Below are 72,089 nucleotides of genomic sequence, written 5' to 3'. Positions count from 1 at the left end.
AACTTGATGGCACTACTGACCATAAATCATTGTCCCACTCATGCTGGGCAGGCCACAGGCTGGGGCAGGCCGGGTCATCCTCTTATATACCTGCTGGGATTGACAAGGCATCTGACCCTCACCTGAATCTCACAGCTCTACTGACGAGTGCTTTGGTCTGCAGCCACAGTGTGGAAATAAAGGATGAGATTGCCCACCAGATACCAGGCGCTCTACTGTTCAAATTACGCCCCAGTGTTATTGTTACAATCCCCTTCTCAATTAAGTAATCAATTTTAATCTAGAATTTAAATTCTCAAAACTTTCTTATTTGTTAATTCAAGCAAGTAAACTACTGCTCTCACTTCATTACAAATAGTATTCCTAACTGCAACACACTTGAGCAAACCTGCTCCTCTTCCTTTTGCATGTATTTTGTTGCCAATTGCAACTGTAGCTGCCTCTGAATAGTTATCATTGGGGAAATAATTAGCATCAAACGTCATGTGCACACGGAAACGCCGTTTACCTTCCCGCTATAAAACGATACCTATTTATCTACTTGCACTTAGGGGTGCTTTTGAACTGCTAGGTGGGCAGGAGCTGGGACCGAAAGACTGGAGCTCACCCCGCCGCGGGGATTCGAACCGCCAACCATGTAATTGGCAAGCCCTAGGCACTGAAGTTTTACCCACAGCGCCACCCGCGTCCCTTTTCTTTATTAGTAATAATAATAATAATAATAATTTATTATTTATACCCCGCCCATCTGGCTGGGCTTCCCCAGCCACTCTGGGCGGCTTCCAAAAGAATATTAAAATACTATAATACATCAAACATTAAAAGCTTCCCGAAACAGTGCCACTTTATTTTGTACAATTCCTTGCAAATGAAGCAAAAGAACTTTTCTGCTTGTATATGTTGATAATATAATTTTGGTTACTGAGGACAAACAAGATTGTACAAAAACAAGATTGGGTGTCAGCCTGGCCAGGACATACGTGTCCTCACTGTGACAAAGTGACCTGTGTGCTTGCTTACTTGTTTGCTTAACAGCTGTTGGGAACTTCAAGGTCCCTGCTCTCCCTTCTTATGGTCTTTGTACTGGACCTGGAGACTCCAATAGAGAGCATTCCATGTCAAGAAGGAGGGCAAGTGGGCACCCTATCAAATGACAGGGCAGGTGCTACATGGAGCAGGGCCTTTTCACTGGTGGTGACCATTATGTGCCTCGCTCTTCCCAGACCTGCTCTCTTTGGCCTGTATTTTGGAGCTTTATAATTTAGGAAGACTTTGGAAAAACTGGTTGACAAGTCTTATCAGTCGCTGACGTATGAGTGGATTTTATTTGCTGCTATGCTGGGCTTCTGGTGCACCAGGGTTTGCACCAGCATAATAGAGTTGGCCAGGATGCCAGAAGGGATACAATTTATGAGCTTTCTCCATTATCTGCACAGAAGGGAGTGTTCAGTCAACAGTGCAAAGGCTGAGCTGAAGCATTCCCTGCTGGTTACCTGCTTACAGCAATAGGGGTTGCTGTTTGGTAGTACCCAATTGGTTAGCTGTCAGATTCTAGAGCTCCCTATTGGTGGCTCTTAGGTAATTCACAAAATACAGAGTCCATCCATAAAGCAGTAACATAAATCTCCATTGCTACATATTGGGTGTATATTTCAGTAGTTGAACATACAGGTTTATGGCTGTAGTGTAGTGCTTATGCGACTGTGAATAAAAGGTGGCTGGGCTCATTGTCTCAGGGTTGTTGTTGGTTTTTTTTTTGGGGGGGGAGGTGACAAATCTGATTTCCAAAAGTGACCCTCCCTTCTTTCCATAGCAAGTCCTTGAATCTGTTGTCCTGCCCTCACATGAAGTCTTGGGATTTAAAGGCCCTAGGTTTCAGCCTGCTTATCCTTTACATAAATCCAGCACTGGGTGGCGCTTTCTGTCATTGGCATTGGCATTCACCTCCTGTTAGTCTCCTTACCTTCTGCCCCACCAGCCATCACTGCATGCATCTTCACTTAATCTCTGGAAAGTGAAAGAAAGTCTACTTCATTCGAACTCCCAGGCCATTGGTGGTCTCAGGAAATAACGACAATGTCCATATTTTACATCTTGTTAACTGAATTTGAAAAGTTGTGTTTACATTGGGTCATCTAGAAGGCCAGATCCTCCAAACAGGCCTGACCCCATACTTGTGGCTTATATGTGTTCAGCATCAGTGAAATCCCTGTGGGATTTAAATAAGTCAACAGTTTCCTCACAACCTTTTAGGCATAATTCAGAGAAACAAGTCAATTTTAAATGGGACAAAAGGCAATTTGGATATCTGAGTAAAGTACTTTTTTAAAGAAATGGAAATGGCTCTCCAGTCATGAATATTTTTTCAAATATTATTGGAAGAGGCTTTTATAGGAGAAAATGTAGTGTTATTAAATATTATTGAATTGCATGGATGCCTGGAAGAAGAAAGAAATCCATTTCCTTCTAAGCAAAAAGACAAAACCTGGATTTAGCTGAATAGATTTGAAAAAGCTGTGCAGGTAAGGATACATATTTTTCAAATGCAAAGAAAATACCATTAAAGCAATATGAATGTTATTATATCCTAATTTCTTTCAATTCCCAAAGCACTTTATCTTACTGAAATAAAGAGCATGTAATTTGCATATTTATTTTTTAAATGCCCTGGAGCTGCTGTTCTCCATTGAAAGGTTGCCAGTTTTACTTCTGTGTAAGCAGAGATGGAGCCATTTAATGTGGATAGTCTTTGTCCTCTTGTATATGGAAGTGAAATGATGCTTCAGGGAACCAAGAGAAATACGTTTGTGTTGGGGACTGTTAGAAAGAGGTCAATATCAATAAATGCATAACTCTTAAAGTTTTACTAACTGAGGCCTTTGAAATTAAGAAACAGCTGAATATCTGTAGCAAGTAGTTTTTGCATATTTCTTTTTAGCAGATGAAATTCTTTTCACTGTATTATTTGCATGCTATTTGTAAAAATGTACATGGGGGTGGAATAAGTTATTGCAAAGGCATTGCATTTGTCTTCTTTCGGGGATTGTAGGTATAAAGCTATTAAAAGTCCCTATCCTAGCACTTCTACTAGTTTCGCCTTCTGTTCACTTTGGTGTCACTTTTACCTGGTGGCAACTCTCTGTTTCAGGCACCTACCTACAGTATCTGAGAGATAAAAGTACAGAAATTAGTCTGGAGACAGACCAATCAAAATTAGTGGTGCAACATTAACAGGTAAAGGTAAAGGACCCCTGACAGTTAAGTCCAGTCACAGACGACTCTGGGGTTGCAGCGCTCATCACGCTTTACAGGCCGAGGGAGCCGGTGTTTGTCCGCAGACAGTTTTTCCAGGTTACGTGGCCAGCATGACTAAGCCGCTTCTGGTGAACCAGAGCAGCGCACGGAAACGCCATTTACCTTCCCGCCGGAGTGGTACCTATTTATCTACTTGCACTTTTTGGCGTACTTTCGAACTGCTAGGTTGGCAGGAGCAGGGACCGAGCAACGGGAGCTCACCCCATCGCGGGGATTCAAACCGCTGACCTTCTGACTGGCAAGCCCAAGAGGCTCAATAGTTTAGACCACAGCGCCACCCAGTGCAACATTGGTGTGAGCTTTCTCCTCCAGCATTTTCCAGTGCATCCCACTGATTTACCAGTAACCAACTTGCATGCACACAAATTTCATTTCCGCAGTGTTCTCAAAAGGGCTACAGCCAAGCTTTCAAATGAATCCTGCAGAAATTGGGAATGTTTCTTTTTTATAACATGGCAAAAGGTATTGGAAATGCAACAGCAGAGATCATCTGGTGTGCAGCTCACGGGTTAATTCTGTTAGTATTAAAATCAACTAGCCAAGAGGGTGATGTTGCTGCTTTGCAATTTGGTAGAGTGACATGATCCCTACTGAGGTCGGTGTGTTCTGATTGGCTGCGTAGTTCTGAGGGAGTTGTTTTTCTGTGATTGAATTTCTCTCTGGCATGAACAAGGCTAGAACTGAGAAAGGCAAAACCTGTCTGTTCATTTCTCCTCATAATATACACTCATTTTGTTCAGTTTTCCTCACTAAAGTGGTATCAGGATCTCTCTGGATTCCGTGTTATTTAAGTGACTTTTGTTAGCAAAAGGGCCATACAATGACCACTATATTTCCTCCATTTTCCTTCATTTAAAGCGACTTATACTAATTATTTTTTGTTTTGTTTTGGTAAGCTTTTGATACAAAAACCGTTTCAAATTAAAATGGTAAGTGGCTGAAAAAAATTGTGCCCAGTGTATACAAATTCATTTAATTGTCTTGTCTCCTCGTGGTAACCTGTTTGTGCTTCTATTGACTTCTGAAATAATATAATACATTATTTTACAAACTCCAAAAGCCTTCAAGACACAATAATGAATGGATCATTGACTACACCACAAGTCAATAGGCTATTACAATTTCCCTTAATACAGCACTTTTGAGGAATTTTAGTTTGAAAGATTGCACTTATAAAACAAACATCATAAGTCTTCTAAAGTATAATCAACTGAATTTGCTTTCCTCCATGAGATCTTTCCTTGGACCACTGACCTTCCTGGTCCTTCCATCTCTCTCAATGCATTTGGGTGATCAGGATGGCTTTAAAGGGGGGCTTAGACAGATTCATGGAGGACAAGGAGATCAATGGCTATTAGCCACAATGAATATGAACCACCAGTTGCTGAGGAACATGAGTGGGAGAATGCTATTGCGTCCATGTCCTGCTTGGAGGCTTCCCATAGGTATCTGACTGATAACTGTGGGAACAGGATGCTGGCGTAGGTGGGCCTTTATCCTGATCCAGCAGGGACCTTAAATTCTTTTGATTCTGATGTCACAGGCAACCTAAAAAACTAGGGTCATCACAGCCAATCCAGTGCTCAGTGACCAGGCCGCTGAGTTCCTCCCCCCCCCATTTTTTAATTGATTTTCCAAAAATTTAAACAGACAAGCAAACATAAATCATAACTGAACTTAATCCAGTCTTAGTTACATTGTTAGGTGACTTCCTCGAATCCTCCTAGCTGAATTTCAGTGTATATCATTGTAACAGTTTTCCAAAACCAATTTTCCTCGTAATATTAACTTATTCATTTAGCATCTTTCTTTCTTTCCATTTTAACTTTAAACATATTATTCTCTAAACATCACCTATTTAAATCCTAGGCCTATCTGATATTTGCAAGTTTTTCCAATTAAGTTATCTTAACATATTTAACTAGATAGTCTTTGAATTTCATTCATTCCTCCTGGTACTCCTCCTCCTTCGGGTTGCGGACTCTTCCAGTCATGTCGGCTAGCTCCGAAAAGTCCATCATCTTCATCTGCCATTTTTCCACTGTTGGAACTTCTTGTGATTTCCAATTCTTAGTTAACAAAATTCTAGCTGCTGTTGTGGCATACAAAAACAATCTAACATCTTTCTTAGGCAATTCCAGACAAGAGATGGGACCAGAGAGGGGAAAGTTTACTGAACTGCATAAAGGATTGGAGCCCATTACTCGTTTGCAATGCCTTACTTTGTTATTTTGCAACATTTATCTTATTGTAACTAGTATTTAAGGCTGTTCTGTAGTAAAGCTTTGAAACTCATTCTTGTGGTAGAGAGCATAGGAGCCAACTTCCTTCAGAACCAGTGACCCAAATCCAAATTAGGACTGCAGCCCTGGAAGAAAGGCCCAGTTACTTCAATAATACTTCTGAGTAGACACGCTTAGGATCGAGCTGTTAGACCCTTGCAGTTGCCTTTAACCAATGAAAAAGACACCGGGAGATTTGATCACAGATTTTTCATGGCATGCCTAGTTTGACCCAGAAAACGGGAGCGATGAACAGCTACTTTCCCCCTAGCCCTTATGCCTCTAACTGCATTTGCACATTATGAAGGATTCCCACCCCCCCATGCCATCAAAACACATATGGGTTTGAGATAAGGGGAGGTTCAGATAGGTAATGAGGCAAGTAATGAACAGGGCTACACAAAAGGCCTGACCTCCAATGGCTGCCAAAGGACATCAATCACGAGACCCAAGCAGGATAGTTGCAATATGGGATGAGGGAACTAGGGAGAAAAAGAAGAGCACATTGTGCACAGCGAGTAGAAGAATGACCTTGCACAGCAGACAGAGATGGATCACAGTCTAAACTGCACAAGTAGTGCAGAGGGAAGATACACCTAGAGAGAAACTGCATGGAAAAAGCCAAGGAAGGAAGGATGGATGCAGCCAGCGCAAGACACAAGTCCTAGAAGATGGACGATATGCAGGGAGACGGCTTGTGCAGCTGGTCCTCCCATGGTGTAAAATGCGACCTGCTGATGGATGATGCTAAGATGAATCAGGTGCCTTGAAAATGGACACTTACACCACAGCATTGCAAGAACTGGAAATGGCGGTGTAATGCATTAAGCCCCTCATGGTTGAGAGCTTGAACAGACTAGGAATTAGGAAACAGCCAGAATTTTGAGAGAAACGAATAGCGGTTGCCAAAGCAGGGGATTAGTTAGATTCCAAGGAACTCAAGGTGGCATTCTTGGCCCCCCCCCCCATTTAATCCCCATATCAAATCTGCAAGGTAGGTTAGGCTGAGAGGCAGTGACTTGCCCACGGTCACTTAGTGGATGTCATGGCTTAGAGGGGATTTGAACCCTGGTCTCCCAGGTCATAGACCAACACTCTAACTAATACTCCATGATGGCTATAGTTGAATTTGCTGTGAATTTGCTTTCCCTTCTGTAGAAGTCGAACATTCGTTGTTTTTTTAATGAAAAAATATATTGTAAAAACAGATTGAAGGTGACTGGGGCCCGCTAACCTAACTATTGATTCTCATTATATTCTTAAGGAAATAATTATTTGGGTAAATTATAGTTGTTCCTCTGAGCCAGAGTCAATTTAGGCTGGAATTCTACAGCCACATACCTAGGAGCAGGGATATCAGAGAATTCTCAGAAAATGGGAGCAGAAATAGGCGATATTCACTTATTCAGCTTCATGCCTGGAACAGAAATCAATTCAGTTTCAGTCTACAAACAATATGTAATCGTCCCCCCCCCTTTCTGTTTGCTTTGTGTTTCCTTTGCACTGAAATGAATGAGATGGAATAACTTAATGACAACATAATTTATGTAGTTTTTAGAGGTATACGAACTGCAGCAGAATAGAAACAGTTCTGCATGTGATGAATAAATGGTGGAATAGAAAAGAAAGCCTTCTTACATCTCTCCTTGGGATTAAGTCCCATTAATTCACTGAGACTTACTTGTCTAGGATTGGACTGTGGCTTAGGTAATTCCAGTGTTCACGAGTCTTGTGCAAATATAGGTTTGTGTGTGTGTGTTTAAAATGGACTAGAGGACTTGAATTGCAGCAAAAATATTTCATGTTGGTTAATGGATCATAGGTATCACATAGCTGCTGTTACCAAAGGATCATACATAACAAAAAAACAACCCAAAACCTGTAGTAAAACAGTATTAACAATGCCAAGGCATATGTCCAAAAGCAAGACAGTGCTTGTAATAAATAGACTTTGAAGCCTTAACCTGATCCCTTTTGATCTAGGTCTTATGATAGTCTTTAGATACATGATTGCAACTATTTCCTCCCACAAAATCTCAGCCCTTTTTATAAGAGCAAAGGCAAACAGTCACCAGCTGTGCTGCCAATATTTTATTTTTAGCCATTTTGAAAATCACTTCAAAGCCTCATTTACGCTACTGTGTTCAAATCAAATTAATCTCTGCACAGCGTATTTCAGCTGGGAGTTTTGGATTTTGTTTTATGAATGAATTTACTCTCTGAAGAACACACACACAAAGTGGACTTTACGTTTACCATGTATGTAGGCCTACAATACCATTTATAAAGCTGCTTCCAGAAAGACAAGCTTTGCAGAGAAAGTGAGAAATAGCCGTCCATTCTCTATGTCGCACAACAGGTGCCTGATTCTCCTTGTTACAAGAAATGGTTCCTGGAATTTTGGTCCAGCTTCAAAAACACATCACCATCAATTTATTTTGGTCCATTAGGGTGAATGAGCAATCTCAGCCTGCCCTCTGGCAGCCCCCAGCTCCCCACCTTCTTTCTTACAAGCAGTCAGGGTACATTTCTGCCCCCTTAAGAGTTGAGTAAAAATATAATCTCATCAGGTGTAGCTTGAGAAGAGACCCCTTTTACGCAACCATTAATGTACAGGAGCCCTGCCTCTTTTTTCGTACCTGACCACCCTAATATCAAAGGCCACTGGCTCCCAGTACGTTTCTGAGTACAAATCAAAGTGTTGGTGCTGACCTTTAAAGCCCTAAAACATCTCCAACTCCATCATTCAGCCCAGACACTGAGGTCCAGCTCCAAGGGCCTTCTGGCGGTTTCCTCACTACGAGAAGTAAAGCTACAAGGAACCAGGCAGAGGGTCTTCTCAGTAGTGGCACCCACCCTGTGGAACGCCCTCCCATAATATGTCAAAGAGATGAGTAACTATATAACCTTTAGAAGACATCTGAAGTCAGCCCTGTATAGGGAAGTTTTTTAATGTGTAATGTTTTATTACGTTTTTATATACGTTGGAAGCCGCCCAGAGTGGCTGGGGCAACCCAGTCAGATGGGCGGGGTACAAATATAACAATGACAATAATTGCTAACGCTTGCTAGGAGTGGATGGGTGCATTTCCATTGGGACAGAAATGCAGGCTGGGGAAAAGTTTAGCTCTTTCCCTCCCAGCAGTGATCCTGATAATTAGTTATAGAGACCTCCCCGCCCCCTGCATATTTCACCAACTGCGGCATAGGTGCAATGGTGTCAATTGGATTATACCATGGGTAGGCAAACTAAGGCCTGGGGGCCGGATCTGGCCCAATCGCCTTCTCAGTCCAGCCCACGGACGGTCCAGGAATCAGCGTGTTTTTACATGAGTAGAATGTGTGCTTTTATTTAAAATGCATCTTTGGGTTATTTGTGGGGCCTGCCTGGTGTTTTTACATGAGTAGAATGTGTGCTTTTATTTCAAATGCATCTCTGGGTTATTTGTAGGGCATAGGAATTTGTTCATTCCTGTCAGGGAACTGCCATCAGAGCATCAGGTGGTGGAGGGACTCAGGCAGGATGAAAGAGACTCAACTGCTGAAGCAGGGACCAGCAGGGGGAGGAGTGGGTCTCTGAGGGAATGCGAGCAGGAGGGAGGGCTCAGGGAGGCTTCCAGCGAGAACAGTGGGGAGGTATCGGAGTCTCCCATAGGGAGACCCATACCTCGCAGGAAACTGTCACGCCGTGAGTCCAGGAGACGCGTTTCCGTTAAGGAACTTCTTTGCTGGAAACGCTTCCGCAGACAGCCACTGTCGGACTCTACTAGTGACTAGAGCAGACATGTCTGAGGAGCTCCGTCACACACGGAGGTTTGTGGGGGCGCACAAACTCTGAGGGAGCACGTTTTCACGCACAAGCAGCTAATCAAACCCTCACAGCAGTCCGACAGTCTTTGTACGCTGCCTGTGCAAGAGAAGGCATCATGAGCGAACCAACCGGAACCGGAGGAGCAGGGGCTGGAGCTGGTCCAAGCTTGGAAGATAGATACCGAGCGTTGGAGGTTCAACTGGCCCTGCAGACGGCGAGGCTGGAGGAGAGAAGGGCTCAGGATGCAGACAAGAAGGGGAGAGCCACTCAATTCCCCAGAAAGGTACCAGGATTGGTGCAGAAATTTGGGGGGGACCCCAAGGACTACCATGCTTTTAGGACAGAGATGCAATATGCCCTTAATGTGCAGTTCGATGAGTTCCCTGATGAGGAATCGCGAGTTGCTTTTGTAATTGGGCATCTTGAGAAAGGGGCTAGAGACTGGGTTCGACCCCTAATGGCAACGCACAATGACATACTAAAGGACACAATGAAGTTCTTTCGTGCAATGGATATCATGTTTTCCAGCGATATTGAGGAAGGGGTGGTGCGCAGACAGCTAATGGCTTGTAAGCAGGGGAGTCGATCTGTCCGTGAATATTGGACTGAGTTTACCATGCTGATTCACAGACTGAGTTGGGATTTATCGGCGGCACCCGTTCAAATGCTATTTGAAGAAGGTCTTTCTTCGGGGGTGAAAGACGAGCTGGCACGGAGCCCCAGGGAGGAGTCTATGGATCAGCTGACCAAATCTGCGCTGACCATAGGAGCGCGGCAGGAGGCAAGAGCCTTGGAGAGGCGGGAAGGGAGAGGGGAACGTTGGAAGGAGTTCCGCATTCCAGACATTCCTGAGCCAGCTTTCCCGCCGGCAGAGCCGATGGAAATCGGAACAGCGCGCGCGCGCGCATTTTCAAAAACCAGCGAGGGAGCTAAGAAGGAGGGAAAGGGCCCCCGGAAATGCTATCTCTGCCAACAGCCAGGCCACTTTGCCAGAGTCTGCCCCCAGAGGAAGGAATGGCAAGGGATGGTGGGAGCTGTTGAGGGGGGAGAAGAAGGGGGAGCGGAGCAGGTAAAAGCCAACGCCTGGTTGCCACAATTGGGGCACTGCAGCCAGGCCAAAGAGCAGTGAAAGTGCCCGTGCCAGAAGCTCCTCGACCTGCTCTAGTGATTGAAGTGTCGCTAGAGCTGCAGAATGGGCACCCCCTAAAAATAAAGGCGCTATTGGACTCAGGCAGCTCCTGCAATTTTATGAGCAAGGAGTTTGCTGCTGAACACCAGATACAGACCATCCCTTTAAGCAACCCCCTGCAGGTGACCACGATTGATGGCAGGGAGTTGTTGGGAGGAGGAGTCCGCTTGCAGACTGTCCCAATGATAATGAGGGTGGCAAGGCACACAGAACTGATAGCGTTTAATGTGGCCACCCTGGGAGGCGCTCCCATTATTTTGGGAATGAGCTGGCTAGCTCTACATGATCCGCTGGTTGGCTGGCATCAAAGAGTGGTGTCCTTTGGTTCAGCACATTGCCTAGAACACTGCAAAGGGGAGAAGGGTTCAGTAGGGGCCCAAGCCACCCTAGCAGGGACTGAAGTAATGGGGAAGGTGAAGGTACCACCACAGTATGCAGATCTCAGCGACGTGTTCAGCGAGAAGGAAGCTGACCAACTACCACCTCATAGACCCTTTGATTGTCAGATCAATTTACTCCCTGGAGCACAGCTTCCCGTGGGCAAGTTGTATGCCATGTCAGACAGGGAAATGCAGGAGTTGCGAGGGTTCATTGACAAGAACCTGAAGAGAGGCTTCATCAGAGAGTCCAAAGCAGCAGGGGGGAGCCCAGTGTTCTTTGTGGACAAAAAAAATGCGGACAAGCCGAGACTTGTATGTGATTTTAGGCGGCTGAATGCAGTGACTGAACCGGTGGCGTTCCCTATGCCCAGAATTGATGATATTTTGACCATGGTGAGGAAGGGAAAGATTTTCACAAAGCTGGATCTAAGGGGGGCGTACAACCTGATACGCATAAGGAAAGGGGATGAATGGAAAACCACCATGTTTACCCCTTTGGGGGGCGTTTGAATACCTCGTTATGCCATTTGGATTACAAGCAGGCTCCGCGTGTTTTCAATCTTTTATGAACCACGTGCTGGGCCCTTTGCTCTACAAGAATTGCGTTGCCTTTCTAGATGATGTGTTGGTGTATTCTGAGAATGAGGAGCAACATGTGAGAGACGTCAGAGAAGTGTTGAGCAGACTGCAAGCCAACAGGCTGTGGGTCAAACTGGAGAAGTGTCGGTTCCATACCAAGGAGGTGGAATTCCTGGGGTACCGCCTGTCAGACAAGGGATTGGCCATGGATCCCGGCAAGGTACAGGCAGTGCTGGAATGGAAAACACCCAAAACCAAGAAGGATGTGCAGAGGTTCCTAGGGTTTGGAAACTTTTATCGTAAGTTCATCCGCAACTTCGCCCATCTGACGGCGCCCATCACTGACTGTCTCAGCAGTAAGAAGAAGTTTGTATGGACGGCGGAGGCGGAGCGAGCGTTTGAGGAACTGAAAAGGGCCTTCGCCTCTGAAGAACAACTTCTGCATGTGGATTTACGAAAGAAGCTAAGGGTTGAAACAGACGCATCTGACAGAGCCATAGGGGCGGTGCTTCTTCTGCAGCCGGGGAAGGAGGAGTCGGAGTGGCGTCCGTGTGCCTTCTTCTCGCGGAAGCTGAACAAATCCGAGAGGAACTACACGGTGTACGACCGAGAACTGCTTGCTATTCATGAGGCGTTCCGGAGATGGAGGCATCTGCTAGTTGGTGCACAACATAAAGTGCAAGTGTGCACGGACCATAAAAATCTAGAGTACTGGAGAACGGCGCGAGTGCTCAACCAAAGGCAGTTGAGATGGGCCCAAGAGTTCTCCAAATTTAACTTTGAGATTTGTTATGTGCCAGGCCCAGAGAATGTTAGGGCGGACGCTCTCTCACGCAAACCTGAATATTTGGAGGGGGAGGGAGCACCCGAAGAAACCCATATCATTTCAGAGGACCGCTGGGTGTGTGGGGCGACTTTGGTGGGGCAAAGGGAATTGGTAGAGGGTACGGTGCAGGATGCATACGCCCAGGGGAAACTCAGGGATCTCAGAGGGGAGGAAGACAAACCCGGTGGTTTTGAGGAGAGAAATGGGGCATTGTATTATAAGGGAGCGTTATATATACCTGAAGGGGAATTGAGGGAGAAAGTACTCAAGCAGCTGCACGATAGCCCCACAGCAGGGCACTTTGGGCAACACAAAACCATGTGGCTGGTTACCAGGGAATTTTGGTGGCCCAAGGTCAGGGAAGATGTGCGGGAGTATGTGAGAGGGTGTGAACAATGCCAAAGAGCCAAGGGGGAGAGGCAGGCGCCGGCTGGTTTATTAGAACCACTGCCCACACCTGAGAGACCGTGGGAAGCAGTGGCAATAGATTTCATGACTGATCTGCCAAGGTCTAGAGGGAAAACCGCCATCATGGTTGTAGTAGACCTGTTAACTAAAATGGCCCACTTCATAGCCTGCTCACATGCGGTTACAGCAGAAGAAACCGCCAAATTGTTTGTAGAGAATGTGTTTAGGTTGCATGGCGCCCCCTTGAGGGTGGTTTCAGACCGAGGGAAACAATTTACTTCCAGGTTCTGGAGGAAGCTCATGAGCTTACTGCATGTAGAGGTTAATTTCTCGACGGCCCGTCATCCTGAAACCAACGGGCAGGCGGAAAGAGCAAATGGGGTTCTCCAACAATATTTGAGGTGTTATGTTAATGACAGAGAGAATGATTGGGTGGAGAAGCTGGCGTTGGCAGAATTTGCCTACAACAATGCAGAGAACGTGTCCACGGGGATGAGCCCCTTTTTGGCTAATCACGGGTGCCATCCCAGAGCCTTCCCAGGGGGGGAGGGGGAGAACTGGAGCGTTCCAGCTGCAGAACAGTTCGTGGAAGAAATGGAAGCGATCCATCGCCAGCTCCAACTCAATTTAAACAGGGCTAAGGAGGAATATAAGAGGCAAGCAGACAAAAACAGAAGGGAAGGTGAAAGCATCAGGGTGGGGGACCAGGTGTGGCTGTCAACCCAAGGGTTGCCATTCAAAGGAGGTTGTAAGAAATTAAGACCCAAAAGGCTGGGTCCGTTTGAAGTCATACAGCAGGTCAATCCAGTGGCTTTCAGGCTCCGGTTACCGAACCACATGAAGCTGCACCCAGTTTTTCACAGGTCGTTGCTGTCACCGTATAGAGGAGACAGTGAGGGGAGGGTCACTAGGGGACCAGCAATGGAGGAGAAGGAACACAGCTACCATGTAGCGGAGATCCTCGATTCCAGGTGGAAGGGAGATCAAGTAGAGTATTTGGTAATGTGGGAAGGGGAACCGGAGTCGGAAAACACCTGGGTTAGGGCAGAGGATGTCAATGACGAGGTTTTAATAGAGACTTTTCATCAGAGGTTCCCACGTAAACCTCAGCCTGTAGCGAGGTTCCGAAGGGAATACTTTGCCACCACCGACGAGGAAGAGGAGTTGGAGGGGTTCCCAGATTCTGAAGAGGAGGAGGATTCAGCTGGCCAGGACGACGATCGATGGAGAGAATTGTTCGAGACGTCAGAAGATGAGGAAGATTCGTTTCGGGGTTTTAGCCCTTCACCTCCCAGGGGGGAGGAATTGGGAGGGGGTGAGGGGGGCCCTGGAGGGGAGGTGGATGTCAGGGAACTGCCATCAGAGCATCAGGTGGTGGAGGGACTCAGGCAGGATGAAAGAGACTCAACTGCTGAAGCAGGGACCAGCAGGGGGAGGAGTGGGTCTCTGAGGGAATGCGAGCAGGAGGGAGGGCTCAGGGAGGCTTCCAGCGAGAACAGTGGGGAGGTATCGGAGTCTCCCATAGGGAGACCCATACCTCGCAGGAAACTGTCACGCCGTGAGTCCAGGAGACGCGTTTCCGTTAAGGAACTTCTTTGCTGGAAACGCTTCCGCAGACAGCCACTGTCGGACTCTACTAGTGACTAGAGCAGACATGTCTGAGGAGCTCCGTCACACACGGAGGTTTGTGGGGGCGCACAAACTCTGAGGGAGCACGTTTTCACGCACAAGCAGCTAATCAAACCCTCACAATTCCCTCCCCCCAATATAGTCCCGCCCACCACAAGGTCTGAGGGACAGTGGACCGGCCCCCTGCTGAAAAAGTTTGGTGACCCCAGGATTACACACACACACACACACACACACACACACACACACACACACCACACACACATCACGCCATCACTAATTGCAGCATAGAGGACTTTCCATTGGGGTTGTGGCTGACAAGGGAAGGTTTAAAATGACCCTCCCTGAATGCGGTCCTGATCAAAAAATTCCCCACTCAATATTGCTATTGTTGTTGCTGTTGTTATTATTTTTTAAATCCCCTATTGTGGCTCTAAGCCATACAATTGTCATCATCTGCAGCCCAGGCCTCAGTGCACTTAAAGGTAAAAGCATCACCTCTAGACAAGTATCTAGCCAACTAACTCCAAGCTGCTCCTATTAACAAGTCATCTGGAAAGTTTATTACGCCTATGGAAATTACTCTCAAATTGCCTTCTGCCACACCGCGTACATGACAATGAGGGAAAGAGTTCATCAGCTGCCTTTGTCAAATGCGTTCTTTTTCCAAACGTGGGAGGCCTTGGGAGCTAATGCAGTTTTCCTTGATTTGCTGCCAGTGTCATTCTTACTATATGTGATTGATATGTCTGCCTGCACCCATTAGCAGCCTGACACTGATACTAATAAACAGCTTAAAGACACCAAATGATTTCAGAAGGTCCTGGGCAAGCGGAAGGAGCGCTGCAGGGAGCGGGTGCGAGGAAGGTTTGCGTGCAAAGCTGCAGTGTTTTGTTTTATAATCTCCCGGCGAAGGTGACACAGTCTTGGCGTTTTCCTCCATTTTCATTTCTGGCACACTCTGAGGTAGGCTTTGCACTTGAGGTTATATTGTGGAAAGCCGAAGAAAGTAACCAATTAAGCAAATGGTGTAAAACTAAGTGTTCTCCCCATTAAGTGAATCTAATTACAACATCTGGAAGTCAATTAGGTGATTGCACAGCTCTGGACAGGTCCAGGCCGAAGGGTTGAGGGCAATCTCTCTGTCTCTGGGATGGCTTTCCTGGGAGTTGTGCTACGGAGGAACTGAAGAAGAGACTATTTCTTTCCCTCTGCTTTGCCATCCGACTTGCTAAAGGAAAAGGATGAATCAATACCATTTTCAAACGAAGCAGGAAGAGGCAGGAAGTGGCAGTCTATAATTCAACACTCAGGGCTCTGTGGTAGTGAAAGATTATAAAAGTTCTGTATTCCAGCCTTATGTTTTAGATGGTTCGATGACACAGGCTTCTGAGGGGGGAAATATGAGGTGAGAACATTGGTGGCTGGGAGTAGCTTTCATTGCCTGACTGTTTTACTGAAGCCTTTCGTTCTCCACATGCACATTGCCAAGTCATTTCTCTAGTTCTCACTGCCTTTTCACTTACGTGGAAGAGGCATTAAAAACGTTCTGGGCTTGCACTGGCCAGATTCATTATGGACTTAGACTATGGGCTGTTCACATATTTCTCCAGAGAATCCTATGAATATCTTTTTCCTCCCATTTAGCCAGTCAAGTCTGTTCGTAATACAGTGCACCTCTTAAGATCTGTAGCCTTATTACTTACAGTTGTTTATTAAACCTACAGAGAGGGAGGAAATGTCTTTTGGAATGGGCCTTTGCAATTTCAGGGCTTGGGTGGGTAGTGTAGTACCCCATGGGCTTGGGAAGGGTACTCACTGTAACAGATCCACCCTAATACCAGGAGGCACGAAAATTGCAATGGCTGTGTGTATTGGTGAACAACGGATCAACAACTTGGTATACAGTGGCACCTCGGGTTAAGAACTTAATTCGTTCCAGAGGTCCATTCTTAACCTGAAACTGTTCTTAACCTGAAGCATCACTTTAGCTAATGGGGCCTCCAGCTGCTGCCGCCGCACGATTTCTGTTCTCATCCTGAAGCAAAGTTCTTAACCCAAGGTACTATTTCTGGGTTAGCAGAGTCTGTAACCTGAAGCGTATGTAACCCAGGGTACCACTGTGTAGCTGCTAGGACTTGCTGCATACCCTCCAACATTTCTCTGATGAAATGAGCGGTGTCCTAAATAATAATAATAATAATAATAATAATAATAATAATAATAATAATAATAATATTTTCTACCCCACCCATCTGACTGGGTTTCCCCAGCCACTCTGAGTGGCTTCCGACACATATAAAAACATAATAAAACATGAAACATTAATAAACTTCCTATACAAGGCTGCCTTCAGATGTCTTCTAAAAGTTGTATAGTTACTTATCTCCATGGCTCAGGGGTCACATACATTTGTCCTTGTCCCCTTCAATGCCCCTTATTTCCTTCTTCATTCAAGGAACTTCTGGAACCTCTGGCCTTAAGCTTAATTATACCACCCTTGTCACAACTGCTTTCAGTGTTCTAATACCAATTCTTTCTGGTGCCTCTGATAGTAATGATGTGATTTTGTGAACTTTTCTTTTTCAGCTTTAAAACATATGGGCAGGAATTCGTTTTGCTGGGATGATTTCCTTTTCTTTCCAGGAGACTTCCAAGGTGTAATTGCGAAACTGCTCATTTTTCCAGATGGGTGCTCAAATGTTTTCTGCTTCACCTTTATATAAAGATCATTTATGCTAAGCAGCCAATTATTGTTGGTTTGTTGGATGGCTTAATTTAGGTTTTATTTCATGATGCTACCTACCTCCTTTTGAAATCTTGGCATTAAAGTATTATCAGAAATTTGCGTAAGCATTTGGTGTGTCTGCTCTGTCAATTATAAATGTACTAGTTATCTGATTTCATGGGCAATCAAAGGGATTCCATAAGTCAGCAAGGCATATAATTAAACTGCACAATTGCCTATACACATTTCTAGATATTGGTGCCAGCGTAACCAATTAGGCAGCGAATTATTCTCAGAATACCAAATTAAAATGTATGACTTTGATTTGACGGAGTACTGCTTATATATATAAAAAATCAGCTTTCAAAACACAAACTTGTACCACTTATGATGCAAAACACTTTGCACATTATAATTTGCCTACAGGGAGATCACACACAGATTTGAGTAGGAAAATATAAATTTGCTATAATGTGTGAAGTGCAGGGTATCTTTTTGCCCTGCAAATATATGAATCGAGCAGCCACCACCTGCTATAGCATGAAAATGTCCATGAAATACCTCTTTAAAGCACTATATACTTGTGAAGAATTACTGTTATTACTTCCCACTTCACTGTAAACTCGTCTTTTTCCTGTATAGACCATTTGGTCTATGTGTATGAAGATGGTAAGGCACAAGGCAGCCCCTAGATCAGCCTTTGCCAAAAGATGCCCTCCTGATGGTTTCAACTTCAATTCCTATCAACTCCAGTCAGTACATCAGGTTGGGGGGCATTAGGTTGGCAAAGGCTTCATTAGATTGATGAACTTATGCATGTTTGCTCAAACAAGACTAGAATTGTTGAGGAAATGCGCTATGGACGTAGCCAGGATTTTTGTTGGGAGGGAGGGCAGCCAAAGTTGTTGTTCATGTACGCCCATGAAATGCACATCTCTCAAGGATGATTTGGGGCAACAGGTAGGTAAATTCGCCATAATCATTACGTTCATGTACAATTATTGTTCTTTTAGAGGAGACATTAACTTAATAATAAACCACATGTTCTAGTAGTAGATAGGTAGCCGTGTTGGTCTGCCATAGTCAAAATAAAAAAATTAAAAAAATTAAAAAAATTACCAAGAACTAACTTAGTTGGTCTTTAAGGTGCTACTGGAAGGAATTTTTTTATTTCCACATGTTCTGCATGCAAAAAAGGTCTAGTTTGGTACCTGTAGCAGCAGAAAACTTGCTCCTTCTTCAATGTGATAGCCCTTCAGTTATTTAAAGATGGCTAACATGACCGCTCAGTCTTGTCTTCTTCAGGCTAAACATATCCAACTCCCTCAAGCCATTCCTCATAAGACTTGGTTTATTTAAAAGATAGTATTTGTAAAGGTAAAGGACCCCTGGACACTTAGGTCCAGTCAAATTGGACTATGGGGTGCGACGCTCATCTTGCTTTCAGGCCAAGGGAACCAGTGTTTGTCCACAGACAGCTTTCTGAGTCATGTGGTTAGCATGACTAAACTGCTTCTGATGCAACGGCGGCGAAAGCCAGAGCGCACGGAAATGCCATTTAACTTTCCGCCACAGCAGTACCTAGTTGTCTACTTGCACTTTGACGTGCTTTCGAACTGCTAGGTTGGCAGGAGCAGGGACAGAGCAATGGGAGATCACCCCGTCGTGGGGATTCGAACTGCCGACCTGATCAACAAGCCCAAGAGGCTCAGTGGTTTAAACCACAGTGCCACCTGCTCTCTATGCTAGGTTGTATCACGCATTAAGCCACAATGTTAAAAGGTCAGTTTGTTAGACTCTTATCCTACCCTCCTTCTGAGGAATTGCAGGCAATCTTCTTGAGATTGTCACATATTTATTTATTCACCTAGCAATTCTGTGTGATAAACTAGCCTAAGGGACATTGAATGTTCTTGTCCAGGAACATTCAAAGAACTTCATAGCTGAGCATAGATTTGAACCTGGGCTTCCAACATCTGAACCCCATACTATGCCCCCACTCTCCTCCTTGTACAAAAAAAGTGCTTTCTTTTGTTACCTTGGGTGTGTGTGTGTTTGTTTAAAGATGTTCAAGGGAGGAAATGACAGATGATTAGAAATGATTTATGGCATGGAGAAAGTGCACAGAGAAACCTTCTCTTACAATACTAGAACTCGGCGCTGATCAATGAAATTGATTGGCAATACACTTTGACAAAAGAAAGTACTACTTGCACAACACATAATTAACTTAAAGTATTTCGATAACACAAAAACATAGCGATGGCCACCGGCTTGGGGATGTGCCATAGCTCAGCAGCAGAGGAATACAGGGTTTGTCTATGAGAGATTTGAGACTCAGTCCCTGGGAAGGACTAGGAAACACTCCTGTCTGACACCTGGGGAGCCAGTTCCAATCAATGTACACCAGTGGAAGCCAAGATGATGGCCTGCATATGTTGCAGGCTACAAATTCCATAAGCCCCAGCCACCATGTCCAATGATCATGAATGATGGGAGTTGTAGTCCACAATGTCTGTAGAGGACTATATTAGCCATGCCTGGTGCAAATAATAGTCATCTAGATTGACCAGTCGCCTGACAGCATGACAGAGTTTCCTAGATGGTTTAAATGTTGAGGAGACGAATGTTAATTGATTTAATTCGCGCATAAATGAAAAATGGATGTGTATTAATGAAGGTTTAACATAGAAAATAGGGACGCGGGTGGCGCTGTGGGTAAAAACCTCAGCGCCTAGGGCTTGCCGATCGAAAGGTCGGCGGTTCGAATCCCCGCGGCGGGGTGCGCTCCCGTCGTTCGGTCCCAGCGCCTGCCAACCTAGCAGTTCGAAAGCATCCCTAGGTGCAAGTAGATAAATAGGGACCGCTTACCAGCGGGAAGGTAAACGGCGTTCTGTGTGCTGTGCTGGCTCGCCAGATGCAGCTTCGTCACGCTGGCCACGTGACCCGGAAGTGTCTGCGGACAGCGCTGGCCCCTGGCCTCTAGAGTGAGATGGGCGCACAACCCTAGAGTCTGGCAAGACTGGCCCGTACGGGCAGGGGTACCTTTACCTTTTAACATAGAAAATAGCTAAAAATGTATTCCTAACATTGGAATTTTTTCCACAATAGTTTTCTAAATGGACTCTGAGCTCTTGCTGAGTTGATAATTAGCTAACTGATTGTTGTTCTCTGGTAGCTAACATGTGAGTGTGGTAACCTTAGATCGTGTGATGAAGGTATTGAGTTGCAAATTCGCCATCTTGAAAGGGTGGTGGCTGTTAGTGTCTCTGAACCCTACAGGGAGAACCATGCATGTAAATAGCTCTCCAAAAGCTGCATAGCCTAAGGCCAATGGAGGCTGGAATGGGAGAGAGACACAGTTTGGATTTTTGGAATCTTTTATTTCTAAGAAGATGCTGAGCCAGTGCTGGATACCACAAGACATTGTATGGATATTTTGGTTGTATCTTAGATGCTTATGTTCTGTTTTTTGGAAAAGTTCTGCCAGTAAAACTTTGAATAATATTTTTATGGGCTTGGACAATGATTTCTTCCAAACGAAGTTACCGGTAGTTCTAATGCTTCCAGTCACTTCAAACTGTGCAATATTAATATCTGCAACAATGAATTCATGGAGAATAGGCCTGGCTTCATGGGACATCCACGTTTAGAGATGGTACACCACTGAATACAAGTTGGGTTGGGCTATTGCCTTCACACCTGACTGGTAGGCTTCCTGGAGGCATCTGGGTGGGCTTTTGGAGGAAACATGATGCATGGCAAGATTAAATTTTGGACGGATCTAGCAGGGCTCTTATGTGCCTACCTATCTTTTTCCCTTACCACCATTGCTTTTTTCCAAGTAATGTTCCAAACTGATAAGGCTCAAAATTGCCTCACGTGAAGCACCTCTTGTTGCTTTGACTCTGGAATGGATTCTTCTAGCAAGGGCTTGAGCTGGATATCTGCTTAGGCTTTTCACATACATGAAAAATGAACCTTCTGGTGAACTTACTTCCACCTGCAGGTTTCTCTGAAAAGCAGTTCATTCCTCACGCAACACAGCATTGATCCCTTCCATTGAGACCGCACACCCTCTGAATGGCAAAAAGCCTCCCATGTTTCAGCTCGCTTTCTGTTCATTTAAAACCTTGTGTAAATCTAACACATTAACTCTCAAGAAATGGCCTTCCTTTGGTTTGTACAAAAAGCATGTTAATTGTGGGACTGCAATCTGCTTACGGCGTATCAATTGCAAGGTGACCTTCTGCTGTTCCCATTCAGCATGCTATCAAAACAGTCACCGGAGATCTTTAAAAGAAAATGGGAAGCTTTGCCTCAAGAAACAAAACAAAAAGCCTCCTCCTTTGTTATCCTTGTAGAGCTAAAAGCATCTCCTGCCAGCTTCATCAGTGCCTAGTGTGTAACGTTATAATTGCCAAACAAAGTCTATAAAAATGTTCCAGGAAAATTTGCACACCCAGGAGTCTTTAAGAACTGCAGCATCATTTTAGCTCATACCTTTCTTCCTCATAGGCCAGTGTTAGAATGTTGTTTATGCTGAACCTGTGCAAACCTGTGAAGTTGGGATATAACGAATTCTAATAGCCTGCTCCACCTTTCTCACCGGAATTCATTTCCTCAGAAAAGTAAAGCCATAAGTCCAGGGGGAATTTCAGAAAATTGGCCAAAGCTCAACAGCTTTCTTTGGCTGGCCTTCCAAAAAAAGCTGAACAAGTTTTTCCCCAAAAGTGTCCAGATTTTTACTTCTTGAAATATGGCAACCCTATTGTTAAACCACTCTGAGGGAAAATGGGGGTGGGTGTCTTCTAATAACTCTCAGAACCGACAGTTCCCAGGATGTTTTGTGGGGAGCCATGACTACTTGCCAACAAAGGTCTGTATAGTTAAAGCTATGGTTTTCCCAGTAGTGATGTATGGAAGTGAGAGCTGGACCATAAAGAAGGCCGATCGCCAAAGAATTGATGCTTTTGAATTGTGGTGCTGGAGGAGACTCTTGAGAGTCCCATGGACTGCAAGAAGATCAAACCTATCCATTCTTAAGGAAATCAGCCCTGAGTGCTCACTGGAAGGACAGATCCTGAAGCTGAGGCTCCACTACTTTGGCCACCTCACGAGAAGAGAAGACTTCCTAGAAAAGACCCTGATGTTGGGAAAGATGGAGGGCACAAGGAGAAGGAGACGACAGAGGACGAGATGGTTGGATAGTGTTCTCGATGGTTGGATAGTGTTCTCGAGATGGTTGGATAGTGTTCTGGAGTCTTGGTTGACCACAAACTTGACATGAGCCAACAGTGTGACGTGGCAGCTAAAAAAGCCAATGCAATTCTGGGCTGCATCAATAGGAGTATAGCATCTAGATCAAGGGAAGTAATAGTGCCACTGTATTCTGCTCTGGTCAGACCTCACCTGGAGTACTGTGTCCAGTTCTGGGCACCACAGTTCAAGAAGGACACTGACAAACTGGAACGTGTCCAGAGGAGGGCAACCAAAATGGTCAAAGGCCTGGAAATGATGCCTTATGAGGAACGGCTAAGGGAGCTGGGCATGTTTAGCCTGGAGAAGAGGAGGTTAAGGGGTGATATGATAGCCATGTTCAAATATATAAAAGGATGTCATATAGAGGAGGGAGAAAGGTTGTTTTCTGCTGCTCCAGAGAAGCGGACACGGAGCAATGGATCCAAACTACAAGAAAGAAGATTCCACCTAAACATTAGGAAGAACTTCCTGACAGTAAGAGCTGTTTGACAGTGGAATTTGCTGCCAAGGAGTGTGGTGGAGTCTCCTTCTTTGGAGGTCTTTAAGCAGAGGCTTGACAACCATATGTCAGGAGTGCTCTGATGGTGTTTCCTGCTTGGCAGGGGGTTGGACTCGATGGCCCTTGTGGTCTATTCCAACTCTATGATTCTATGAAGCTACCAGCATGAGTTTGACTAAACTGCGGGAGGCAGTGGAAAATAGAAGTGCCTGGCGTGCTCTGGTCCATGGAGTCACGAAGAGTCGGTCACGACTAAACGACTAAACAACAACAAATGAACAGTGCAGATGAGGCCCATGGCAAACTCAGAATTCTACCAGAAGGAAGTCAGGAGGCAAAGTGTTTATAAATTATGATTAGATGATTATTAGACATCACTAGATAATTATTAGACATCACGAGATACACATTTGTGTATTACTTGTAAAGCAAGGAATGGACTGCAATGAATTCTGGTGTCTGGTTGAATGGCAGGCCCTTTTAAAGCCACCATATGGCTGCAACCAACTAACCCTGAGATGGGTGGTGCCATAAGTCAGTCGAGCACAATCTGTTACGATGAAAAACAGATGGCTGGAACTCTGCCAGCAAAATAGCACAGAAACCTCTGCTCCATGTATGCTAGATAGACATTATGGTTTTTTACCCCCTCAAGAGGATAATTATCTCATCACCTGCCAGTCCTTTTGGGGACTGCACATAGAGTACTTGTTCTATGTGGAGTTAAATATCTAAAACCTTATCTGGACTATACATTTAAAGCATACATTTTAAACAGTTGTGGCTTCCAACACAGAATTCTGGGGGCTGTGTTTTGTTAAGGGTGCTGAGCAGGGGTGCCAACTCAAATAAAATATTGGGGGCCCCAGGGAAGCCCTACCCCACATAAGCGATCACATGATGCAGTGCACTCGCACCATTTGAATGGCAATGCCTATCAACTTAGGGGGGCAGCTCCCTCAAATAGCTTATTGGGGGCATAGGAGCTGGCTCCTATGGTGCAGAAAGCTGTTAGGAGATCCCAGTTTCACTCACAATGGTACAGTCCCTGGAGTTCTTCTTCCCAGGGGACTCAGGAAGTTGTAGTTCTGTGAGGGGAATGGAGTCACCTAACAACTCCCAGAACCCTTAACAAACTAAATTTCCCAGGATTCTTTAGTAGAACCCATAACTATTTAAAGTGATGTAATACTGCTTTAAATATATGGTACACATAGGGCCTTAAACTTTGTGTTAAGCCACATCTAGCCCAAACTAGTAACTAGTGATACAACACTCAAGTTAAATGAGAGAATGTAATCTGCAAGTAACACTACTACATTTAAGAGCACTCTTGGTGCTGAAATAGCATAAAATTTTGTTTCAGGACTCTAGAGTAGAAGGGTGGAGATATCTCTAAGATCAGGCAAAAACAGGGCTTCCAGCCTTACAGTAGCCCAGCGATGTCAAAATCTGTATTCTCAGGGAGCACTGTATTATGCAGTCAATGTCTAGGTACCAGAAGGGTTATTTAGCTACACAAACATGCTGCTAAGGCTAAAAAGTTGTTGACCCAGACAGTTGTTGGTTTTACAGATAGGGTGGCCTGAGAAATAGGGCTCCTGTATTCAGAGTTGTGCAGAAAAGCAAATTTCATCAGGTGCCGTTTGATATACAAGTTACCCCTGCTCAAAGTTGTGCTGACTGAACTTCTCTTTCAATGCAACTATTCAAAGCCCTGTTCTGTTTTCCCTCTGGCCACCCTCATCCCTGTGGGTTGGTTCTTGTTGTTCTTTAGTTATCCCTTACCCTTTTCCCTTGATGGGGCTCAAGGCAGCTTACAGATAAAAACAAGAATTGTTAAAAATGGTTAAAAAGCAATTAAACATCGGTAGAATTGAAACTACATGCCTTTTATAAAATCTGTTTTAAACATACAAATAATTACAGCAGAAACTGCATGGCACTGACCCTTTCATTAAAACCAGTCAATCCCCCAAAGTCTATTGGATCAATAAGGTCTTCACCTGTCAGCTGAAGGACAACAAGGAGGAAGCCTATCTCTGGGGATGGAGTTCCAGAGTTGGTTGACATCGAGCAGCAGTCAATATCTTTTAATGAGGCGCATAATAGGCACAGGTTTCCCAACAAATCCAAAATGCAAAGATCAATTCTAGGGTTTAAGACTTCAGGCAACAACCCTCAAACCATTTATTGCAACACAGCCCCGTGTTGCTGTTTCAAAAGGGCAGTGGGATGTCATTTATTGTGTACACTTTGGCCCTGATCTACAGGACAGTATGCTGTAATCCTAAATATGTCTACAGAGATTCAAGGCCCACTGAATTGTGCACAGGATTCCAGTCCAACTGAAATCACTGAGATGTGTCAAAGAAAGTAAAACAGAATAGCAGAAAAGTGTTTTGGCATGTGATATTTGTGTTCAATACCTGTGCTCTATTCCTATTCTTTATTTCACATATATATTTTGGCGTGTGTGTAACTGGTATATAAACTGTTTCTAAAGTTTTTATTTTAAAGAAAAAAGTCACTGGGGACAAAGTTAATCCTGACAAGCCTGCTCTATTGTGTTTAATGGCACTCTAGACGGACGGGAGTCTTCGCTCTGGTATATATTCCTTGGGTAAATCATGTTCCTGTTTTTGGCTACTCATCATGAAAACTATAATAGGAAATAATTGAGAAAATCCAGCAGCTGGCAAATTCATTTAGGGTCGACATTGGGTTTTCATAAACCACATAAACTGTTTACCAGAGACTTCAGCTACTGGCAAATTTCACATCAGATTGGCATTGCTCTGTTGAATTAATATTTCTACCTAAGCAACTGGTGTTCTCTCAGCAGAACTCTTCAAACTGTTCCAGAAGTTCATTGCCTTTGATTATGGCCAGAGTCTTCCTTTAAAGGCTGGCAGGCCTAATACTGATTGTCCTCTATGAGTGGCATAAAAACAGAAAATTGTTAATAATCTAGTCACTAGCTGGTCTAGAATAACAGAGAAGTGAGGAAAGTCTGTGTTGTGCATTCTTACAATGAACTAACAGCTTTTATCTGGCATTGCTGCAGAATTCTAAGAAACCAACAAACTTCAGGGCAGTTTTGAAACCAGTAGTTAAAATGAGCACAGTTTTGAAAGGTTGAGTCCACCATCTTTATTCAAAATGGAGTCCACCTGTAGCTAAAGCCCCCTCATTGATCTTGGGTCTAAGTGACCCTGAGGGGAAACCTTAGTGTGAGCTTGGATAAACACAGCTGCTCACCTTGTGTATGGTGGTTGGGAAAAGGGTAAAATAGTGTTTATAGAAATAGCTGACTGCACTCTCGGTGTAGTTCATGCAATTGTTTGTTGGGCCTAATACAGTAATGGTTTCATTTCAATATCAGCCATGGAATTATGATTCATTAGGAGACTTTCAGGATTAACCAATACTGTGTGTGTCACAGTATCGTATGATTTAACACATGTGAAAAGGGGATGCTATCCATGCATGATTTTGAACGTACACCAAAATGGACAACTAAGCCATCTTCAGGAGAAGAAAAGGCTACGGAATAAAACCTACACAAATCTGGAGTGGAGTCCCTAAGACGGTTGGATGGTGCCTTGTATTCCTCCTTCCAGCAATTCCTGCAGCCAAGCTGGTGTCAAACGCAGTGTTCTGCTTTTCTTTAGTTGAAATCATTGAGGCTGAGAGGGCGGTTTTGAAGTCTGGGCAGCCCAGGACCTGTGTCTTGGATGTCTACCTGACATCCAGGTGTGACATGTGTATCTTTGACCCGTGTTGCGTTTATTTCAACTGCTTAACAGAACTAACCTTCTGGAACTTGCAGGAGAAGTGTTGTCTAAAGAAATTCCCCTACCAAAAGTGCTAACTAACTTTTGACAGTACAGTGGTACCTTGGGTTAAGAACTTAATTCATTCTGGAGGTCCATTCTTAACCTGAAACTGTTCTTAACTTGAGGTACCACTTTATAGTTAATGGGGCCTCCTGCTGCCGCTGCACCATTGCCACACAATTTCTGTTCTCATCCTGAAGCAAAGTTCTTAACCCGAGGTATTATTTCTGGGTTAGTGGAGTCTGTAACCTGAAGCGTCTATAACCTGAAGCGTCTGTAACCTGAGGTACCACTGTATCTTGTGAACAACAACGATCACTTTTCAGCTGAAGAAATTCAGGTGTGAAGTGTGAATCGGATTCTCTCCAAAGAAACATTATGGTGGCAGGAATGGTTAATAACATGGTTAAAATAGACTCATAAATTGATCATTCCACTTACTCATGCTAGTTTTCTCCTCGTAGTATATTTTCAGAGTGCTCATTTATTTCTCCCTTGATTGCATGCTTTGTTTTCGCCCAGATTGAATTTCCTTCTGCTGGGGTTCCTAAAATAGTATCATTGAGATTACACTCCAGACGGCATGAATCTGAGGCTAAAGCGAGATGTAATGATGCCAGCCCCAGTTGTTTAATTTAAATCTGGTTCTGATATGATCAGATATTTTAAAAGCAAGAGAGTTGTGTGGAGGTTGCTGAACTCTGCCCCAGCTCACTCTGCGGCTTACTGCCCACAGTAGATATGCGCATGACCTTTTTTTTTATTAGTTTCATAAATCCATCCATTTTTGTTTAAAATTGACATAATGTGCTTCACTGTTTATTTATCAATTGAAACATCAGCTTTATTATTCAATTGATAAATTCACATTCATTTCATCTTCCATAGGTGTAGCTTTGTTAGGCTGTGCACACCCTAAACATTCAAAGTATGTGAGTTCTCCCAAAGAATCCTGGGATCTGTCATTTGTTAAGGATGCTGTGAGCTGTGAGGGGTAAACAAAGAGCTACAGATTTAACACATTTATTACAAAAGCTTATTCTGCCACAACAAATTCATTAGGCTTAAGATACTACAGGACTCTTTGCTGCATCTAATTCATTACTCATATCCCTGATTGTTTCCTTCAATTACAGTGGTACCTCGGGTTAAGTACTTAATTCGTTCCGGAGGTCCGTTCTTAACCTGAAACTGTTCTTAACCTGAAGCACCACTTTATCTAATGGGGCTTCCTGCTGCTGCCGTGCCGCCGTAACACAATTTCTGTTCTCATCCTGAAGCAAAGTTCTTAACCTGAAGCACTATTTCTGGGTTAGCGGAGTATGTAACCTGAAGCATATGTAACCTGAAGCGTATGTAACCTGAGGTACCACTGTATTGCTGCTGCTGCTGCTGCTGCAGAGTTGATTTTTGCAGCAGTCTTCTAGCGAGCTTTACTCTATTTTCACAGAATGCCAAGATGCAAATTGAGCAATAATTTCTAGAATTTAAATCGAAATAACATACCTCTCACTACAGAGGTGATGGCTGTGTCCAGGTGAACTGTGCACCTGCTCGGTCTACTGTTTAAGTACATTACTAAATGCTAATAGCCAAGTTTAAGGAAGATTGGGACCAGAGAGCCCTTCAAATCTGCTTCCCCCTCTCTAACATCTAGAGTCACAAGAGGAGAACCTTCATTTTTCATCCCAGGGTGCTAGACTACAAGCCCTCCCACGGCTGCAGCTTCTCCTTTCTGCTTCTCCTCTTCTGCCTGCGGCTGCCAAACCATGCTAGGTTCTGACACAACTGAGGGACCCATGTCAGAGGAGGAGGAAGTTGAGAAGGTAGTACCATCCCTGGAGTGGTTGTATATAAGAAGTCAGGCAGGTGGAGAACAGACTGAAGTTAGTGCGGGAGTGTCCCATTTACCCAATGGCCAAAGATTACGCTAGGTGGGCTTTTCTTTAGATGCCGTTTCACCCATGAAATAGGCTGTCTGAAGGACCTGTGGATGTCAATAGGGACTTGATAAGGGAGCAGGATCAAAGGTGTTATATACTAAGCTTGGATCCTAGAACAATAGGCAGGTAGGATCCTAGAATGCAACAACTGATTGGCATGCAGGAGAAGACCAATCAGGCTCCAGGAGGGAAGCAGAATCAGCCAATCAGATGGGACTCATTGTGTAAATAATGTATATAAAAGCCTGAGGGTTGGGAGGGGGGTTCAATCACTGTTTTACAAGCTGCAATAAAGAGCATGAAATCACTGCAGGACTCCGAGTATACAGTGGTGCCTCGTGTTAAGAATTTAATATATTCTGGTGATCCGTTCTTAGCCTGAAACTGTTCTTAACCTGAGATACCACTTTAGCTAATGGAGCCTCCCACTGCCACTGTGCCACCACTGCACGATTTCTGTTCTCATCCTGAAGCAAAGTTCTTAACCCAAGGTACTATTTCTGGGTTAGCGGAGGCTGTAATCTGAAGCGTCTGTAACCTGAGGTACCACTGTATTTCAAAAGCCTTCTGGGAAATTATATATAATGAATTGGGGGGGAAATGTTTAAAATAACTTTTGCAAAGAGACTCAGAAGCTTTTCTATTAGGAATTGTAGGTACCAACATCCCAATGGGGCAGAAAAGACTTTTTATGTATGCGACAACAACCACAAGGATGCTACTAGCCCAGAGATGGAAAGAAGAAAGAGTCCCAGTCAGAGAGAAATGGCAAACCAAGCTGTTGGACTATGCCAAAATTGGCAAAACTGACCAGAAAGCTCAGGAACCAGGAAGACAAAAACTTTAAGAAAGAATGGGGAAAATTTATAATCTATTTAGGAGATCACTGTAAGCAGATGAAAACATTAGCAGGATTCTAATAACACTTGTAGGTAACAAATACTGTGAACAATATGGACAGATACAAAATATAGATTATGAAATAATATGCAGTTGAAAATGTTGACAACAGGACCCAGGAAGGGGTTGGTGGGAAGTCCCGAGATTCGGAGAAATCTTTTTATACGGATATGTATTTGGTACTGCTATAACTTGATACTTGTAAAACCAAATGAAAACGGCTTCGAAAAGAAAAAGAACAAAAGGAAGTAGGAACATCACTGGGTTGCAAAGGTTGTCTTGTTCCTCAGCAATGGAGGACAAGAAAAATCTCTTTTGTATGGCACATCTGAATTATGCAGATCCATGGTATGTGTCTCTAGTACCTGCACAAGTAGAACAGAGTCTGTTTCCTTACATTGAAATTGTAACCCTTTATAACTCATCCATGTCCTGTGAGCTGCTGTTGCCAATGTTCCCCCCCTCCACACACCTTTCAGCAAAACCGTTGCTGATTTCCATCTCTCAGTAAAAATACACCATGTTCCTATTTAGTGCTTAAAGCAGTCTGTCTCAAATGAGTTGCAGTGTGATTTTCCTGAAATATCTTTGGAACAACTCCCAAATTTGATGGCACTATAAAATAAACTGCAGACCTTTCTAAAAGTAGAGTATCGGGATTTTGCTTCCGCCGCACTCCCTTCAGCAGAAACTACTGCCACTGCATTCAAATTCCATGAAATATGATGATGTACATCAAGGAGAATCTTTGGCCCAGGACATTTAACGGTCTCAAGGCAGTGCTCCCAGGGAATGGACAATGAGTGGCCCTGGAGTCGGTCAGTTACACAGTATGGTTAAAACTGGCATAAATCAGAATTCTTTAGTCAGCCTGCTCCTGGATTACGATGCATTGGTTTTTGTTATCTGAAAAGAGCAGACTCTGCTTTTTCACATTGTGTTTGATGTTTCCCATCTTTTAAAAAATGTGCATGTAATATGTCGGGTTCAGATACCTGCAGAGGCTATGTCTTTTAAAGGATTTAATTTGTATTCATTCCCTACAATTATTCTGCCGTAAGCTCCCCATGCAAGTCACTCTTCTCGATTGCATTCACCTTTAGTGGTTCACTGAGCAAGATGATAGGAAATCACACATCAGGCTAGTCATTCAAGGCACAACTGCCTGTCTGCCATTTAATCAAGATTCAGCCCCTTTCTGGCTTCATAATGTAACATGGGGCGTTAAAAAATATTTTTAGTTTTGGATTGCTGAACCAGCAAATCTAGCTATTTTCAAAGTGTGGGGAGAAGGAGAGCCTTGATCATTATCATAGACAATAACGCAATACGCTAGTATGGTAATTGGGCCCATGTACCTCATGCTGAATCGACCACTGTAGCATTTAAGTTCATTTTGAACTCTAGGAAGTGACATTTCCCCTGCTGCTGTTACTTTTTAATAAGTAATAATAATAATAATAATTTTTTATTTATACCCCGCCCTCCCCAGCCAAGGCCGGGCTCAGAGCGGCTTACAAGCAATAATAAAAACAAGATGAGTGATTACAACTTAAAAACAAAAATAAAATACAACATTAAAATAATGGAACATTAAAATATTAAAATGGAGCCTCATTGCAGGAGAAGGAAAAGAAAAAAGAAAAAGGGGGCGGAGGGAATCAAATTGGCTCCAATCCAAAGGCCAGGCGGAACAACTCTGTCTTACAGGCCCTGCGGAAAGAGATCAGATCCTGCAGGGCCCTGGTCTCATGAGACAGAGCGTTCCACCAAGTTGGGGCCAGTGCTGAAAAGGCCCTGGCTCTGGTTGAAGCCAATCTAACTTCCTTAGGGCCTGGGACCACTAGGGTGTTGTTATTTATGGACATTTATTTATGTTGTTATTTAAGTAGCAAAGATATCTTAAGTTTATTTGAAAGGCGAATGTTCTTTTTTGCATTTTTCATTTTCTATTTACTGTGGGTGGAAAGCAAATTATACAGATAATTTGGCATATATAAGATATGCATTGCTATGCGCTTGCTTTTTAATTGCTGTGAAATATTCTCTTGCCATAGCTGTGCCTAAAAGGACACCTGATGGGAGTCAGGGGCTTTGGCAAAGGAATATTCATATTTCTTAAGGACTTGTGGAAGTATCTTGAACGATCAGTTCACCTGTAGGGAGAGCACAAGGACTAGTAGGTGTATGAGTGAGAAATAGTAGTTTGCTATTGAATGGGCACAGAGGGACGGTCTGAGAGCTGTGAATTAGTGGAAAGTGAAGCAATTTTGCCTCTTTTTTCTAGGCCCTGCATGATACTTCGAAGTCTTGAAGATCCTGAGGAGTTCAGAGAAGAAGAAGAGTTTGGATTTGATATCCCGCCTTTCACTCCCTTTAAGGAGTCTCAAAGCGGCTAACATTCTCCTTTCCCTTCCTCCCCCACAATAAACACTCTGTGAGGTGAGTGAGGCTGAGAGACTTCAAAGAAGTGTGACTGGCCCAAGGTCACCCAGCAGCTGCATGTGGAGGAGCGGAGACGCGAACCCTGTTCCCCAGATTACGAGACTACCGCTCTTAACCACTACACCACACTGGCTCTCACAGAGTGCCCCATCACCCCATCACTTGCCAAATTTGGGGTAGGGGGGATCCCTCTGGCCAGATGTGGTTCCCCAGAACATCTCCAGTGTTTTGAGATGAATCTCGAAATATATTCTGCATGTAGCCTTTCACCTCCACTTGCTTTGTTTTGGGATTTCTATATAAAGCAAAGATTACATAACTATGATCTCCCTTTAGCAATTTGCCCTCTGTGTGGAGGTAGGAAGGATGGGGGTTGAGGATGTAGAATCAGGTGGGCATATCTAAACTGTCTGCAAAGGCAGCCCCAGGTATAATGCATTCTTCTTCTTCTTTGGCGATCACTTGTAGCTGAGTAAGATTGTCTTCCATAAACATGGTTTTAAAAGCGAGTCCGTAAGTGACTATGGAGGCCAATTCATTGCCATGATCCTACACTTTGTGGAAGGGAAACTGCCCTCCAGAGTAGAAATCATATATCGAACAGATGGAAAGCTCTTTAAGCTGAGCAGGCTGAAAGCAAAGAGTAAGGTTACCGTAACTTCCGTCATAGAGCTTCAGTATGCTGATGACAACGTAGTGTGTACACACTGAGAGGATGACCTCCAAACCATCCTAAATATATTCGCAGAAGCTTACGAAAAGCTTCGCCTATCGCTCAACATCCAAAAAACCAAAGTGCTGCGCCAACAAGCACAAAACAATCCCTCTGCAGCGCCACAAATCCAACTTAATGGTGTAATGTTGGAAAATGTCGGTCACTTCTCCTACCTGGGCAGTTATCTTTCCACAAGGGCTGACATTGATGCCAAAATCCAGCATCGCCTGAGCTCTGCGCGTGCGGCTTTCTCCCGATTGAGGTGCAGAGTGTTTGAGGACTGGGACATTCACAAACCAGACATTAGGTTACTAGGGTGTAGGACATGGAAGCCATGTTATCTCCATCCAGACAGGGCCACAGCTGGGCTAACCGCTGAAGCTGGTAGGAGGTGATAAATGACAATGTCAGACTCAAGCTGTGTCCCTGATCTTTCAGAGTGTGTGTGAGACACCATCCAGAACAGGGTGCAGGCTAAAGAATTTAGTTCTTTGCAGCTGTGCATGTTCTCCCTTTCTGGTGCTGGAGCACATACCTTTCCTCTCCCCTTCTTTTTTTAAAAAGATCATATCTCCCATTTACACCTACTTTCTCCCCTCTTTTAGTATATAGAAGTTGGAAAATAGCTTAGCGGGTACTGGGTTATTACTGGTGCATACTAGCAGTAGGCAGAGTTGATTGCTTTTAAATAACACAGGAAAAGCTCATGGGTGATTTTTTTTTTTTTTTGGCTTTGTTCTGATTTCACCACTGCATATTCTTCCACTTACAACAGAAGTTGTTGATTTTGGGTTTTTTTCTTAAACATAGGCTGGCGATCCAAAGATGTTTTAGTCACACACATTTGCTCATAATCTCTTGTTACTCCCAGACCACTGTGCACTTGCACTGATACGACCGATAATATTGACCCTGATGTAGTTTATCTCTGGGATTTGCAAATGTTTCCACAAGCTTTTTCCATCTCTTTCATCTAGCTTTGATTAATGCATTGACCGTATAAACACACGAAGCAGAAACACGCTAAAGGATTGCCGCCTTTTGCCTCTTCCACATACAGATTTTTCTAAGCCTTAGATTTATTAATTTAGTTCAGGCACACTAGCCAGAGGCCATCTATGCACAGTGCGCCGTGTATTAAAAGGACTATATAAAAAGGAGTAAGAATATGGGCTTGGGATGCATGCAAGATTCTTTGGCCACCAACCCTGTGGGCAATGAGCTGGAGACCATGGGATTCTGGGATGACTGGTCACTCCTGAAACTTTTAATCAATACTACCCTGAGAACAGTGCTGACAATACTTCTGGATCCTTTGCTGTTGCTCGAGGATCAGGTGACCTCAGTGGCCTGGAGTGCCTTCCATCACCCTCGGCTGGTGGCCCAGCTACGCCCATAACTGGACAGTAACTACTACTGCCTAACTACTGTTGTCTATGCTCTGGTAACCTCAAGGTTAGATTACTGCAATGTGTTATACATAGGGCTGCTTCTAAAGACCGTTTGGAAACTTTAGTTAGTGGCCAGGTTGCTCACTGGAGCAAGGAGGTTTGAGCATACTACACTGATTCTGGTCCAACTGCATTGGCTAGCAATTAATTTCTGGGCCCAATTCAAAGTGCTGGTTTTGACCTATAAAGCCTTAAACGGCTCAGGACTGCAATACCTCAAGGACCGCCTCTTTGCATATGAACCTACCCAGACCCTGAGATCATCTTCCGAAGCCCTCCTTCGTGTGCCTCCTCCTTGAGAGATTCGGAGGGTGGCACCAGGAGAACGGGCCTTCTCTGCAGTGGTTCCCCGTCTGTGGAATGCTCTCCCCAGGGAAGTTCACCTGGCGCCTTCATTATACACCTTTAGGTGCCAGGTGAAACATTCCTTTTTAACCAGGCCTTTGGTTGATTTGATTGACATCCTATGCACTTTTAAAATGTGTAGGAGGGGGGCTATTTGGTTGTTGTTTTAGATTAGATAATTTATTACGGCCAAAGACCAGCTCGCATAACACAATAAAAACAACGTTCATAAAGACAAAATGTACAATCAGAGCAGATTGCAGCAATAGCTCATGAGTCAAAATTGAGATATATACATACACCCGTACAACTGAGATTTGGGCTACCATAAAAATTGACCCCGAGGCACCCCAAAGGGCGACTTCAGCATTTCCCTCGTAAGCTATTTTATTCTAGAGGATGATCTGTGCCTACAAATCTGGGCGCAGAACCTGGCTACCAGCCAGGGTTGTATTTATTTTTATCAGGTGTTTTGTGGTTTTATATCTTGATTTTATTTTGTGAACCGCCCTGAGACCCTTGGGTAGAGGGTGGTATATAAATTAAACAAAAGCAAACAAACAAACAAACAATTTTGGGTGGTGCAGGTGGTTCCCCCGCACAGGGCACCAATCCAAGGGAGCACAAAATTGAGAAGATCCATCCATTTGTGGGCTCCAGATTTTGGGCTCACACAAGGTGCCATATTATGAAAGGTTAGCAAAATCTGTTCCTGAGAATGTTTTTCATTTCTTCTTGATATGTGTTTGTGAAACTGTCCGTGTGCTTGTTGAACCTCTTTTGTTCTGATTAAATTGCAAGTCCAGCTAGTTGGCAAAAGCTCCAAGGACCAGCTGAAAACTGAGCAGGACGTTTTGCAGGTCAAACTTCTGGTACCTGATTTAAAAGTCTTAACATTTCTGCACAAATTCATAATAACAGATTCTTAAAACTAAAACATCCATCCTTGCACAGCAACTTTCAAGGAAATTGATGCAGTTATAGCATAAAACAACTTATTCTTTTGCCCATGTTCTTCTTACTATGATTAATATAAACAATGTTTGTAGATCAGGCATGAAATGTTATCTTTCCTGCTTCTAATGTCTTTAAAGCTTTTAGGCATATCAAGGAAAATGTGAAACTGGAACAATAGTGGCTCCAGTATTGTGGGGAATTATGCATATGGGGAAATGATTGTGGCAGCACTGAAAGATCTGAAGCATGAACAGCTTGTGGGATATAGGATAGTCGAGAGAAAAGGGGGCATTAATCTACAAAAATAAGATTAAAAGGGGGAGGGAAGGCAGGCTTCAAATATTTTAAAAAGGGAAGAAAATTTGTTTCCCTATTGCCATTGAAAATAAGATTGATATTTAATACATTAAACAAAGATACATTAGATACAAAAATGCATTAGGTGCAAAAGTCAGTTGAGTAGTGGAGAACATCTGGCATTCTGAGCTTGGAAGGCTTTTAAGGAAAACCAAAGAAGCTGAACAATGTTTTCTTTAGGCTTCCTGTACAGGACACAGGGTTTGATGGCCTAGATGGATATACTCCTCCATGCTCAATTTGACACTTATCTGCTATACCAGAAATGGAGCAGGGGAACAATTTAGGCACCTAAAAACTGCATGGTCATCACTGGTCTTGCAGCCACTGACAACAGTGCCATGGCTCACACTAAGCATCAGATTTATGGATCTGCTGTTTAATGGATGAGCATTTTCTTTATTTATTTTGGCAAATATAGCAAAAAGAAAGAAATTTAAAAAATAAAAATAACCCATCAATCCTGACTTCAACATATTAATATAGGCAGTTCGTATGGCCAAATAGATGTCCAAACAGGATGGACAATTATAAGATATATACGTTCAAGTGCAGAAAGAGCAGTGAGATCTTCAGACCACTGAATAGTGGATAATAGACATATTGCTGCTTATCTTTCTGTCTCTGAAGTAGAAGTCTCTTTGAAACCATTAAGACTCACAGGATGCACTTTCATTGTCCGTCTGTTAGTCTCCAAGTCTCAGGAATAGGAGGAGAGGAGGAAATGTTCCAGTTCTGTGGTTTAAGGCAGCATGCCTCTAAATACCAGTTGCTGGGAATCACAAGTGGGGACATTGCTGTTGCACACAAGTCCTGCTTGTGGGGTACCCAGAGGCATCTGCCTGGCTGCTGTGATAACGGGATGTCAAACAAGATCTGGTTTGATCCAGCAGGCTCTTCCTGCATTCTTCAGCGGAAGTTGACAGGAAACTCCTCTAAAAAGAAGAAGCAGAAACACCAATTGAGCTTGTTTCCACAGCATGCAGGCTCATCTATGAAGAAATATAAACAAATTAGCAGACAAATAGCAGTATATTTAGATCAGTGGATGATGCACAGCTCAGTTCCACACCAAGCGTAGTATGGCCCTGCGCCAATGACCGCTCCCCGCTTAAAATGGGGGGGGGGCACCCTTTGCGTGGGCGCGTGCAGCCCCTAGATCTGGAGCGGCTCCAACAGCATAGGCTTGGCTTTGCCTTCCCTCAGGTGGGATACCTGGAGGTCTCCACCTACCTCAGTCAGTTGTCCAATCCCACCTGGGGGAAGCGTTGCCAAGGAGACCAGGCCAGGTAGGGGAGGGATTAACTGCCCACACAATAGAGGGAGGATCTTACCTAGGAATCCTCACTTGGCTCCAGAGCTTCTCCAGGAGGGACGTCGCTGGACTTCCTCGCTCCAAAAGATAAGCCTGGGGCCTTTGCCCCCCCCCCCACTAGAGGGATCCCAAGGGATAACGGGGGGGGGGGTAATGGACTTCAGGATACCCCTTCAAAAGGGGATCCTTTTCCTTAGGTGGGCCCTGATGCCCCGGGGTGTTGGGTGGTGGCACGGGGGCCCCTTTGGGCAGAATCCTCTTGTCCATCTTCCTCTTGCGGCGGCGATACCAGGGTTCCCCGTTAAAGGGGTTTTCTGAAGGGAGGCTTTGGCCGTACACCGAAAGGTCGTCATTGCTCCCTCCTGCGGCGGCGGCGTTACGGGGGCGGCCATCTCTGCTTGAACATATGTTCTCCAGAGCCGGCCCATCCCCCCCCCCCCCACTGGATAACCCTGATGCTCCCTAGGTCCCCGGCTGGGGACCGGGGAGGGAGAACGCCCAATGCCTGAGCCAAGGTCTACCCACATTTGAAATTTAATAATGTTATGGCCAATTTAATTCCATAGCACGTTGTCTTGAGTCGTTATTCCACATGACGGGGGGACCGTGCAGGATCTGGGGACTTCCCCTGTCCATGCAAATCTCGCCGGTCTCAATGAAAACATTCTTGTTGATCACAAATTCTGTAGGCTTGCGATCTAACACATGGTCTAGCTGTGAAAATGATGAATCTATCACCCACTGAAGACAAGGTGGTGGCTGCCTACATTTTGTTAAAATGATGGTTTGGATCTCCGAAAAAAGTGACATGGATATTTCTCTTTTTGCTTTGAATCATGGTAGTCCACCACATTAATATCTGGGCAGAATTTTTGAACACATCAATTCAGGAAACACTGGGGAAAGCAATAATTAGGTAGTGAGCAGGCTGATTTAGGATGAAACTACCTCATACAAGGAAAAGGCAAGGATCCATACCTCTTATTTCTTCTTTTTTTTAAATAATTTTTTTTTTATTATTATAAATTTTTTATTGTGTTTCTTTCCATAGGTTCACAGATTCAGCTACGAGACAGGAAACAAGAAACAGATTTTAAGAATAAACAAAAGTAAAAAGAAGAAAAAGTTAGATATGTTTCAATTCATCTTTCCATAATTCACTATCAGTTAGACCTCCTCACGTCCTCCCAACATTGCGTTCTTTAAAATAACAATATCAGCAATTTATTACCTTATTTCACCGCTTACTGTACCTTTCAATTATTATGTTACCAATTTCAAAATGTTGTCATTCAATTTTAGTACCTTTATAATAAACATAATATATTTGTTTCAAATTGTCTCCTTATTCTCTTTTTTTTTTGTTATAACTTACTTTATCATTTACCTAATCAAATTGCAGAAGCATAACGTTTCCTAATCGTGCACAATCTTAACATTCAAACAACTTATAGTATTTTTGCAAATAGTCTTTAAATTTTTTCCAGTCCTCCTCAATTGTTTCCTCGCTCAGATCTCGAATTCTGCCAGTCATTTCTGCTAATTCCATATAGTCCATCATCTGCGTCTGCCAGTCCTCCAGTGTGGGTAAATCTTGTGTCTTCCAATGCTTTGCGATAAGAATTCTTGCTGCTGTAGTTGCATACATAAACAAAGTTCTATCCTTTTTTAACACCTTCCGGTCCACCATGCCCAGAAGGAAGGCCTCCGGTTTCTTGGGAAAGGTATATTTAAATACCCTTTTCAATTCATTATATATCATTTCCCAGAAGGCCTTCACTTTCGGGCAGGTCCACCAGAGGTGAAAGAATGTCCCTTCTGCCTCTTTGCATTTCCAACATTTGTTATCAGACAGGTGGTATATCTTAGCTAGCTTGACTGGGGTCATGTACCACCGGTATACCATTTTCATAATGTTCTCTTTCAAGGCACTACATGCCGTAAACTTCATACCGGTGTTCCACAACCTTTCCCAGTCCTCAGACATAATGTTATGTCCAACATCCTGTGCCCATTTTATCATAGCAGATTTGACTGTCTCGTCCTGTGTATTCCATTTAAGCAGCAAGTTATACATTCTCGAAAGTACTTTAGTCTTTGGTTCTAACAATTCCGTCTCCAATTTCGATTTTTCCACCTGGAAACCAACTTTTTTATCCATTTTAAAAACCTCTTGAATTTGAGCATAGTGTAGCCAGTCTCTCACCTTACTTTTTAGTTTATCCTGGCTCTGCAGCTTCCAGTTATCTCCAGTTCTTTCAATTATTTCCCAATATTTTGGCCAGTAGGCCTCCATATTGGGTCTTTTTTTTAGAACCTTGGCCTCCATCGGTGATAGCCACCTCGGGGTCTTACCTTCTAATAAGTCCTTATACTTCATCCAGACGGCAAAAATTGCTTTCCTGACAATATGGTTTTTAAACAATTTATGAACTTTCGCCTTGTCGTACCACAAATATGCATGCCAACCAAAAGCATTGTCAAACCCTTCCAGATCTAGGACATCAGTGTTCTCCAACAGGAACCAATCCTTCAGCCAACAGAAGGCTGCAGCTTCATAATACAACCTCAAGTCCGGCAGGGCAAACCCCCCTCTTTCTTTCGAGTCAGTTAATATTTTAAATTTTATTCGGGGCTTTTTGCCCTGCCAGACAAACCTAGATATATCCTTCTGCCATTTTCCAAAGCATTCCACTCTGTCCACGATCTGTAGGGTTTGAAACAGGAATAACATTTTCGGCAATACACTCATCTTTATAGCTGCAATTCGACCCGACAAGGTAAGTTTCAATCTTGACCAAATTTCCAAGTCCTTTTTAATTTCCAACCAACATTTTTCATAATTATCTTTAAATAGATTCAGATTTTTGGTGGACAAAAATACCCCCAGGTATTTCACTTTTTTAACCACACTTAATTCTGTTTCTTTCTGGTACCCCTCTGTTTCTGTGGATGTCAAGTTTTTAGCCAAGACCTTAGTTTTTTGCTTGTTTAGCTTAAATCCCGCCACCCGACCAAACTCCGAGATAAGTTCAAGAACTCTTTTTGTACTAGGTTCTGGCTCCTGTAATGTTAAAACTAGGTCATCTGCAAAAGCTTTCAATTTGTATTGTTTCACTCCGACCTCAATACCTTGCACCAACCGGTCCTCCCTGATCATGTTCAGCAACACCTCCAGGACAGAAATGAATAAAAGAAGAGATAGAGGGCACCCCTGTCGTGTCCCTTTTTCAATTTTAAGTTCCTCCGACACCACATTGTTCACTATCAGTTTAGCTTTTTGTTCTGAATAGATTGCCTCTATTCCATTTTCAAACCCCCGCCCCACTCCCATCCCTTCCAAGTTTTTCTTCATAAACATCCAAGAAATGTTGTCAAATGCTTTCTCCGCATCAATGAAGATTAACACCGCCCTTGTGTTCCTAATCCGCAAAAGCTCCAAAATGTCGATAATATTCCTGGTGTTATCAGACATATGTCTACCAGGGAGAAAGCCTGCTTGGTCCTTATGAATTACTTCATTTAGTACTTTTTTAAATCTACTTGCTAAAATGTCTGCAAATATTTTGTAATCCACATTCAGGAGTGAGATGGGACGGTAGTTCTTAAGCTGGGTCTTTTCCGATTCTGACTTGGGTATCAATGTGATGAATGCTTCTTTCCACGTTTCCGGTGCCCTCTTCCCCTCCATAATCTGATTACATACCTCCAACAAAGGTTGTATCAAAAAGTCCTTCAAAGTCTTATAATATTTGGAGGTGAGCCCATCCGGGCCTGGAGATTTGCCAAGTTGCATATTCTGGATGGCACCTTCAATTTCCTGTTGAGTTATTTTACAATTCAAGATTGATCTTTTATCTTGACTTATTTTAGATAGTCCATTTATCTTTAAGAATTGGTCTATCTCAAATTCTTTCTGAGGCCCCTGTGCATAGAGGTCTTTAAAGTATCTGTGGAAGCACTTCCTGATTTCTTCTGGTTTCTGAACTATTCTTCCTTGAATCTCTAGATTTGTAACCGTGTTTAGCTTTTGTCTTTTTTTCAGCTGCCATGCTAGCAGCTTTCCACATTTATTTGCTGATTCAAACGATCTCTGTTTCATTTGTTTGATTTTCCATTCTATCTCTTGGTTAATCAATTTCGAATATTGTGCTTGATGGAATTTAATTTCTCTCAGCACCTCCTTTGACTTTGGTTTAGTTCTCAACTTTTTCTCTCCTTCACTTATTTTCTCTAAAATTTTCTCCTTTTTTCCATTCCAGAATTTTTTCTTAATTGTGTTCTGTTGTATCAGAAACCCTCCCATGACTGCTTTACTTGCGTCCCAGATCGTTCTTTTTTCCACCGTAGTGTTCAAATTTATTTCAAAGTAATCCTTTAACGTTTTTTGGGCCTTCTTCACGATCTCTTGATCTCTTAACAAGGTGTCATTCATTCTCCATCTAAAGGATCCAGTTGGGATAAGTCTCAATTCCATTTTCAAAGCATTATGGTCGGAGCAGGTTTTTGGGCAGATTTCCACCTTTCTTGTTTTAGGTGCCAGCCCTCTAGATATCCAAATTTGGTCGATTCGTGTCCATGACAGGTGGGCCTCAGAAAAAAAAGTTCCTTCTTTACCTAAGGGGTTCCTTGTCCTCCATATGTCAATCAAGTCCATATTGTCTGTCATTTCAAAAAAGGTTTTGGGGAGTCTGCCGTCTGTTGTTAAGTTTTGGTTTTGAGATTTGTCCATATTTGTTGACACCACCCCATTCATGTCTCCCATCATAATGATGTTAGGATAGTCCATATAGTCCAGCATAGTCTCATGCAGCTTCTTGTAGAATTCTGATTTCCCGTCATTTGGTGCATAGATTCCTAATATCATAATTTTCTCTCCTTGTGTTTGAATTTCAATTGCCAAAATTCTTCCTTGGTCATCCTTAAATAAAAATTTTGGTGACAGGTTCTCCTTTGCATATATCACCACTCCTCTTTTCTTGACTTTATCCGATGAAATAAATTCTTGGCCTAGTCTTTTATTGATTAACACTTTCCTGTGGAGCCTGGTCACATGTGTTTCTTGTAAACATATTATATCCAATTGTTCTTTCTTCAAAATATGGAATATCCTCCTTCTTTTTTCCGGGGAATTTCCGCCATTTATATTCCAACTAAGTAGCTGCAGAGACATCCTGTTCTATTATATTATTCCTAAAGTGGGGTGTCTTCCTTTTCCTCAGATCCCGAGGGTGTAGGCGTTGGCCCGCCTCCAGACGGTACTGGTATAGATAAGGGTAGTGGCCAAGATGCTCCTTTTTGAAGATCTTCCCCGTGGTCGTGCAGGAACTTTTGGTTGTCTTCAGTTGTTCTAATTTTAACCTTCTTTCCTTTGTAGGTAAAAGATAGTCCTTGTGGAAACTCCCACCTATAGGGTATTGCGTTGTGCCTCAGCAATTTTGCTAACTCTGTGTAGGTAGCTCTGAGATCCAGTAACTGTTTCGGGATATCTCTGTAAATTTCCACCCTTTTATCTTGTATTTCAATTGCTTTTTTAAAGTGAAGGCCTAAAATCTTGTCTCTCTCTTCCTTTGACCTTAAAATTATCAGACAGTCTCTGGATCTGTCCTTCCTTACCAATCTTCCCAGTCTGAATGCCGAAACAATTTTAAAATCTGTATCTTCCTTTATACCCCAGAACTTGGAAAATTCTTGTGTCAGATATCCAATCAGATCTCCTTGCTCAAGTTCTGGGATACCTCTCAATTTAAGGTTGTTCTCGCGATTTTTCAATTCCACCATTGACAGGTAGGCTTGTTGTTCGCCCACCTGTTTGTGCAGAGGCTTAACTTCTCCCTTTATCTCCTCGACCTCCTTCTGTAGAATTCCCACTTTCTGAATAGCTTCCCCAGCTAATTCACGATTTTCAGCTGTTGCTCCTTGCAGATTCTCTATTGCTTGTGTATGCTGGGAAACTTGTTCAGTCAATTTTTGAATCGAGGATGTCGCTTGATCTATTTTCAAAGACTGGTTGTCCACCTTTTGATTTAACTTTGACAATTGCTCCAATATTTGTTTCAGAACTGCGTCTGATCCACCTGTTGCCATATCTTCCTCAGTGGGCTTCTCAGTCTTTTCAGCTTCCACCTTTTGTGCCACCAGCACAGTTGGAACCCATGATCGGCGTCCTTGGGTCAGAGTTGTTTGTAAAAGTTGTGCTGGTTTTTTTTCCTTTTCTTTTTCCTTGGCCTCTTTAGCTTCCTTGGCTTTAGATGCTCTTGTTTTCCCTGCACCACTCATTACACATCTGTCAATGTTCAAGGTCAAATTGTCTATTGTTCCGTGGGAAAGATAGATCCAATTTATAAACAGTCAGTAGGGAGAAAGTCAAAACAAAAATCAGTTCCCAGGTTTTTGTAATCCCAAAGTGCCACCAAACTTCAGGAACAAAGAAGGAAGTTTTCCGCCATTAAAACTCCGGTTTGACTCAGTTCAGAAAGTACAATAGTCCCTGCACAGACCAAAAGTTCTCCAGAGCACTTTTTAAAGTTAAACAAAGTTTCATAGAAGGTGTCTGTAACAATGTCACATCCAGTCTATTTCTGCTCAAAAGTATCCATTAAGTTCCAGTAAGTTTCAGTAACTGTATCCGCAGTTTAACAGATCTCTCCTGCCTGGCAGCCCGACAATCTGGCTCTTTAAAGTTGCAACCCAAAAAGTAGGAGGAAAGTCCCAACTTAATGCTTAAAGTCCCTTTTATTCAATAGCAGTTCCTTTCTTTCACTTAGAAAAAAACAACTCCATAAGTGCACGAAAGTTTAAACTTCCCACAGTCTCTTTTAACGTGCTTCCCGCTTCTCAAATCTTTGCTTTGATCTTGCCAGCAATGCCGGGAGGCGGACTTCCCTTTTATCGTCTCCCGGTTTCAGCCAAATTTAACAAATTCTTTGTCAATTTTAATGTCCCTTACTCACGGGTATGTTGCTTGCAGCTTGATGTTTTTAGGAAGAAAGGTCAGCGCTCATCTGTAACAGCCGCGCGGCTTCGCTTCCGCGGAAAGAGCGATGAACTCACAGCACCGCTCCCCCTCCTTCACTCCGGATCTCCTTACGGGGTCCCTTCTGTGATTTCAGGGTAGCTTCTGGTGCCCGCCGAGTCCCACGGCCACGGGCTCACTCTACCCGTGGTTTTTCTTAGTGGGTCGCCACTATGCCGCAGCGTGCGACCCTTTTCCACGGAGCCCCTCTTCAGAGAACGAAGAGGACCGCCATTACAGTTTCGCGCCGCCTCCGGAAGTTTTTTTAAAATAAATTTTTATTGGGTTTTCACATTTTATATTGACATCACAAACACACAAAAACAAAGACAAACATGTATAATTTCAAATCCTTACTTTCTTAACCACATTCTCTGACTTCCCCGCACCACCCCTTCATACATCCTAATTCCAATAGTTGGCTCAGCAAGTTCTTACTCTCATCTTCAAAATATTATTGTAATCATTTTTTAACTTAGTTCTTCTTAATTAACCAATTTTAACTTATACATCAATTATAATCTTAACATCCTTTTCTAAGGTCGACCTAAGTTCCCTTCCACAAATTTCCCAATTTTAAATATTAGTTACTGAACACACTAAACTTAAAAATCATAAAGTTATCCTCCTTTTGGATTCAGAAGCTCTCACCCCCCCTCTTTCCCGGTTTCGATCCCCCAAAACAAAAGATATCCACAATATCAGTTCTTAGCCTGGATTTCTCACGTCCGAGGCCTTCAAATCTCCATCAGTCCCTCTCCGCCAATTTTGTTGATAGTCCTTTATGTTGGTCTTCGGGTCTCGAAGGAGCTCTATCCCAGTAAGATCCAAGTTTCTTCCAGCCAGTCCTCCATATTCCAAAAGGGAGCCCCAATCATATTTCTTGCCTCTTTTAAGTCCAGATGTTCCAAGTGTCCCAAAGGCTTCCCCTTTCATCTTGGACAAATTTGCAATCCGTAATTCTTCCGATCCCCCCATAAAGGGATCACTCCCTACTTCATTCTCAATTTCAGTCCAAATTCCCATAATCCGAATCTTGTTTTCTTTGTAATCCACAATTTCCTTGTTTTCTTTATATTCCACAATTGTAGGCTTCTGGTTGGCCCTTTCCACCAGCAATATTTCCGCTCCTCCTTCTCTCTCCTCTAGTTCTGAAAATATCTCTTCTGATTCAGCTGCAGAGTTGTTTTTTGTCAAGTCCTTAACACAGTCAACAGGATTATTTACTTTAAAATTCAAGGTCACAAGTTTTGTAGCCATAGCTGTGCTCTGGTCTTGTAGCATTCCGACAAGAAAAAACATTTTTTCTAACTCGGCCTGTAATTTTCCATCTGCAGCCATTGTAATGTCTCAGAGTCCCCCCTAGAGGGATTCTGGTTACTTAGTATTCCTTCTCCAACAGTCAGTAACTTTATTTATTTATTTCTTCTTTGTTTCCAACAACTTGAGATCAAATGTAACTCATCTAGTCCTCAAAGATAGTAAATAACAAATTTTTCTAGCTTTAAAAGCTCCTTTGACAGCTCCTTTGACAGCTGTCAAACTCCTTGTGTCTCCTCAGCAGGCTCGCTCACGGATCGCTGCCGGATCCGGGGGGGGGGGTTCACATCAACTTCTAAGATTCAGTTCTCATCCTCCAGCACAAAACTTCTAATGCCAATCGTGAAATTAATGACTTTTGTCTCACAAAGAGAGAGATGGTCTCTCCACCTTAGTTATCCAATTCTTGCTTTAAATGTCTGCAGGAAGGGGGAGCAGACTTCCTTTTAGCACTCCCCCGATCGTTCCAAATTCAAGGAAAAAGAGATTTTTTAAATCCAAATTCCATACTACTCACGGGTTATTTCTTTTTCAGTCCAAATGTTCAAGGAAAAAAGTCAGCGCTCTCCGGCCATGGCTCGCGGCTTCACTCCACTGAAGTAATGGTCTACTCACAGCACCACGCCGCTCTCCGCACCCTCTCCAAAGCCTTTAAAAAGGCTTCTTTGTGGGTCGAGGGGGCGCAAATGGTGCCCGCTGAGTCACCAAGTCCACAGGCTTCCGCGCCTGTGGTTTCTGAGGGTCCCCGCGTTGCCGCCGCGGCAGGACCCGTCCTCAGTAGAGCCGATTCCCTCCGGAGCTCGGAGGGAATCCGCCATTAACCGATTGCGCTAACCCGGAAGTCCGTCTTATTTCTTTTTTTAACACAAATGTGGAAACTAGGAGACATTTATTGGAGAGAATCAGTGAGCTGGAGGAAATTTTCAATCCTTCTACTAACCACTGAGTCTCTGTTTCCAATGTCATGCATGCAATATTTCAAACATACTTATTTTTCATACTTTAACCTGTATATATTGACTGCTTTTTATTAGTCCTTTTAATTTTTCTGTTTTCATTATGTGTATTTTATGTAAGGTATTATATATATTTCTAAGACACTTTGTGAGAAGCCTTTCTGGAAAGCCAAGTATAATAAATCCATAGAATAATGCCTGCTATATTGTTATAGATGGGTGGCTAAGTCATATAAATTAATCTTTGGTAGGATTTTGGTTATTTGTAGTATTGAAGGGAAGATTGGAGGCCAGTGGGAAAATACAGGCTAAACTTATGTATCGAAGCCACGTGACCACTCTGTTCTATAAGGTGCCAGGAGTGAATGGACTTCCTTTCAAAGCCAGGGATAGAGATACAAAGGTGTTGATGGTCCCAGTGGCGTAGCAAGTCAGGTGGTACCCAGTGCAGAAAATTTCTTGTCACCCACACACATTGATTTTTATTTTTATTTTACTTTATTTCATATTTTCTTACAAAGGAATGTGGATTCTGGGCCTCTGATAACAAGTAGGCGACTGTGGACAGATAGTTAAATCTACAGGATGGGTTGTGTTTTGGCTTGTGTTATTTTATTTATAGCAGGCATGTCCAACTTCCAAGAGAATGCGATCTACTCCCACTATGAAAAAAACTGACAGTGATCTACCTGTTGGATTGACCAGTTGTTGAGCTTTACTTGGGGGGAGCCCAGAGTTTTTTTTAGGGAACCAGTTTTCTTGGGGGGCAGGGGACATCGTGTACCTTATGACAAGGAGTGGGGCCTCTGAGGAGTCTACCTGCCGCCCTGCAGCTGAGGGGGAGGTGGCGGGCGGACCGTTTCAGCAGCAGGAAGCCTGCGCATGCCAAACCCACAGCGTCTCTCACAGACGGTGAGTGCCCACAGAATTCTGTCACCCCCCCAGAGGTGACACCCGGTGCGGACCGCCCCTACCGCCCCCACCTTGCTCCGTCTCTGGATGGTCCATCTAAGAGGAATCTTGGGCCTGAGCAGAAAGAAGGTTGTCAGGGTAAAAGGGTGTGAAGTGACAGGAAAAGAGAGTCTTTAGAGCAAGGTGTGCTGGGAAGAAGATGGGAGAACAAAGAGAGAGCCATCTTAGCCAGGCTGGCTGAAGGCTGGCTGGGAGAGATGCCTTTGACTCCAGTGCTGCACTGCTGTGGTGAGCGAGCCCTGCTTGAGATGACCATACTGTATTATCTAGACTACCTCCATGCAGACTGAAGGGGTCAGTCAGTGAATGAACCATATTTATTAAAGCTACTACAGTCTCCACCGCATCTTCAATTCTCCAAAAGAGCACAAACCCGGGGCAAGTGCCTTGATCGCCCTGGAATCTTGCTACCGCTCTGCAGAGAGTGGAGGTGGCACCCAACTTCTCTAACACTACATTTTGGAAAACTCCCCCCACCCCCGACTAAGAAGGTAAACCATAAAGCTGCAGACTGAACAAAGACCAGTCACAACAGGAGAGTTGGGAAAATGTATCCCTGCATTGACCTACTCCTGCACTGGGAAAGGACAAAATCATGAACCATAACTCCTGAGTACACTGGTATTCATATGGCCACATATTTATGAAAGAAACATTTCATGTAAGGTATCAGAGGGATCCTTATATCATGTCTGATGGGGATGTGATAAAATTAAAAAAATTCTGGGGAAACATACATGAAGAACTGAAAAAAAATGTATAAAACAACAATTGGCAAGAAGCCGGAAACATTCCTTTACGGAATTATAACAAATGACATCCCCAAAGACATGAAGAGAATCTTTTTATATGCAACAGCCACTGCAAGGTTACTGATTGCAAAAAACTGGAAATCAGAAGAAGTACCAATGTTGAAAGACTGGCAACATAAATTTATTGAAATGATTGAATTAGCAAAAATGACGGCAACAATTAGAATGCAATCTATTCAAAATCTCAAACAGGAATGGAGATTTGTAGAAGAATACATGACCAAAAGATGCTCCAACAAGTATTTATTGATATGTTTGGACTGATTTCACAAAGTTAAGTTTTAAGTTAAGTTAAGCAGATATATAAGATTGAATGTTTAATTATTAAAATACAAAAAGACAATCTCAATAATAAAGTTACAAAATAATAACAAGGAAGTCACGCTCGGGTGGAGGGAAGACACAGGGCAAGAAATAAGAAATCGATAATTGTTGGTACATAATGAAATGTGAAAATGTGAATTTACAAATATAATGTATATGTATCATTTTGTAAAGATTTCATATATGTATTGCAATATTAATAATAAAAAATAAATGAAAGAAACATTTCCAGATACCAGTGAAAGGAAAGTTGTGAGATACTGTTTACAAGGAAACAAAACACATTGATAGCCTACTTTTCTAAGGAAAGCTGCAAGAGAATGATCTCCTTAGGGCTTTGTTAGCTAGTTTCAAAAGCTGGGCTATGCCTCCATTGAATTCCCATCACCCTCCCAAAGGATCTCCAAGTGACTGATCACGAGTTTCACTTCTCCTCTCAGTCTTAACTCTTTTAATGTATTCACCCAGGAGGTGTGTTGATTTCTGGGCCATTTCTGTGTTCTATCATGGACTGTTAATGGGCCCCAATAGCTCATGCGGCTTTATACAAAAGGCAGACTTTCTGTACATATATGACTGTCTTGGGTGCTGCTGGCCATGTTTCTGAGCTTCTAAAGAATCAGACCTGCAGAACTATTCCTGGCATCAAAGCATAATTACATATGTACTTATTTTCCAGACAAGTGATTCTTAAACTGCCTTGGGGCCACCGGCGATCCGCGGTGCACTTCCAAGGAGTCCCCAAGGCCGCACTGAGAACAATAGATGAAAATGCTGAAATGCCAGTGTGTCTCTACCACGTTCAAAAGAGACAGCCCACTCTTCAGCCTGAACGCCGACACTGAAAATGGACAGCAGCTGCCTCTTTGGCAGTGCAAATGGCCGCCTTGCAAATCTTTAAAAGCATCCAGATGGAACTGTCGTCATCCGGTTGCATTCCAGTGTTTTCCACATCCTTCTCCCATGTTTCATTCAGACCTGTTTGGTGCCGATTATTGGTAATAAAATGTAATTGGAACTCTAGCCTTTTTGACATTCATAGGCAAAATGCCAGGGAGGTTTTAAAGATCTGCTGTGCCTTTAACTTGGTTCCTGGTGGTATGGCCCGCCTGTTTATTTCTTCCTGTTGGTTGCAGCTGTTGGAGTAGTGATGCATGCCCTATTTATGACTCTTCCAACAGCCTCTCTTAATTGTCCTAGTGTCGGTTTCTGTGGCTGCGGAAGACTTTTATTACGGATTCCCAATCATTTTCTCTCTTCTCATGCTTTTATAGAGAAATGAGTTGCTCTGAGTTTTCTGCCGGCTTGCAGTGAAGTACACAGTACAGTTGTACATCGGAAGTCAAACAGAATCCGTTCCAGGAGTCTATTCGACTCCTGAAACGTTTGACTTCCAAAGCATGGCTTCTGATTGGCTGCAGGAACCTCCTGCAGCCAATCGAAAGCCATGGAAGCCCCATTGGAAAACCAGTTGTTGAAGTAATCTAACCTCAAGGTTACCAGCTCATAGACAACAGTAGTTAGGCTATGCCTGCCAATATAGGGGTGTAGCTGGGCCACCAGGCGAAGCTGATGGAAGGCACTCCAAGCCACTGAGGCCACCCGAGCCTCAAGTGACAGCAAAGGATCCAGGAGTACTCCGAGGTATGTCAGCCACTGTTGGTTAAGGAAAAAAGGTGATCCCACATTACACCACATACCATTTCCACTACAAGGGAATGTACCCTCTGCTGAATGAAACTTCCTATGCTAACCTACAAAGATATATAAAACAATATAAAACAAGGTACTTGAAATATAAGACACAAACCTTTGTAGGGCAGCTCACGGGCAATGGGCATGTTGTTTGGTTAAGCAGACTTAGTGTGAGGGTTACCTGAAGCATTGTGAATGTAGCAATTTTAACTTTGGGATTTATTTACAGTGGTACCTCAGGTGACATACGCTTCAGGTTACATACGCTTCAGGTTACAGACTGACAGAAATCGTGCGCTGCGGCACAGCGGCAGTGGGAGGCCCCATTAGCTAAAGTGGTGCTTCAGGTTAAAAACAGTTTCAGGTTAAGTACGGACCTCCGGAACGAATTAAGTACTTAACCTGAGGTACCACTGTACCTGAGGTACTTGTTCTCATTGCATTAAGTTCAGTAGGATTAGAAAAGCACTTTTTTTTTTTTTGCTGCACAGCTTTAAAAATACATATTTTTAAGCATAATGCAGGATTCCTAAGCCCTTGTTCCCAAGATTCTTTCTTAAAAAAAGAAGAATACTCGACTTATATACTCCTTTGGTCCTTTGTTGTGCTAAGAGTACTGCAGCATAGGTAGGATGCCAGCTGCAGATATGGTTTCAATTCCGTGCTGTTATTCTCTGCTGGGAACTCGTCCAATCAATACTCCTCTGAAAATAGTGCTGGCATTTGGTGGACTGTCCATATGAGAACTCCCATGGTTGTTAACATACTTCCCTCCCAGGACGGGGGGCTAGTGAAACTGATTGCAATCCCATTAATTTCCTTGTGAGTCTGGACAAGGCCGAGGTGATCAGCCAGACATACACTGGAACACTCAATAGCCCCTTAAATAGATCTGCCTTTCCGCTTTCTTCCAATTAACTATAGGTGCCTGGCGTTGGAGAAGAAACCAATGTGTTCAGCAAATGCTCTCCTTTATCATCACTCAGGCTATTTTTCAGGTGCCTCAGGTTACTCAAACGACTGTCTTCGTTTTAAGAAGAGCAGGTGTGAATGGACAGAGCAGTCCTATGGAGGCTGCGGGTGGAGTTCCCTAGGAAGGAAGCATCACTGCCTTTTTAAAAAAAATATTTTTTATTGGTTTTGCAAATAATCACATTACATAACATCATATCCTCTTATTTTATCTCTTTAGTTCAACTGACCCTAACAACTTCCCTCCCTCCTGTCTAATGGTTCACAAAATTAAACTTTGCATCATTACATTTCACTTTGTTTCCTATCCTTGTTATATCATTTCCTAAAATATTAAATTACTCAACCTGAATTGGTAGCAATTTCATCTTACAAGTCTTCAGATAACCCTGCTAGTGATGTTAATTGCTTACAGTTGTCTTTCAAATATAATATAAATTTGTTCCAGTCCTTTTGGAATGTTTGGTCTCGCTGATTCCGGATTCTTCCCGTCAGTTTTGCCAGTTCTGCAAAGTCCACCAATTTCATCTGCCACTCTTCTTTTGTTGGTAATGCCTGTTGTTTCCATTTGGGGGCTAACAAAATTCTTGCTGCAGTTGTTGCATATAAGAACAATTTTTTATCTTGTCTTGGTATTTACCCACTATATCCAATAAAAAAAACTTCTGGGTTTTTTTAACAAAAGTGTTTTTAAACATTTTCTTTAACTCATTATATATCATTTCCCAAAAAGCTTTTACCTCCTTACCATCCTTTTCCTTTTCCAAAAGAAGCATCCCTGTCTTAAGCCCTGATGGACTTCTGCTTGCCTGGGCCGGGGGTAGTTTCCTTGCTCCCTGTTTTTCCTACTTGGTCATTCTTGGTTTCAGTGGAAGTCTCAATAGCTATTCCAGCTCTGTAGATAGTGTAGTTTTCCTTCTTCTTTGGGGCAGTGGAAATAAATCAAATGAGGAAGCACTCCACCCACCTCAGTCTTCCCTCAGCCAGCACCCACCTGCATCCCTTCTTATTTACATCCAGTCCAGGGGAATGGCACCACCCAGGAGCTTTCTCCTCGGCCCAGTATACCTGAAGGAGCGTCTCCACCCCATTGTACAGCCTGGACACTGAGGTCCAGCCCCAAGGGCCTTCTAGAGGTTCCCTCACTGTGAGAAGTGAGGTTACAGGGAACCAGGCAGAGGGCCTTCTTGGTAGTGGTGCCCGGCCATCAGATATCAAGGAAATAAACAAATATCTGACGTTTAGAAGACATCCTGTTTAGGGAAATTTTTAAGGTTTGATGTTTTATCATTTTTTAAATATTCTTTTGGGAGCCACCCAGAGTGGCTGGGGAGGCCTAGCCAGATGGGCAGGATATAAATAATAAATTGTTGTTGTTGTTGTTGTTGTTGTTGTTGTTGTTGTTGTTGTTGTTGTTGTTGTTGTTGTTGTTCTCAGTAGTACAGGGAAAAGGTAGTGGCAAAACTAGAATTAGTTGGTTCTGCCTGTCACTGCCTCTGCCTCTACCTTCTGTTGGGCTTCCCTGGCCTTTGCCCCACCAGTCCCAGTGTGCACCCTTGGGCATAGCTGTCAACGTTTTCCTTTTTTAAAGTGAAATTCCCTTATTCCGAATAGGATTCCTCGCAAGAAAAGGGAAAAGTTGACAGCTATGCCCTTGGGTGCATCTCAGGGCAAGGGATCTGTCCAGCTCAGCCCAGCACCCTGCTTTTCATCCCATAATACTGTCAGAGCCCATGGAGGAGCAAGGAAGACGGCAACACTCAGGTCTGCTCCCCAAGCCCCGCACCTCAGGCCACCGCGGATTGGCTGGATTTGAACTGAGGGCCTGGCAGTGCCTGGCAGTGCCAACAGTGCTGCACGGCGGCTGGGGAGAAGCCGCAAGGGCCGCATCAAACACCGTGAGGCTCTGAGGGCGGCAGTATGCCCCATTGAACTCAGCGCTACTTACTTCTGAGTAGACATGTATAGGATTATACTAGCAGGTTTGGCAGTTTTTAAAGACTATTTGAGTTTCTTTTCCTCAGTGTAATTTTTCCTGAGGCAAGCAATTGTTCCTATCAGCCCTCTTTTCTTCTTTTCCTCATTTGGTGTTGGTAATAATGCTCATTGCACACATTCCTGAAGTAAATAAAAGAAGAGGAAGAAACATCATTTGAGTGAATGCTCTACTCACCTCGTTTTGCTTGTAGAACCAAAAAACACCGGTAGCAGTTGTATTGTTTGCCGTTTGAAGTCAGCTCAGAAGATGGTGGAGGTTTATTTGATCTCTAGCCCCCACTTTATCTCATATGGTAGGATATGTTAGAGAATCCATTGGTATAAAAATCCCATTTAATACACTTAAATAAAATAAAAAAGCTAAATTGTAAGAATACAGGATCCTGCCTTATTCTGAGTCAGAGCATGGGTCCATTTAGATCAGTATTGTCTTCACTGACTAGTAGTTGCATTTCAGAGTTTCAGGCAGAGTTCTCTCCCAGCCTTACCGGGAGATTCTGGGGACTGAAAACTCATTCTGTGCTATGAATACTTAGAAATTCTAAATCTCAAACCTAGGATAGGATCACAAACCTAGGCTGGCCCAACACTATGTAGAATGAGGAACCCAGTTCTGAGTGTCATGACCGGGCAGCAAATAGTAATTTACAGTAGTGTTATTACGATTCTAATTGTCAGGGGCGGGGAGTGAGGAACATGTGGGCTTTTCTGCCTCAGGGGCCAACTTGGCTGGCCTTGAGTACTGGGATATGGGAGACAATTTCTGCTCTGTTTTGGCAGCAAAACATTTTGGCTGGTCCTGATAATAGGAAAGCCGGTGGGTTTTTTGGTAGCTATCCTAGCTACTGGTTTTTTGTATGTTTTTCAGAATCATGCTACAGGCAAGTTTTGGCTGATATTGTGGGGAGTCCGGGGGCTGGGCTTGTGTCTGTCATGGAGGACCCCTCTAGCTTCACCCCTATAATTTGAGCACTGATGCAAAGACCTTTTGTGAAGCAAGAAAGGAATCGTGTTTAGTTCATTAGCAGCAGGGAAATGGTTAACAAGGATATTTTGGGTGCATAAGCAAGTGTCATTAATGAAGCTTTGATGTAACAAAAATAGGGGATGTTGCATACATAATGAGATTAGCACACCTCATTAAATTTAGAGTATATCTTATTAAGGAACTGAAGAAAGGAAGAGTTGTTTAAACATCCTGGAACATTGTTTAATGAATTGTATATTTTGCAAATGGTATAGGAAAAGCAAAGATATAAAATAATTATACTGGGAGCAGAAATTTTCTAGGGTGTACATCACTTTAGTTTCCTTGGTAACTGGCATTCATTCAACCGGCATATTCCTATTAATTTTTGTAGTCATGAACTGTAATGCATTTTCAAAAGCTTGTCATCATCTTTCTCCATCATCTCTTTTATCAGTATGATTCCTTATATACTTTTTGACGTTTTTGGCAGTTCTAACAGGGTTTGTGACACTTACGTTCTAAATCCATGTATCAAGATTTTTCAAAGAATGACTCAAGTTTTTCCACACATAATGGGTGGCTATTTCTGATTGTACAATAAGTGCTTGTGTCTTAACTGGGATTTTCTGAGTGATGTTGTGGGTAATTAATATAGGCAAGATAAGCTTTGAAAATAGTGAGTAACTAGTTCAAGGCAATAATGCTTATCGGGATTTAGAATCTAACCCTGTAGATCTTCCTTATCAGAATCAACACACAAAAGATCACAATAAAAACAAGAACAGGGACAAAACAAAACAATAACACACTCTTGGAAAGTGGCAGCCCACTACCCCACATCAGGGGGAGAAATTATGGCTTGATTTATACTAGAATGTGAACCCATGTAATTCAGACTTCCCAAACCACTGTGAACCAAATCACAGCTATGTCCTCTCAAATTCACGCTTCTCTAGATTCTGTAATATAGTTCTCTCAACCAAACAAGGTGTCCAAAAATATGCATATTAGGGGAGGGTGTCCATTAAAATGCATATATAAGTGAAAAGAATGCACAAAAATGCATTATCTTAAAGGGAAACTGCTTACAAAAATGTGTATATTGGACAAAATTGCAGACAAGTTTTTGTAACAACTTTTTTAAAATTAAAAATTGGATAGTGATGTGGAAAGGTAGTTAATCAGGAGTGCCAGCTTGGCCCCACGACCGTGGTGCCTGGCGGCGTGGGTGCCATGCAGTGTGTATGGCCCTGGTGCCAAAATTTGTGGGTGCCTAGCCCCTGCATGGGGAATTTTGTGGGTGCTTGGGCACCCAGGGCCCCAGGAAGCTGGCACCTATGTGACAAATTCAGGGTAAGACTGGGAAGAATGAGAGATTGAGAAAAAAGTGAAACTGAGTCTCTGTTCTATTTAAGAGAGATAAAGAATTTCTTCATCAAATAGAGAGGCCTCAGCTGAGTGTGGGGAAAGATGGATCATCTTCACCCAAATTACTCTTGATTCCAAAAGGCGTCTCCTGCTATTTCTTAGCCATTTTGGGCCACTAACCTGCAATTTCCCTGCCAAAAAGTGCGTCTGGCTGCTACTTGGCCCCGTGGCCACTATCTTTTACGTGACTTTAGAAAACAACAACATTCATTCTGGTCCCATTAACAGATAACCCTTCAGACCAAAAACCTAGCCTGCTTCATTCTAATTAGAGAATGACCTTATATAACAACGTCTCACCTTCAGCAGAAGCCCAACCACACAGCACTCAAACGCATTGTGAAAGTTGAGGAATTGTTCCTTTCACCTCCCCAGAGAGTTGACTCTTCGGTGGAACTTGAAATGACTTTCATTTGGTGGGGGCGTTTTTCTTTTCTTTTCATTGTGTGCCGCTTTCCTTGGTGTGCAACTTTAAGGCCGCCTCAGTTGCCGTCTTGCAGGAGGTTGTTGCTTTCCTGGAGATAAGGCTCAGCCATTTAGGCTGCCTCACCAGATGTGCTGAGTTTAACTGTCATCTCTTCACTGCATTAGGCACTCACAGAAGCATAATTCTTCTTGTCACTAAGACAACAGTTGAGCTTCGGAACAGCTTGAACCGAACGAAATCTGCAAATAATGCACACTGAATACTTAATTAAATAGAGCACATTTCGGATTGGAAGCGACTCGGCCAAAATGCTCAGCTAACAGCGATCAATTGGTTTGCAGCTTCCAAGGTAGAAAACAGCATTCGTAGCTATTTGGTGGCCTAGATTATTTTATTTTATTTTATTTTATTTATTTTTAAAAAAACAACAACCTTATTTCATCTGGCTCTAAAAATGTAAAATTTACCCCCAGCAGATATACTGAGGAACGTCAAGCTGGCATTTTCTGTTACATTCATGCATTAATGGATTTCTCAGATGTTACCATCTTTCAGATGCCAGTGGAAAGAGAAAAGGCTTTATTTTGCTTTTAAATAGCCGTATGAATTCAATCTAACTTGTTTGCAAATTGCTGCCAATTTGGATGTGGTCGCACATTTTCAGTAATATGACATCATTGTGTTTTGGGTAGTGAAGCTCATCGAAGTAGACGTTAAAAGAAAAGGTTTAATGCTTGAGACTCAAAAAAGATCACCGCACAAAATGTGTGTAAAAGACTAGGAATTAGTTCCCACTTGCTTTTTCATTTCTTCCCTATCTAGTATCTGGTTTAAGAGTTTTATTTTGTTTATGCCTCCTTAGGGAAATATCCCATTCCTGCCCTTCTTAATCTCTCTCTCTCACTCTCTCCTCCTCCTCCTCTCCTCCCTCCCTCCCTCCCTCTTTTTCCGTTATCCATGAGGCTGAATACAGTTCCAAGGTTATATTTTCTCCCAAGTCTGTGGAAGGTGAAAAAAGATTTAATTTTTGCTCAGTAATTCTGAAGAATATTGGATTTCCAAAAAAAAAAGTACCTTCAGCTAATGTAAGAGCTGAATATTTTTAGATTATTTTGCCTTCATTTATCTCATGCATGCTGTAATTAAGTTTTTGGGCTTATGTGCTCAGCGTCGCTCGTAACATACCATAAAATAATATTATATCCATAGAGTAATCAGTTAAAAATACCATCAAATCGCCAACTAATAAACAGCTAATAAAAATAATGTATGTATTGACTCAAGATGAGGCTAGTTTCTGGATAATCGCAGCACCACATATTGGCTGTGACTCAGTGCAATATCAGTATCTGCATCCAGGCCTACAAGCCCAGAACCAGCACCTAAAATGGTGGAGGAAATGTTGGGGCCCCAAAGCTCCAGAGGGCCCATCACAACTGAGGCTGCCCACCTCCATTTTTTTTTAACATGTTCAGCTGTATTCAGTGGCGTAGCGTGGGTTGTCAGCACCCGGGGCAAGGCAAGTAATTTGCACCCCCTAACCCGTAGATTTTAGCACTCGAGTCTCTTCCACTAGATTAGTGCACCCCCCAGATGTTGCGCCCAGTGCGGCCGGCCCCCCTGCACCCCCCACGCTACGCCACTGGCTGTATTTCAGGTCAGTGGGTTATCTAGTCCAGCTTCCCATTCTCACTGTGGCCAGTGGTGGAGCATATGCCTGCGCTGCCCGGGGCGGGCGCACTCCCGAGGGAGGTGGGGAATGCTCCTGAGGGGGGTGGGGCACGGAGGGTGCCCTCCCAGGTGAGGGGTAGCCGCTCGGGTGCACGGAGCGGTGTATGTGCCCTGCAGCTGGGGGCAGAGCGGGCCGCCCATGGAGGCGGAGCGGTCCGCCAAGGGCGGACATTCAGTGCGCCACCTGTCCGCAACTCCCAAGCCTCCCCCCAGCTGTCAAAATGAAGGGGGAGAGGGAATGCTGCTGGCAAAGTGGCACAGCCCCCCTTCCCCCAACGGCTCAGGGTAGGCTTGGGAGTCGTGGGTGGGAGGCGCGCCAAGTGTCACCCCGAAGATACCCAGGACAGGCCACCGCCCCCTTCCTCCACCCCTGACTGTGGCCACCAAGACGCTTGTGGAAAACCTGCAAATATGATTAAAGCACAGGAGCAATCTTCCCTCCTGTGGTTTCCAGCAGGTATTCAGAAGGATGCTGTCTCCAGTGACTAATAGCTCTTGATGGCCTTATCCCCCATGAAGTTAAACTTATGCAGAGAATATCTAGGAATTAGAGGACGTGGAAGCTATTATTCTTTATCTGGGACTTTGCTCATTTTCCATTTTGGGGCTAACAAAAAATAACCTTTTTTGACACCTGGGAATTTCCATCTGAATTATCCCCCAACAAAAAGGACTCTGTTTTTTGTTTTGTTTTTTGAGAAGTACTTTAAAACATTTTTAAAAATTCATTATGAATTATTTCCCAATCCGTTTTTACTCTTTTACAAGTCCACCACATATGATAGAAGGGGACTTTCCCCCTTCTGTCCTAAACACATGGGGAGTCATAGATCGACCTTCTACTTATGAAGTCTTGGGTGTTATCACTGAAGTGTAGGTAGGTTCCCACAAAGCAAGACACAGTGATAACAGCAAGAACATTCATTGAACTAGCAGAACTGGACAACAGGGGCAAAGTAACTGGTTATATACATTTCTGAAGACCTGGGCCACTCCCATTCCTGACGTGATTGGCTGTCTAAACTTCCAAGCTGCGAATCATGACTCAGAGTTTAAGGGCCAATGGGAGAGGCCTAAATCCTGAAATGTTCTGTGATTGGACATCGTGTATCGAATCAGAACACAGGAGCTCAGAATCCTTAGTCCAGACTCAAGCTCAGGCAAACACAAACCACTGAATACATAACAACCACGTCTCCTACCAAGTCACAGGCTGCAAACCCTGTGCAGAGCCTTGTAGGTATCCTTAGCTTTGCAGGAGAAGAACCTGTCATTGGCCTTGTGGTTTATGTAGAGGAGAGTAAGCTTCATATGTGGGAGGTCCATATGATGTGCTGCGCTTGGGTGCCGATGTGCTGGTGTGTAGCAGGATTTGTGGCTGACATCTGAGATGATGGGAACTTTGCTTTCTGGCTGTTCTCTGTCTTCTTGTCCTGGATGCAGCTGCCATTCTTCTTCCAGCAACTGAGTCACAGCTATAATGGTGGTATGCAGTTGTCTGCCATGGTTGGTGGCAGAGCCTAAAGTCGAGGTGATGAGCATGGTTTGCTCAAAATGGCCTTGAAGGTTCCTAAGTTTCCGAATGCTGTTATAAACAAAGCAATGGAATCCAAGACATATTTCTTCATCTAAAAAAAATCAGGAAGAAAATCATAGCCTAGTTCATGATAATTGGTCCGTGGCTGAGGGACCACATGTTTAGTAGGCTGACTTAACTCAATGACAAAACTACCATTAACTTTCAGTGAAATTAATGGGGTCTGAAGTGAATAAGGAGTTCAACGTAAATTTATTAATTGTTGACTGGGAATAGTTTGTCCTAGCAAAAGTAATTACTCAATCTATAAATAGTAGCTGTTTCAGCCACCTGCATGACTTCCAGTCTATGGAAACTGAAATGAAAACTCTCACAGGTGTGGATTTGAGGCAAAAAATAATAATATATTAAATAAATATAGGGCTGTTTACAATTCTGAACTGTCTTCAGAGGCAGCCCCACGTAGAGAGATTTGCAATTGTGACGTGACTTGTGCTTGAACTAGTTTTTGTAGATGTCCCCTGTTTGTGTTTTTCTCTTGCAATGGGGCAACATTCCCATTTAAAGCAGTAAGTTAAATTAATTTAGGTTGGTATCAGGAGCCGGAGTCAAACATAGCTCAGTAAAAAACTGAAGAGGTAACAGAAGACCTGTTAATTAAGGTAACAGAGATAACAGAAGGCCTATTAATTCGTGCTGTATACTAGGAATATTAGGAATAGACAAAGATTTTCCCCAAATCAGAAAAAAGTGAATACCCTGGCGAAGATCCTGGTGCAGTTTTTTTAAAAAAATTGTGCCACAACTTAAACTGTCAAAAGGAGAAATAGAAGATACATTTTGGGTGAATACCAAAATGTTAGGGAGCATTCAAAGTGTGGGGAGGGTTCCTGCTACTGTGTCTCAGGCATTTTTCATATGATGTTTCTGAAATTTGGCCAAGAGGGCTATCCATGGCCGATTCTATATTGAGAGGACAAATGCGTCTATCCATGTAAATTTGTTAATGTGTAGGTTTTACCTCTTGTAGCATTGTCAGATCTTCTCATGTGAATGCATGAGAAATAAAAAGCATAGAAAAATACAGTCTTGCAATTAATGGTATGTGAATATCCAAAGTTAAAAGCAAACAAACCTGAGCTGCCAATAAAACAAATGTATAAAAGACATGCCCCTAATTTTGATGACTGTGTTATGGCTGTTGCCCATAGATTCAGCATCTCTAAGGAAAAAGCTGCGGCAAATGCAGGAATCTAACCTGATTATCCTTAAAGAAGGGATATCATTGTCCTTCTCTGTGATAAAATCTAGTGGTATCCCATTAGCTGAAGGCTTCTGTGAGAAAAGCTTAGAGAGCTTCTGATCGCCTTATAGAACCAAACAGCTCGATGTAACAATAATACTGATATTCATCACCATTGTTACAGGAAAGAGGAGAGGAAAAAAGTGTGGAAGAAAAGGACAAGGTCTGTAGCAGGGAAGGGATGGGGAACCTGTGGCTCTCCAGATATTATTGAACTACAATTCCCATCATCTCTTACCATTGGCCATGCTGGCTGAACCTGATGGGACCTATAATCAATCAATCAATTTCTTTATTCGACCGATAGTCAGAATTAAAACATTACACAATAATTATAAACTATAACATCATAGGAGATACATAGGTAAGGTAGGGCCACAGAAATAGACCTCTCACAGATAACCCACATCAAAGCATTCAGTTATACGTTTCCGACGCTTGAGTGCCAGGAAAAGAAATTTAGCCACTGACAAGGTTGTTTTCCCAGAAGACTTATTTAGCAGATATGCTGTCTGGATTCCTCTTTGTCGGGAACTGAGCTGGGGTAAGTATGGAGTTATAAGATACTGTCTTAAATCGTTGTAGAAGGGACAGCTCAATAAAATGTGCTCTGTGGATTCTACCTCACCCAATGCACAGTGGCATAATCTCTGGTCATATGGAACTCCTCCATATCTTCCCTTCAGGACCGCCGAGTCAAGAACATTCAGCCTAGCCGCAGTAAATAGTCTGCGGTATTCCACGTAGTGGATATCCGCCAGGTAGCGAGCTGGGGCAGCCCGATACAACTGCTCCCCCAGAAACAACCCAGGTTTCACACAGGCTATGTCCTCCTGTCTGGCAATATCCCTTAATCTTTGCGCGATCACCGCCTTTGCGTGGCTATACGTCATGGACTCTATATAAAGGGAGGACAACCCACACTTCTGCACTTCCTCCACTATCTCCCCTTCCCATGGAGATTTAAAGTTATCCCTCAGAATCAAGGGGGCCAAACCCACCGGTCTGAAACAGAGCTTGAGCCATAGCCATAGCTTCGCTTTCAGGGCCACATACCTAAAGGCTTGGCAACCGGTTTCCAATCTCATGATCGCGCCTGCCACGGAGGGGGGGATCCTGAGTATGGCCCTGAGGAATTGGGTTTGGATAGATTCCAATTTTTCAAAATCCCTACGTGAGCCCAAGGCAATGCCCACCAGCAGAAGAGGGAGGACTTTCATTTTAAAGAGACGTAAGGCAACATTGACAGTCTGTGCCTGTTTCTTGGAGTACAGGGTTCTAATCGCCAGGGCTGCTTTGTATGCGTTTGAGGCTATGTATTCTCTGTGCGCCAGGAAGGACCTATTTGATCTTACAACCTGACCCAGGTATTTGAAGCAACTGACCTGCTCTAAAGGAATACCATTAATTGACCATAAATTAGGTTTCGGACGAGCAGCAAAGACCATTATTTTGGTCTTGGCATAATTTAATTGGAGCTCGTGTTGGGTCTCATATTCATGAAGAGCTCGAAGCATCCTCCTTAATCCGATGGGGGAGGTAGCTAATAGGGTGGCATCGTCCGCATACAGTAGGACATTTAAGGCTCGTCCTGCCAGTTTTGGTGGATGGAAATCAGCATTTGCCATATGCACCACTAGCGAATTAATATAGAAGTTAAACAGAGCAGGGGCAAGCAAACAGCCCTGTCTTACCCCCCTAGTGGTGGCAACCGGATTGGAGACTAGCCCCTTACTATCTATCCTAATCCTCAAGAGGGTATTTGTATGCAAATTAATAATCAGCAAGAGAAGGCGGCGGTCGATAGATGTCGCTGACAATTTTGTCCATAGCTGGTTCCTGGGAATTAGATCAAAGGCCTGCTTAAAGTCTATAAAGGCGACGTGGAGGGCTTTTAGGCCATTGCCAGCGTACTTGGTGGCTAAGTGATTTAGGATTAAGATTTGGTCTGTTGTTGATCTTCCGGGGCGGAAACCCGCCTGCTCCTCTGCGATGATATTGTTGCTTTCCATCCAGGTCGTTAATTTGTTAAGTAGAAATCTTGAATAGATCTTCCCAATAACATTTAGCAGGCTAATTGGTCTAAAATTGGCCGGGTCTGTGCGCGGCCCTTTCTTGTGAATTAACACAATCAGTGCAGAGTTCCAGCTTGGAGGAAATTGTGCTGTTTTGTTTATATAAGTAAAAAGAGCTGCTAGAGGTGGACACCACCAATCCTTATTGGCTTTAATAACATCTATGGAAATAAGATCGTCTCCGGGTGCCTTGCCCGCCTCAAATTGGCCTATAAGTGTTTCCACTTCAGAGCAGGTAACAGGATCCCACTCTGGCAAGGGGGCCAAATCTAACCTTCCTCCGCTGGGTGCGTGAGCTGCATATAAATCGGAGAAGAAGCTTTCCCAGGTGTCAGCTGAAATTTGAGGTTCTATCCTTGACAACGGTCTACCCAGGTATTTGGAAATTTGGTGCCAAAAGGAGGAGGGATTTCTATTTTCTGCAGCTTTTAGAAGGTTCTTCCAATCATTTCTTTCTGCCGCAAGCTTCTTTTCCTTTAATAGTGCTTTATACCTTCTCTTGAGGTTCATAAGGTGACTGCTAGGTGCGGGGTCATTTGATGCCCTATATGCCCTATATGCCACTACAATTCCCATCATCTCTTACCATTGGCCATGCTGGCTGAACCTGATGGGACCTATAATGTAGGAACATCTGGAGGCTCAAGGATTCCCACTTGCATTGTGCCATTTGTATATGTGAAGAAAGCTAGACTTCCCACCCAAAAAACATTTTGATCTTATCTATATTAATTAGATTCCTTATTTACAGAAATTCAGTACAGCAGATGGGGAGAAGATGAAGGAATTCAGGAGACTGAATACTCTGGGGAAGAGTATTCTGGGTTTTTCTTCCTTCCTTCTATTTTCTGTTTCTAGCAGCTATCTGAATCCATAGTGTGGCAAACAAAAAATGCCTTAGTATTGTTCTTGGGCCTCCACAAGGGGATTGAGATACAAAACAATATTTTTAAACTTCTGGGAGTCAAATGCAATTCATCCAGGTTCTCACCACTCCTCGTTAGCTGTGTTGGAAAATAAAGTATCAAATGAAAAGGTTGTTGGATTATTGTCCAAGGGAACACATCCCAATGGACTTCACAGAAGTACACAAAAGGGGGAAAGCCAAACAAACAAACACTTACCTGGCCACAGAGTTTCCACAAGTGCATTTCCCAACCAAAATGGGCACTCACTGTGGTAATCATCATTGAGAAGGTGGAACATGATGGAGGTTTGTTTGAATTACAGGGGTGGCGCTGTGGTATAAACCACTGATTCTAGGGCTTGCCGATCAGAAGGAGTGAGCTCCTGTTGTTCAGTCCCAGCTCCTGTCAACCTAGCAGTTTGAAAGCACGTCAAAGTGCAAGTAGATACTGCTCGGAGGTACCGCTCTGGCAGGAAGGTAAATGGTTTTCCGTGTGCTGCTCTGGTTCGCCCAAAGCGGCTTAATCATGCTGGCCACATGACCCAGAAGCTGTCTGCAGACAAACGCCAGCTCCCTCAGCCTACAGAGCGAGATGAGCGCCGCAACCCCAGAGTCGTCCGCAACTGGACCTAACGGTCAGGGGTACCTTTACCTTTACCTTTATGTACTGCATATTCCTGACTCCATCCCCTGCTCTTGATGCAAGCCTGCATGTAGTAGCAGAGTGATGGAGCCCTAAATGAATATATGGAAATCGACAGATTCTTCTTTCTATACACACACACACACACACAAAATTTTATTTGTATGTGATATTCCCACAGTTAAAATCGTGCTCAAGACAGCTTACAACATGGGGGGAAACATAATCACAAATCTTGTGGCTCTCCAGACGTTGTCAAACTACAACTCCCATCAGCCCCAGCCAGCATGGCCAGTCATCAGCCATGTGACTGGCCAATGGGAGCCATACTTCATAGAACTGTAGAGTTGGAGGAGACCCCGAGGGTCATCTAAGTCCAACCTCCTGCAATGCAGGACTATATAGCTGTCCCATGCAAGGATCGAACCTACAACCTTCACATTATCAGAATCCCGCTCTAACCAACTGAGCTATCCAGGCTCATTGGGAGAGCCACGGGTCCCCCACCCCTGCTCTAGATCATCAGAATTCTTCAGCAACCTTTCTTACCCATAGTATGGCATTCCATCATGGGCCACCAACGCTGTGAGATGGCTGAGCAAAGCTTGAAGACACTGTGATTCATTCACATGTGGACTTCATTTGAAACCTGGGCTTTGCCACTTGGGCAGGAATAATGAAACACAGCTGAAAATCCTGAAGTCTTAATAAAGTTGCTTAGTCGAAGATTAAGAGGTTCAAATGCTTTTATATAATATTATTTCAATTGGCACAATAAACTATATTTTTTAAATTAAGTGGACGGGATGTGCGGCATTCTCTGCTTGGTTTGTTCTCCAGCAAATCCTTCAGTTTAGTACACATTATAGGCACAAATATTGCAGAAAACCAATGTTAACTTTGCCTCCAAAAGACAGGAATTGGGTGGCTAGGAGGACACAGGCCATCTGTCTTCAATGTTCCATTCTGCCAACATATTTTTGTGGCCTTGACTAAATTACTTAAGGCAGAACCCACAACCATTAGGGAAGGGTCCAGGCAGCTGTCTTCCGTAGTGACAATATTGTTCAAAAGGAATTGAGTAAACTCCATTGCTGAAGAAATGCCAAGTCACTCAATGGTTTGCTTTTTTTGTGCTGTGGTTGCTGTGATATCTTGGTCGGTTCCATACCCATTAGTGTGTTTGGACCAGTGGCAACGAGCTACTAATCCTGTTCATGTGTTGTTAGTGCAGAACAAAGAGCAAAATGGGTGACAGTCACATACAAAAATGATGGGTGGGAATATTTGGCCAAATTTCATTTCCCACCCTCTCCATACATGTAAGAGTGTGACTCCATCAGTTTTATTCCAGCAGCTCATTGTGTTTCATCACAGACCTGATTTTTAGCCATTGATAATGATTTGGAGAAACTTGGATAACTTGTGTGATGAACTACTTCTTTAGAGTTTGCTGTAATGTGCAATGTACCTAAGAGTTACATCACAGTTCTAGGTATGTTTTATTGTGTTCAGTGGAGGCCCAGTTACTCCTCAGAGTTTTATCCAATATTGGTCATATTTAAAGCATACAATTGAAAATTAATTGAAACAACAACAACAACATTTTATTTATACCACGTCCATCTGGCTGGGTTGCCCCATTCACTCCGGGCAGCTTCCAACACATATAAAAACATAATAGAACATCAAACATTAATAGCAACAATCTGATCCAATATAAAAAAGTCACAATCACTTTAAAATAAACAACTTATATCAAATAAAACAATATTCAAGAATCCATTAGAACCCAATAGTAAACAGTAAAGTTAAACACCAGCAAATAATCCATAATCAATAAAAATAACAGCAAGTCACAATGCACAAAATACAACAAAACCATATAAAAGGTTAAAATTGAGAAACAAGGACACACAAATGGTAATTTATTTATTTCTAAATATCCCTGAACTCCTCTCTTCCCAGCTACTTCTGCTGTTTTCATAGTCATGGTCTGGGAAAGGCTCCTAGGCATGGATGGTTGGGCAAGGCAAGTGTAAACGCCATTGCCTGTTGAGCAACAGAAGGTATGACTAACTTAAGTCCATTCAGCTCAATGAGTGTACTCTGAGTAAAATTTAGTTGAATACCACCCTTTGTATTTAGAATTTTAGCCTTAAAGGCTTACTGTATTTGATAACTTAAGCAAAGTAACTTGCATTCTGAATGATAAATTAACTTTAGGAATACTCAACCAGACAATGGCTATTGTTCAAGCCAAGTCACATGTAACATGCCTATTCATTGGGAAATAATTGCTGGGATTTTTGTCAGCACTTTGTTGCATTGCTATGCTGTAAAATGCTCATAATGTGCTGCCAATCAGTGCCCTCGACCTTGAAAAATTATAATATTGCATAAAACATGTTATGATTCCATGTAAGAAGTCCTCATATGAGTGGTCCGGGTTTTTTTTATAAACTCTAAAACTTCCCTCTTTATTTCTGTAAGCCATCTCCCATTCCCTTTATTTTGCTGGAAAGTTTTGAATTTATTTTAAAGTGCCACTAAAGTTCAAAAGCAGCCACCCATTACAAATTTGTCCTAAAAGCACTTCAAGCAACAACCATTCTCATAATTTCTCTTCTAAAGCGAGTGAGTCCTCAGCAAGGCATTATCCAATTAGACGAAGGTGGTTTTGTGAAGCAGAATAATCTTCATTAGAGACTAGCCTGAAATTAACCAGAGTCCTTTTACTTGCAGCCTACTTTAAATCTAGGTCTCCAAAAGTGAAAGAGAGGCAATTGCATTAACCTACATTTTATTAATCCCAATTAAGTCACCTTTCAAATGGTGCTGCCCCCCTTTTTGCAGTTTTGATCCATCTACAGTGATGTAAACTTTTTAAGGACTTCTGCATTCTAGCAATGGCCTTAGCTTCAATTTGGGAAGCACTTCCAGAAAAAACTTCCTTATTTTGTAGCGGCTTGTTTGTAAGACTGTCTTGAAAAAGGACGTTGTACCATGCAACAAGGGATACCACAAACTTAAACTTACAAATTGTGTTATTGCTTGCTACTTCCCCACTTTTTGATTGCCTTGCAGAAAAAATCTTGCAAGTGATCAGATTGATTCTTGATCACTCGCAATTGGCATGTTTTAATTCTTTAATAAATTTGCATACTGCCCTTCATCCAAAGATCACAGGGTGTTTCACAATGAGAACACAAAATACATTTTAAAAAACCAAACCAGCTTCCTCATTTTATAGGTGGGGAAGTAACAGTGCCAGATCACAGGATGTGGTGCAAACCTTTTTCTTCTTCTCTACTTGCGTAAATTGGAGCAGCAGTTTACACTGGAGGAAGAACCTACCAGCCTGGGTGCACCTTTAATTAACCATACAGGACCCTGATCAGCAATGCACAGTAGATTTCCTTCTTAATCCCCTTTTGAAGATTGATGGCATTCAGCAACTCACAAACCATGCTAAGCGCCTATTGTGTGAGGGTGCACGAAATTCTGTCATAATTTTAATTAGCTTTGCATTTCTGAAATGGTTAGGGAACCACTTGCAATCCACAGATGCTTCGAAAGAGCTGTGGTTCGCTGAGCAGAGAGTACCTTGGCTGAACGACTGTGGAGTATGAGGCATGCAGGTGAACTCTGGAAGGTCACAACTGTTGAATGTGTTAGAGCTTCTTATTTGCTGATTCCCACCCCACCCCCTCTTTTTGCTGTCAAGCACAGTCAAGGACAGGCTCATTGCCAAGGAAGAAAGCAACAAGCCTGAGCTACAGGCTCCACGTTCTAGGAACATAATATCACATTTACATAGCACTGATATGGGTGATTCCCAGAGCTTCCTTATTGATTGGTTTCTCTGCCCCTCCACCCCATTTTTAAAATATAATTTTCCATATGTTGTGCATCTGTCCTCTGCAGGATCCAGCCAGGAGAATAACCATATGGAGACCTGGAAATCTCTGCAGCGATGCCAAGAGACATCTTTATGTTCATTCCAAATGGCATGAAGAACCATTTGTCAGTATTCCTCTCTCTAACCTCCCTCCCCAAGGTTTAAATATAGCGTATGATGTTGTGCAAAACACACAATCTCCTCTGCCAAACGCAAAAGATGTTTCCTATCACTAGAATTCAGATGAGCAGTGAATTCTCCTTTAAACTCCGAGACGCCTTCTGCTTGCTAACTTCCAGCATGGCTCCCCCTTAACCTCTCTTTTGAGTTAACAGCTAACATATTTCTTATGGTGCTCTCTTTCCTCCCTGTGCTCAAGCTGTTTAGTTTTTACAACTGCTTAGGGCAATTTTTTTTCATCCATGAAAGGCCAATTCATATTACCAAGTGGTAATTACTTAGTCATAAATGTATCATTCTCGCACACTCCCACACATCATAGATGATACTCTATTCACATAATAAGTCTCTGTCTATCCAGGCCTGCTTTCCCTGTGACGGACTGCTTTTGTGATTTCCTTCATTGCAGCATGAGGGGAGCTGCGTTAGACACCCAGCCAATTCTTCTTCTCTTGGCTGGCATAGGATCTGATCACACTACAGGAGCAGTGGTGTAAAGCCAGAACTTCATGTTATAGCAACTAGTGCTGTGCCAGAACCTGCCCTCCAATTTCTTGTATCCTCACAAAAGAAGCTTCTGTTTTTCTGCCCCATAGTGTCAATACACTATATGTCAATACACTAGTGACCAAAATCGTTGAAACCTTTTGGGGAAAGTGTATTTCTGAGGTCTGATGACTTATAACACCACTTTTTGGGGGTATTACCATAAAATTACATATCGATGGAAAGATAATTTAATGAAGAATGTAATGCAACAAAGTTTGGTCAATTATCTGTATTCTATCAAAAGTTATAGGCAAATAACCAGAAAAAGGAAGCACAACTTGCTTAGGTTGATATGTGGTAGCTTTCCTTCATTTGAATGTAGCCAATGAGCAGGAGCGTTTAGAAAGCCAATCAGGTGTTATGAGCCATCCAACCTCGGAAATACACTTTCCCCCAAAAGGTTTCCACAATTTTGGCCACTAGTGTAGTGCTTTAGAATGTCAGAGGGTTCAACTTCAGTGGGTTACCTTATTGGTGTGAGGTAGCTGAGGGCAATGTGTTCCTCATCTCTTTTAAACCCACTTTCAGACTTTGGACACACCTAGTTTGACATGTGGCTCCTGCACTGTCGAACATGGGTTGGTGTGCCCCTTGGCTCCAAAGGGGTTAGTTCCTACTGCGTTGGACATTGCCTCATCTCTCTGCAGCCTCCCTGGTTGCCCAGACCCTGCTTCCTGATCTGCCAAAGCCCCATGGGGAGAGCACAGGAGGCTGGTTGGGATCAGTGTGCTTGCTGGTTTTGTTTTTAAGGGAAGTTCTTCCTCTTACTTTCAAAACATTCTTTAAAAGCAAAATGGCTTCCTTAAAAAAATAACAACGAACAGCTGAAAGCTCAGCTAAGGATGCAGTGGGATTTCAAGGAAAGCCGACACCTAGGATGGCTGCAGAGCACAAGAGAGACGATTTGTAGAATAGCGGAAAGGACATTAATAAAAACTCTTAAAAAATAAGGTAAGTACAAAAGAGCTCCTGGGATTGTACTCTCTCACGTTCTCTCCCCTTGCAATTTCTTGCTGGAGGATGATAGCCAAAACAGAAGATTTTTGTTTGGGTTTTTTTTTTGGCAGTAGTAGTGACTACATGGTTACCACTGAAATTGGCAGCTGTGTGCATTGAATTCCACACTTTCACACTGCTGCATTTAAGAGAACTTACCTGTGCCTTGAGCTCAGTGTACAATTCCTCCATCCCTATAGATACCCAAGCCACACTCAAGCCACAAACCACAGCAGTGGCAGTCAGTGATGCAAGGACAGGGTGAAAAAGGTACAATTTCCTGCGATTTCAGGATTCAGTACATTGTTCTAGGCAGAAGGAGAGAGGGAAATGATGGCACATAGTTGCCATTTTCTGCAAAGGCCACATACTTAATGCAATATGTGATCCCAGCCTAAGTCAGTGGTGCTAAGCTTAAGAATCCAAACGGATGTGTTGCAGGATATTTTTGATCAGATCTCTTCACTTCTTCTTTTGCTGGGCTGTAATCTCTGAGTACGATTTAGTTGGATCTCACCCCGTGTAATTTCTGATACTGGAAAATGGGCTTCAATTCAGGATCAGCCCTGTTGCTTTACATCACTGGTGACAACTGTCACTCACCATGCAAAGAAGAACTATTGAAAGCAAGTAGCGGAAATTAAAGCATTATTATTCTTCCTTTCCCATCCTCTAATGCCACTATGCTCACACCCTCCTCATATTCCTGACATCTATAAAGAGGAGACTTAGGAATGTAGATCAAGCAAGCCGTATTTCAAAGAAACTCACATTCAGTTTTAGATTCCTTTTAAAACCCATTCTCTGGAGGCTAATGGAAGTAAATTCAGCAATGGCATTAATCAAACAGAGGGCATGTGTGCTAGGGGGAATGGGAAAAGGCTGATGAGAGAAATCAATTTCTGAACCTGAAATGACAACATAAATGTTTGTTTTCTTCGCTCAGCTTCTTTGATTAGGAGAAAATAGTTTGAAATGTCGGAAGAACATTACAAACCCAATTCCACTAGTTTCAGAAGATCACAGTTAAAGTGACACAAAGCAAGCAAAGCACTTCTAATTGTGTCAGATTATAGCATCTGTAATGTTGAACATGACCTCATTTTGTCTTGAGTAAGTTTCTGATTCCATCTGGGAGGGTAGGACTTACGCTTATGCTGAGATCAGAACTGAACATTTGATTAAGGGAAAGGATGTGGGTTGAGGGGAACATATGGCAGATGCTATCACATGGTAAACCACTTGTGTCATTCACCATGTGATTGGGCCAGTTTTATCCACACCAATACAAAACATTGGGATGGACCATAGCATAGAGCAGCAGTTCTCAACCTGTGAGTCCCCAGATGTTGTTGGACTACAACTCCCATCATCCATGAGCTCTGGCCTTACTAGCTAGGGGTGATGGGAGTTGTAGTTCAACAACATCTGGGGACCCACAGGTTGAGAAGGGCTGGCCTAGAGGCAGAGCACCTGCTGTGCTCCAAGTCTGCAATGCTGGAGAGCCACTGCCAGTCAGGCTAGGCGATCTGGAGATAGAAGGATTCATAGTTTGACCTTGTGTAAGACAGCTTCCTAAGTCCCTAAAATTTCTGTATGGCACAAAGAAAACAATTCTGAGTGAACCTGCTGAAGCAGAAGGAAGCCCCACGCCGACATGTAAACAGCTGCTATGTTGATTGATTTACAGGGGCCTCAAGGCAGAAGCCGTACCATGTAACCAACCCTGAGTCTAGGAGCAGCAACCACAGGATAGGTGGATATTAACAGCCTGCCATGTATTGAGCAAGCTGCAATTGCAGAATTGGAAGGGACCACAGGGGTTATGTAGTCCAACCCCCTGCGATACAGGAATCTTTTCCCCAACAAAGCCACAACAAACCTGAGATTAAGAATCCCATGCTCCACTGACTGAGCTATCTCCAGGTTTTTCCTCCTCCCCAATTCCCCATCTAAATAATTATCTGCCTCACGACATTATCAGGAGACATGGAAGCACTTCATGCTCCCAAAGCAGTGCTAAAGTAATGTCCTCCATATATACTGGACCTCAGCTTCCACCTTCCCTCACCATGGAATGTGCAAGCTGTGCAGCATTTGAAGGACATTGTGTTGCTATCCCTGCTATAGAAATGAAAGTCGGAGCACCAAGTATGTCTCTTCAATAGCAGGCTGCATCATACCCAACTCCTGCTTGTGCTTT

General features: G+C 43.2%; 2 long non-coding RNA genes across 2 annotated transcripts; one reads left to right on the top strand and one right to left on the bottom strand.

Moving 5' to 3' along the window:
• Positions 1-35,596: 35,596 nt before the first annotated feature.
• Positions 35,597-56,078, bottom strand: LOC308570238. The gene is made up of 2 exons (XR_014001023.1): positions 55,938-56,078; positions 35,597-36,852 (listed from the first exon to the last, which is right to left on the bottom strand). It is a non-coding gene; the product is annotated as an uncharacterized lncRNA (long non-coding RNA).
• LOC308570280 lies at positions 52,905-56,470 on the top strand. The gene is made up of 2 exons (XR_014001072.1): positions 52,905-53,557; positions 55,944-56,470. It is a non-coding gene; the product is annotated as an uncharacterized lncRNA (long non-coding RNA).
• Positions 56,471-72,089: the final 15,619 nt, after the last annotated feature.

Source organism: Podarcis bocagei (assembly GCF_964188305.1).
Source record: "Podarcis bocagei genome assembly, chromosome: 12".
NCBI lineage: Eukaryota > Metazoa > Chordata > Lepidosauria > Squamata > Lacertidae > Podarcis > Podarcis bocagei.
The sequence above is the reverse complement of the archived record's forward strand: the minus strand, read 5'-3'. Positions and strand labels throughout refer to the sequence as shown.